Genomic DNA, 72089 nt, shown 5'->3' with positions numbered 1-72089 from the left:
ACCTTCATACTTTTCTCACATTGTCTGACCGCCAGGAACAGCTTTGGCTTTCCCTCTATATTTTTTATTTCCAAATCCTAGCAGCCCTTTAGGCCCTGAAGCTGATGTTAGCCCATCCATCAAGCCACTATTGATAGCTCCGTTAGGAAGTAACCATTTCTTTCCCTGAACTTCTGAAGTGTTTCATCTGCACCTGTTTTATCACATGGTCCCTTTCTACCATGCATTCTACCAGTTTATACTATGTGTTTGTTTTTTCTCCTCTATTAGCTTCTGGAGGGCATGTCCACATCATCTTGATATTATACACTGTATCTTGAATGATGCCCATCATGTAGTAGGTACATAATGGATATTGACCAATGAACAACAAATCATTTAATCCTGACAACAACCTAGGAATAGATGTTATTCCAGTTATAAATGAATGAGAACAATAATAACTACAGCTAATATTAATTGTTAAGAATGTGCTTAGCACTGGTCTATATGTTTTGTGCATGTCGTCCCATCTAATCCTCATAACAATTTTATGAGCTGGATACTATTAATATCATTCCCATTTTACAAATGAAGTGATAGAGGCATATAGCAGTCATGTAACTTGGAGAAAGAGCAATTTATAGAGCCAACATTTGAACTTTAGGCAGCTGGTTCTAGATCCTTTCTTTTTATTATAAGCATACTATTATATGCATGGTTTCAGAGCACGCCAGTATAAAAATTTTGATTTAAACTCAGGACTTCTAATTGCAAGTCCAGTACATTTTCTACTGTGAAGACCTAATACCATGATCATTGTAGATCATTCAACTATAACGCTACTAAACCCTCCTCTCCAGTTTCTACTACCTACAACTGGATCTCCTGGTTTTATAGGTCAGTCCTTTCCTGGTCCACTATTAACCTTTCTAAACCAAGTCATGTCATAATCTAGAATATAAAAGTATAGGATGCCATCGAATTATAAAGGTAATTTTTGGGGACTAAAATAAAATGCCTGGTGTGCATGTCCAGGAAACTGAGAGCTTCATAGCCTACCCCAGACTCTAATTTTTATTTGAAAAGTCCCACAGGTACAGAACAGTCAGGACAGTTTAGTACCACCAACCCAGTGGAGTTGTTGAATGGTTCTCAACCTTGGCTACATATCAGGATGGTCTGCAAAATGTGTTAAAATACAGATTCCTGGGCTTCACTCATATTAAATCAGAACTTGACTTTTAATCCCATTTATATAATTGGCCAAATGGTCACCCTACTAAAATGATATTGCTGTGCCTACAACTTGAATTAAAAAGTACCTCTATTATAACATGAAATACTATTTAATAAATAACATGCATTACAGTTAATAAACTGTGCTACATAGATATAAATTAGAGATGTTTTTAAATAATTCACTATATTATAGACATTGTATGTTATTTAAATTAACACTAAAATTTATTGTTAAAATTTAGTACATTTCATATACATTGCTTTTAAATACCATGAATTTTAAGTAAAAATCTTGATCTATTATTTATATTCTTTTCCCCAGAAGTTAGAAAAATTTTTAAAAATGTTTATATTATGATCAATAAGCAGACATCAAAAATCATTGATAAGAGAAAGTTATTTGGATCATAGAATAACGTGCTAGAGAAAACGGATAAATTATGAGGAAAATGAATAGGAAATGGATTTAGAGCTACAATTTCCAGCAGAATATGTATCTGATTGATCAGTGTTGTATTTCTGTTTAATGTGATCTTGAGATTTTTTCTCTGCAGAGGGAGTGTAAACTCTAGCCCTGCCCTAATTAGGTTCCAGGACATTGTTTGTGGCTATTTACACTGTGCCTTTCACAAGACACTTCTTTATCCTTGCAGATAGCCTAATGCCTAGGTATCTGACCCATGCCAGATGTCCCTTTCATAGGAAACTTGTTTATACTGGCAACTGCCCTTGAGGCTCTTGTGTGACTTCTGTTCAGTTTATTCCTGCCAAGGTAGCCACTCTTTAGGAGAGCTTTGACTGGGAGGAAAGTTAGGTCTATGTGTATCAGTTAGGTGAGGCACAGGGAAGACAATACAACAAAAACACATGAAGAAACAAAAGCAGTTCATTATTCATAGATCCTAGAGAGAAGAGGGGCACCCACAGGCAGGTTGTCAAACCAGTGAGAAGGGAGTGACAAATAGAGAAGACCTACACAGTAAGGCATTGATTGGGGCCCAGGATACTACCAAATCAGATTTCCATTCCAACTGGTGGAGTTAGAGAAAGCAGGCATGAGTTCCCTGGGGTTGCACTGTAACGTAATGGTCACTGCAGCATATCTGCACAGTCCCTGTTGAGGGTAGAATAAGTGGGGTGAGTCAAACGTGCTGTATCTTTATGTCCTACAGGGAGATCGTTACCAGGAGATGGCTGTACAAAGCAGATATGTGGGTGGGCCACACTGAGCAACTGGGAGATGAAAAACTGGAAACTGTGTCAAAGGTGACTAATCCCTGCTTCTGGTATAAGAAAATTAAACCTATATTCAGAATGGATGCCAAGGCAACATAAAATTATTTCACTACAAGCAGGATATAAGATATGTTCCAGATACATGTAAAGCATGCCTGATGAATTTCAAGAAAAAGCAGATAAGATAAACCAAAAGAATACATTAAACAAAAATTTAATATTTGTAATTCAAGAACATGACTACATAATTTTTTTTTTCAATGATAATACACTCTTGTAGAAAATTATCCAGTTCAGGTAGAAAATTTAAGTTTGAATAGGGTAGGAAGTTTCCAGAAACATATTTACATGAATTCTCCCAAATGGTAGAGGGGAGAAAATTACTAAATACTGGTTAACTTATTCTGCTTTGAAAGATTTAATATTGTCTATATTTCAAACTCCTTGCGGATTGAAACAATCAATTAAAAACAACTGGGTGCAAGTATTTTTTAGGAAATGTGAACAAAGTAAAATCTGGCCAGCTGCAGTGGCTCATGCCTGTAATCCCAGCACTTTGGGAGGCAGAGGCGGGTAGATCACTTGAGCCTAGGAGGTTCGAGACCAGCCTAGCCAATATGGAAAAACCCCACTTCTATTAAAAATACAAAAAGAAAGAAAGGAAAAACTAGCTGGGCATGGTGGTGGGCGCCTGTCATCCCAGCTACTCCGGAGGCTGAGGCACGAGAATCCTTTGAACCTGGAAGTTGGAGGTTGCAGTGAGTCGAGATCGTGCCACTGCACTCCAGCCTGTGCAACAGAGTGAGACCCTTTCTCAAAAACAAAACAAAACAAAAAAGTAAAATCTACATCAATAGTAGGCTTCAGCATTCAAAATTGAATTCAGCTGTAGAAGAGAGACAATTTGTAGGAAAAAAATCAGGGTACTTTGGAAGGCATATAATGTAAATGTTTTAACTTTTTTATTGACAGCTTTATTGAAATATAATTCACATGCAATGCAATGTATCCATTTAAATTATACAATACATTGTGTTTAGTATATTTACAGTTATGTGTCCTTCACCACAATCAATTTTAGAACATTTTTATCACCCCAGAAAAGAAATCCTGTACCCATTAGCAGTCACTCCCTTTTTTGCTTAACACTCCCTGCAATCACCTGTGGGCTGCCTTTTCATTTTGTTGGCTGCTTCTTTTGCTGTGCAGAAAAGTTTTAATTTGATGTAGTCTCATTTATTTATTTTTGTTTCTGTTGCCTGTGTTTTTGTGTCCTACCCAAAAAATAACATTGTCAACACTAATGTCATGAGTTTTTCCATTCTAGGAGTGTTACAGTTTTGGGTCTAATATTTAAATCTTTAATCCATTTTGATTTGATTTTCGTATTGGTAGTAGATAGGAATCCATTTTATTTTTTGCATGTAGATATCCAATTTTTTAAACACTATTTATTGAAGAGACCATCCTTTCCCCATTGGGTCTTCTTGGCTACCTCTGTTAAGGATTAGTTGACTGTATATGCATGAGTTTATTTAAGAGCTTTCTATTCAATTCCATTAGTCTATGTGTCTATTTTTATGCCAGTACCATGCTGTTTTGATCGCTATAGCTTTGTAATATAACTTAAAATCAGAAAGTATGATGCCCCCAGCTTTGCTCTTCTTGTTCAATATTACGTTAGCTATTTGGGGGTTTTTTATGGTTTCATATGAATTTGAGAATTGTTTTTTCTAATTCTGTGGAAAAATACCGTTGGGGTTTTGACAAAGATTGCATTGAATCCACAGATTACCTTGGGTAGTATGGACATTTTGACAAAATTAGATTATCTGATCCATGAATATGGAATGTCTTTTCATTTATTTGTGTCTTATTCATCTTTTCAACAATATTTTAGTGTTTTCAGTGTATAAGTCTTTTACTTCCTAGGTTACATTTATTCCAAAGTGTTTTAATCTTTTTGTAGCTATTGTAAAATGGATTGTTTTTTAAATATCTTTTTCAAATAGTTCATTGTTAGAGTATATAAATGAATTGATTTTTATCAATTTTGTATCCTGCAACTTCATTAAATTCATTTATTAGAGCAAAGAAGTTTTCTGTTAAGATGGCCATTATTAAGAAGTCAAAAGATAGCCAGTGTTGATGAGGATGTGGAGAAAAAGAAACTCATGTATTGTTGTATAAACACTATCTGAGGGGTTAGGAATTCAATAATTTGAGATGGAGTCTCACTCTGTCGCCGAGGCTGGAGTGCAGTGGTACAATCTTGGCTCACTACAACCTCCACCTCCCGAGTTCAAGCGATTCTCCTGCCTCAGCCTCCCAAGTAGCTGGGACTACAGGTGTACACCACCACGCCTGGCTAATTTTTGTATTTTTACTAGAGTCGGGGTTTTACCATATTGACCAGGCTGCTCTCGAACTCCTGACCTCATGATCCACCTGCCTCGGAATCCCAAAGTGCTGGGATTACAGGCATGAGCCACTGTGCCTGGCCAATTTCTAAATTATGTACAGAAAACAATGAGTTGTAACAGATTATATTGCAAAAAAAAGTCTAGATTCTAAAGCATTCTATATTCCCTATGCACTTTCTACTTAAAGTGAATAAAATAGTAAATATCTCTTGACACTACTGATTTTAAAACTATAATCCCAAAACAAGACAGCCAGTTCTTAGTTTCAGTGACTGTGGAGGCGTTTTGAAGAACTTTTACCCCACATAAATTTGAAGCCATTGTCAAATACTTAATGGGAAACTTGAGTTGATGCCATCATACCACTAAACCTTCAATTAGAGACTTATGCTGTGCTTTTTTAGACACTATTGATTCTATTAATAGTGACAAACATTTTTGGATTTCAGCCAAAAGTATACTTTTGAAAACGTCTAGTTTTAAAATTATTTATTTAATACTAATTTGTTATAGTGTTTCAAATAAAATCAATATTATAAGGACACCTATGCAGAAACCAAAAATCTATATAATTCTCTTGAATGCAGCAAAATATTTAAAACAAAACATTTGAAAACATAGTTTATGATGTTTATCACAATACATTATAGATGCTAAAAATTGCAGTCTTTTGACATCAACATCAACTTTTCCATTGTAGAAAATTATTTTATTGTATTGTGTTTTATTTATTTATTTATTTTTAAGACAAAGTCTGGCTCTATCAGCCAGGCTGGAGTTCAGTAGCATGATCTGGGCTCACTGCAGCCTCTGTCTCACAAGCTCAAGCCGCTCTCCCACCTCAGCCTCCCAAGTAGCTGGGATTATAGGTGCACACCACACCACACCCAGCTAATTTTTGTATTTTTTGAAGACACAGGGTTTTGCCATGTTGCCCAGACTGGCCTCGAACTCGTGAGCTTAAGCAATCCACCTGCCTCAGCCCCTACAGGCGTGGTCACCATGCCTGGCCCCCAATGAAGATAATTCCATAAAATGAAAAAAGTCAATTTGATTGTAAATCTCACAATGGGTTCATCTATGTTTCAAAACTGAATATCAAAATCTATTTTTCTATGTTGCATATAAGAATAATACCTTTAAATAAATAATTTATGATACTGCAAAAATGTTGTTGCCTTTTCAGTGTTCTAGATGACATACGTAGTTTGAAGAGCTTTGAGGTCTGAATTTCTGCAATTTTGTAAAAATGTACAATTAAAATAGACAGATAAATACAATAAGAATGAGATGTTGATTGAATATTGATGTATGAGTAAATGAAAACTTTTAATTGTTTCATAAACCCAGTATTAGTTCCACAGATATATCACAACATATTTGCAGCAATGACTCATCAGATGTATTTCCAAATGCTTGTCACTTTCTGTGTATATTTAACTTTGCCAACATTAGTAGACAGAAGAGAAGGTAGTCTCTCAAAATTTGGATTTACTGAAAATCACTTAAGGTCTACAATGTCACAAGAAAGATACTCATCATTAGTGACCATTTCTATTCAAAATAAGACATTAGAGGAAGAAATAGCTAATCATAAACTATATTAAATATTTTGCTGTAATAAGGAGTACCTTTTCAAATGTGCTAGTGGCGATATTGCTTTTCTCCTTCAGTGAATTTTCAGTCTTGAAAGGATGGCTTGTTAGGGGAATACACTTAAGACATGACTTTTCTGCTTAGCTTTCTGCAGACAGAATGAAATTCCTATCTAGAGGTAGCATGGTACAGGGGGAAAAGCCTAGGTTTTGGAATACAAGGCAAAATTTTAAGACCGTTACAATAGCTAATTCTTGGCCACTGGAGAAGTCATTTCACCTCTCTGACTCACTCTACTTATCTGTAAAAGGTGGGAAATAAGACTGTTTATCTCCTAGAGCAGCATATACTGAAAAACTAATAAATTATATGCAAAGCGCCTATCACCTTGTGTTGCACAGAGTAAGCACTCAATAAAAGTAACTGCTTCCTCCCTCAAGAATGGTAGGGGGAGGGAGATCTGATAAATATAGTATCTGATATCTTCTCTTCTATTGTGACGAGATCTTTCAGCTCCCATTCAATAGCGTTGTTGTAACATTATTAGATTCTGTCCTTAAGTTTCTCTGTTATTTCACAGCACTTTCAATCCTTACATTGCTATTATTCTATTTATTTTATTTTGAGACTGGGTCTCACTCTGTCATCCAGGCTGGAGTGCAGTGGTGCGATCACGGCTCACTGCAGTCTCAATCTCCCTGGCTCAAGTGATCCTCTTGCCTCAACCTCCTGAGGAGCTGGGGCTACCATGACTGGCTAATTTTTATATTTTGTGTAGATAGAGGCTGTCAACATGTTGCCTGGACTGGACTCCTGGGCTCAAGTGATCCACCCGCTTCAGCCTCCCAAAATTCTGGGATTACAAGCATGAGCCACCTTGCCCAGACTATTATTATTCTAATAGCTCCTTGAATTTGAACTCTTTACATTTTTAGCTGAAATAGATCAGAAATAAATACTACATAAACATGACATATACGTAGAAATTGCTGTCTTTTAGCCTGTGAAATTTTTACTTTTCTATACCTCAGGATTTCAGAGCAACTATTCACACAAATGAAAAAAGAAAAAAATATAAAAGAAAATAAAAATTGGTGTCTAAATATTTTATCTGATTTTCAATGAGATTTTGTTGATCCACTTTTCTGTTTCAAATGGTCTGTATAATTTACTTGTTGGAAAATATATCCATATAAATGTATACATACATATGTAAAATTATTTGGAGAGTTAATTATAAAGGTAGCGATAGACATATACTTGCAAAGTAATAATTCGCTTCCAAGCTAAAAATTTTCAAACAAAAACAAAATCGGAATCACATTTAAAGCTCCAATTTGTAGGCCGGGCATGGTGGCTCACGCCTGTAATCCCAGCACTTTGGGAGGCCGAGGCGGGCGGATCAGGAGGTCAGGAGATTGAGACCATCCTGGCTATGGTGAAACCCCATCTCTACTGAAAAAAAAAATATACAAAAAATTAGCCGGGCGTGGTGGTGGGCGCCTATAGTCCCAACTACTCGGGAGGCTGAGGCAGGAGAATGGCGTGAACCCGGGAGGCGGAGCTTGCAGTGAGCAGAGATGGCGCCACTGCACTCCAGCCTGGGCAACAGAGTGAGACTTCATCTCAAACCAAAAAAAAAAAAAAAAAAAAAAAAGCTCCAATTTGTAAACTAGAAGGAGACTTATTATCCTGAATCTTGCAAAGGCTTTATGACTATGTTACTACATAACATTGGCTACGATTATTAGATTGTACCAGTCAGAAATATGAGTTATTTCATTTGCAGTATAATTTTTGGCACATAGTAAAAATTCAATAAATATCTGATGAAAGATTTAATTAGACATAGTTTTCTATATCTACAGGGAGATCTGAGATCCAAAAATCATCAGTAGTTAGACTACATTCATATGTTTAATTGCATGGCCAACCTGACCCGGCAGTATTGGCACGAACAGAGATGCATCCTACTTTTAATCAAAAGAGAAAGATTGAGTAGTTAACTACAAAGGGAGAAAATCTCAGTAATTATAGCAGTATATATTCCATGTTTTAAAAAGTCACATCCAGAGAATGAGAGAAAGGAATAAGGATAAAATAAATAAATTTAAAAAAAAAAGTCCCATCCATTAGAAACAAGTAAACGTATTGGTTATGCAGAACAAAGTTCTTCTTGATAGTCATTAGAGATGTTCTCAAAGATTTCATTTCTCCTCCTGCTAGGCACATGGTTGGTTTGTACTTCTCCAGCCCGTTCAAAACTAGGGACAATCAAGTGATCTACTTTAGTCAGTTAAATATAAGCTTCCAGAAAGAATCCTTATGAGCTACTGCATATTTCACTGCATTTCCTTTTTTCTTCATAAAAGCAAGGATATGGAGCTTTCTGCAGCCTCTGTTGCTATGTAAGAATAACATAGAACAGAACCTTGTACATCACACTCCTGGCCAGCCCAAAATGGACATGGATTGTCTGTCAGATGTTTGCTTTTTAAGCCATTGAGGTTTAAAGGCTCTTTGTTACTGCCGTATAACCTAGCCCCTACTGACTAATATGTGTTGTAATAATATAATAATCTATCCCCTAACTGGGTTGATAACCTCTTGAGAGAGTAGTACAGAATAAATTATTATTTAAAAATAAAACGTGAATAATATAGTTGGGATATTTGTCACTGTCCTCAAATCTCATGTTGAATTGTAATCCCCAATGATGGAGGTGGTGCCTGGCGGGAGGTGTTTGGATAGTGGGGATGGATCATTCATGGCTTGTTGTCTTTTTGATAGTGAGATCTGGTCATTTAAAAGTGTGTGGCACCTCCCCCACCCCACTCTCTCTCTCACTCCTGCTTTTACTATGTAATGTGCTTGCGCCCACTTTGCCTTCTGCCATGACTGTAAGCTTCCTGTGGCATCCCAAGAAGCTAAGCAGATGACAGTACTGTGCTGTGCATAAAGCTTGTAGAACCGTGAACCAGTTAAACCTCTTTTCTTATCAATCATCCAGTCTCAGGTATTTCTTTATAGCAGTGCAAGAATGGACTAATCCAATTCATTCATCTGATGAGAAAACGGAGAGCTTTTCCAATAAATATCAGTATGGCAAATGACACTGATCGACTCCTATGAAGCTGATATGATGTCAAAATTGTCACTCAGACCTCACATTCAAATATGTGTTGAAAACTCAGTCTAAGTATAATCAGCTCCTAATCAACATAATTGACAAAAGGCTGTGCATTTATCAAGCACTACCCTCCTCAGGGTACTGTGGTAGGTATTTGGGAGCATTATCTTCTCCAACAAGATCATCAAATAGTTGGTGTAATGAGCCAAAGTTATAAAAATGGTGTAACAGTATTAGGTAATGTAAGCTAAGTTTTTGATAAGCTTTATAGATAATAAGGACCACAAATATTCCTTGATAGAGGTCTGTGAGAACTGGCATGTTTTGGAAGCCAAGGTGGAACTTGACATTAGCCTTGACTGAGGGTGAAAGGAAGAAGGCATGGGGTGGAAATTTAAAGGTGGAGAATGACGGATGAAAAGCACAGAAGTAGAAACACACACATGTGGGAAATATTGAGGACCAATTTGGCCTGAAGAACATGTTTCATTTCAATTAATAGTACATTGGTAAAATCAATGCGTGTTCAATTTAAAATGTTCATTTATGATGCCCTTCTCTTCCAATTCACTATCAAGTTAGAATAATTTACTAAGTCCTGAAAATGTGGTTTATCAGGGGCCACATATATACCTTTTCAGGGGCTGCATGTATACAAACAGCAATAATTTTCAACACTTGCTGTCCACCATATACTTTTGGAGAGCTTGTTAAAATCATATTCTTATGGACGGACCATTGCAGACCTACTGGATCAATCACTTAAGGTGAGCCCAAGGCAAAGCCAAAGGTCGCCAAGTGGGGTACTTTGTAGGCTAATAAAATTTTATCCCTTAAAACTGGTATTTTATATGTCTTCAAAGATTGTTAGTAGAACATGGAGAAAAGCAAAGGATGTCTGATTTTTTAGGATTAGCCCAAGAATATTTGCCCTAATCCCCAAACTGCATTTCCCATTCATCTAAATGGAAGTTCTACAGCTAGTTGACTATCATCCAAAGAAAGCTTAAGTGACCAGCTATTGATACTTGAAGATAGCCCATTGGGTACCTAACGCACCTATTTCAAAAAGCATACCAAAGCATAGTTGTTGTTGTTGTTGTTGTTGTTTTTAAACTACAGAAAGCAGTCTGTCTCAGGAAAGTTGTGGTAAACATAACTGTCTCCATCTCTTTACAGTCCATGTGATGTTCTAATACCTAAGTGTGTCCCTTATATATTGACACCTCAGGTAGCTGACTGGTGGGCCCCTTTTCATCTGGTTCAGGACTAATAATGTGTATTATTTTAAACAAATTACCCGTAATAATTTCTTATGCAGCACCAGGCCTAAGAAGAAATGGTAGAGTGCTCACTGTTCTTACAAGGAATTCATTGTTGCAAGACTTTAATTTTGAAGAATGTTCTTATGTTACCACAAGATTTACTTTTCCATAACTTGATCTAACACTATCCTATTTGATATGGCAATTTTACACATAGTTGAAGATCAATCCAATGCCCCCCTCTCTGCTCCCCTTTATATTTCAAACTCATCTCCAAGGTCAACAGTTTATTCCTCATACAATCTGGGCTAGCCTCATAGGCATATCATTTAAGCAGTCCCATGGGGACCCATGCTCAGAAAGACTTCATGCTTGATTTAATGCTCTGACATCACCATCTTGAAATTTGTGATAATGTTTGAACACGAGGCCCCAAATTTTCACTTTTCACTGGTCTCATAAATGATGTAGCCAGTCCTGAATACAACAGAATTTCAAAGGCCCTCCACAGTCAGGATATTTTTCTCTGGGTAAACTCCTGTTTGTCTCTATTTGCTTTAGTCCATAACACCTACAACTGAGCACAATACATACAAAGTAACCTACCTCACTAGGGCAAAATTGAACGTGACTATTATACGCCTTGTTCTGGAAAATAAGTTCCTATTAATCTTGTGGCAGCTGCACCATGCTATTGACTTAAACAGAGATTGCAGATGTGATGATTTCCTTGTTTTCTGCCTGAATCCTTCTACACTCAACAGCTGAGGTCATTTGGTCCCACTCTCAAGTTTATTCTCATTCCAGGCTCTGTTTCTATTTAGAGAAAATTCAGAGTCACAGGTAAGTGTCTGGTTCCAATATCACTGTGTCCTTGCTTTGATAACCCACTCTGTCAACCAACTCAAGCCAGTTTATTTATGTACACCCCTTAGGCTATTTTCTGGTGGATAACAACGTCCAGGAGTATTTAGAGGTAAGTTAGGGTTGGCTATCACCCCAAAACCTTCAGATTATAATGGAAGTTTACATTAGACTACATTCTGCCAATACACCCATATTTTTTAAACAAACACTTACTACCAAGCATGTACAAATCACTTAATACCACCTGTTTTAAGAGCTCAATGAAATCCCAAGTAGCTGTGCTTTTATATTCTCTGACTATATGTTGCCTAAATGGTTCACTGGAGACAGATGCAACTTTATTGTAGAGGAAAAGTCCGCTTAGGAAAACAGAGAGCACTGTAGTTATTTAAACTAAGATGTTTTAATGCAGAGATTTGGTTACACAGATGATAGAACAGCTGAAATGCCAAATTAGATAGTGAGACAACCCAGTGATTAGTAAGAAAGAGGTCACTAACCTCTTGGGCTGAAGGGCCAAAAGAGTAAGTAAATGGTGTTACTGGGTCCCAGAAGGTGAAATAATTTGTTTGATGAAACCCCACTAGGACCTGGGGCCAGGACCAGACAGAATCACTGCTGGAGAAGCCACAGACATCCTTAGATTCTTAAACTCAGCTCATGAATATGGACGCATAATCTATAAACTATTATATTCGATCGTCATATCCTGAATGCAACTAATTTTAATAACGAAAGCCCATTTTTAATCTCTATTATGTTAACTCATCATGCCTCGGGTGTTGACCAGAGATAAAGTTACCAGAAGTGGTTTACTAGCCTTGTGTGGAATATGCCTTTCTGATTAGAATGGAATCTGAGCAGTCTCTTATATGGGGATTTTTATTTAGGGTTCCTGACGGCACCCAAAGTATAATTTAAATTAACAAACAAATATATGCTGTATCACAGATATGTAGAAGTATTTTAAAGTAAATTAAAAGACGGGCTTATGTCCATCTAGTACTCTGTAACCACTGTGTTAGAGGCTCTTAATTATTTTCAACAGTCACTTCTACCTCATTCTTCTACCTGCAACCAGACTCACTGCAGTCCACTTTGTTCTATTTATCCAGCTTTTCCACACAATGGAGGCTGGTGGATGCTTTAAAGATGTTTTCTTGGACGATTGCAAACATGTCTGTTCCCTCAGTTTGGACCTTACTCGTGCTATATGCCTGCCTGGATCACGGCCTGTTTCCTCTCAGTGCTTTCCCAGACCTCATGTTCTTTGTGTATGGAGCACTTTATCATGAAGAAATAACAAAGAAGGATTTGTAGTCACAGAAAATAAACAAACAAGCCCACTACAGCCAGAAAAAAAAAAAAAAACTATGCAGAATCACTTAGAAACAAAAGAAAAATCTTACAGAAATAACAGAAGGATTTGTATTCACAGAAAATAAACAAATGAATAAGCCCGCTATAACCAGAAAAAATACAATGCAAAATCACTTAGAAATAAAAGAAAAATCTTACAGAAATACCATTGTTTAGGGAAACATTAATTTGTCTTTCTCAGTTTTTGAACAATCGAATAGCCAAACAAAGGCATTGAGAATCTGAATTATGGAGCTAATATGATTGAGGGAATGGGTCTATATCAAACTGTGTACTCTACAAAGAGATAGTATAAGTAACTAAGTAAAGTTGCATTTGATTGATAACTTCAAAAACGTAGAATGTGAGTAAGAACATTTTCTCACTGAAATACTATTGAACAAAAATTACTAACACAAATTTAAGTGATATCAAAAATACTTGGAAATGTAAAGGGACACTCACCTAAATCATCCTTGTGTCAAGAGGGTAACCATACATCTTCCTATTAAGGCCTATGGGATGCAGAAAACCTGTATTTAAAGGAAAATTTCTTACCTTTATCGTTAAAACTGTTAAAGTAGGCAGCTAGTCAGGCAGGAACAAGGCAGGAGAAGCTCCACCCCCCCACCCCAACCTGGACTGTCAGGCTATCAGGTGATGGTCAGGTAGTTGTTAACTGTCTCTCTAAAATAATAATTGATTGCAGCTGGCACCAGGGACCGGCGGGCTCCCTATAGATAGGAAAAACCTGAAACTGTTGATCAGTAGCTTCTTGATAAGCTCTCAGGAGTTGAGCGATTGCGCTCACGCATGTGCATTAGGAGGCAAAATGGCATCGTTTAACTGGTATACGACCTCCTACGGACATTTGGCTAAGGGAAGAATGCCTCAAGTGAGCATGCCTACAACTCCAGTAAACACTGAATACTGTGTGTACTCCCCTCCCAAGCGCTGGCAGGCCACTGTGCATGCAGACACCCCACCCCAAGGGAAGCATCAGGGAAGAAGGGAAGCAAGAACCTAAAAGCACGCCAACAGGTAAAACCTCAAGTCTAAAGGTCAAACTGCACACTTGATTTCTCAAGTCACCTGCTTTGCCCTCTTCCTAGTGTATTTTCCATCCTTCCATTCGTGTTCTAAAGCTTTTTAATAAACTTTCAGTTCTGCTCTAAAACTTGCCTAGGTCTCTCCTCCTGCTTTATGCCCCTCACTCGAATTCTTTCTTCTGAAGAGGCAGGAATTGAGGTTGCTGCAGATCTGTATGGATTTCCTGCCGGTACCAAAAATGATTCTCATCTCATTTATTTTTGCCATGAAATTTACTTAGTTTTCAATTTATATTGTTATTCCTGTTCTCATTATATTTCTGTTTTGCTTGGTAAATGTTTGCCTATTCTTTAACTCAAAATGTTATTTTTCTTTTGGGTTGGATTTGTATTTTTTAAATGATGTAGTGTTGAATTCTACATTTTATCTAAATATGAGAGTCTTTGAATTTTAATAACATCATTTAATAACATTTTTGCTCTTCCAGAATGTTGGTATAAATAGACTCTAAGCCTCACGGGCAGTGTCTAGTTGTAAGAAAGGGCTGGAGCACTTATCTTAAAGTCGTGTTAACATAGTAAGACACAGGTTTGTTTTTTTCAGGTGTTTACTAATCAATAAAAAGGCAAAGTCTTCCAAAGGTATTCATTGACACCTTATATGAGATTAGAGAACATCAAATATTCATACAAATATTATGTTTGTTATTGATATTAGGGCTGTGTAGATTGCAGTGGCTTTGGAGAATACAGAGATTAAAAGTGAAATGCCCAAGAAACTAACCATAAATTGCCCAGCTGGTCCAGCATTGATTGCCGTCACTTGACTTACATGGTTTTAGACATTCTGTTTGTATACTTCTCTTTTGTTTTTCCTTTTTTAAATTTTATTGTTAATTTATATATACAGTTATAAAATTCATAAGTAATAACGGTATATATATGTGGGGTATAATGTGATGTTTTGCTATATCTTTATAATGTGGAATGATTAAATCTGCCTAATTAACAAATTAATCACTACACATACTTATAATAAATTTTTGTATTGAAAACATTTAAAATCTATTAGCAATTTTGAAATATATAGGCATTATAGTCAGAATTGTAGTCAAAATTCTTTGCAATAAATTACTAAATATTACCCCTCCTGTCTAACTTAAGCTTTGTACCCTTTGCTAAGCATCTTCCCTTTCCCCATACACCTCCTCCCCCAACATCTAGGAACCATCATTCTACTCTTGGCTTTTCTTACAAGGACTATGTTTCTTTGAATTTTTCTTTAGAGATTTAGATGGTATTTTTATTTTTCTCAGTTCTATTATTTTTCAAAAACATACATCAATATGTATATTCTTTAAGTTCTACATTGAAAAAACACAGTAACATCTACTTCAAGTATATGATAATAGCTAACATTTATTGAGAACTGACTTGTACTTCTCCCTGACTTCATCTTACTCTACTTCCTTTTATTCTTTTTTATTGATTTGTTTACATTGTATTGTCGATAACTCACGCATTTTCTCTTTACTAGTGCTTTCAGCTGTATTCGCACAAACACATTTTAAATGAACAGTACAGTCAGAGTGCTGGGTTAGTCACCGTCCTCAGCATCATTACTCTGATGAAGGCCTTTGATTGTTTCCTTTCATCATTATATTCTTGTGAGCTTCAACCCACCCTACGTTCTCACTCTAAGATATTACAGATCTTAAGATCAATCATAGTTCTGGCTATGGATCCCTCACTAGTATAGATCTTGAATCTCTGGGCCAAGAGGTAAATGGTGGGGCAGAGTGGAGACTGGTAGGTTTACTTTCTCTCTCTCTCTTTTTTTTTTTTTTTTTTTTTGAGATGGAGTTTCCTCTTGTTGCTCAGGCTGGAGTGCGATGGCACGATCTTGGCTCACTGCAACCTCTGCCTCCCGGGTTCAAGTGATTCTCCTGCCTCAGCCTCCCGAGTAGCTGGGATTACAGGCATACGCCACCACACCCGGCTAATTTAGTATTTTTAGTAGAGATGGGGTTTCACCATGTTGGTCAGGCTAGTCTCAGACTCCCGACCTCAGGTGATCCACCCACCTCGGCCTCCCAAAGTGTTGGGATTACAGGCATGAGCCACTGCACCTGGCCAGTTTACTCTCTTTTAACCAACAAAGATGAGTGCTTTTCAATCCACTTCTCTTTGCTAAATGATAACAAATCTATAATCTCTAGTTCATGATGACTTGACTTCCATGTGGGGATCCGTGGTAGCAAAAGTTATACCAGAGCAAAGCCAGTGGCTGTGGACAGATGTATGATGGTATAGGATGGCACCCACCCCCTGAAATACAAGAACAAGAATCTAAAGAACTCCTCAGTTATAGAATGTTGCAAGAAATTATTTAAAGGACTGCAAGCCAAATACCTTTTTTAATGAGAGAACATTGAACCATCTTAGGTTTTTCTCTTATAATGCCTTCCCTTTGTTTGGCCTTAAATCCTTTCTTAAATAAAATGTTCTTCATTGTTTCCTGCCTAAAAACTACTTTTGTTGAGAGAAAAGGAATAAAATTTGAGAACACTCTCAGTAGAGAACAAGTACCTTCTTTATTCTGTTTCCCTGAATGTAAATTTAAATGGCATTTTAGAGTCTTTTGTCAACACTATTACAGGTTTGGACTTATTTTCTGGGTGTACCTTTAGTTACACAGGACTCACTTGCATTTTTTGTTCTCTCACAATTCTAACCCATTAGAGGATAGTCTTCAGGGGGCTCAATTTGCAGCTTTATGCTCTTCTTTGTTCACTCTTTTATTCATTCTCATCATAATTATTTACTATAGCAGTGTCAGAATTTTGTTTTTAATGGCTGCACATTTATTTTGAGCATTTTCCTTTTCAATATCTTAGTACCAGCAATCCTAAGAACTCTGTAAATATTTTAGAAACTATTTTTCCACATTTTAAAATTTGACTTGAGGTAGGCAAGGACCAGTCATGAAGACTTTATGGAATGTCCATAGAGACTGCTGTTTGTCTTCCAGTATCTGTTTATAACTTCTTCCTCAATAACAAGAGTTGTGCCTTTTATTGAGGCACACCACTCCACAGCTGAAAGAGTGCGTATCCACACTGACAAATAAGCTTGTAGTGATCAAATTTTTGTTCCTAAACATATGTCAATGAAACAGAAGCACTAGTGCTGTGTTACTTTTTTTTAAGCTTGTTTAAACTTGAGGTGATACCTTTTTTCTTTCCATCATCTTGTAGTATTAAAGTTGAATATGATGACTGTAGCTTTCTTAGCCATATTGGACCATGAGAACATAGGCCATACCTTATTGTATTCGTCAGGGTTCTCCAGAGAAACAAAAAAAATGGGCTCATGCAATTATAAAAGCTGAAAAGTTTTATTGTCTGCCATCTGCAAGCCGGAGAACAAGGAAAGCTCATGGTATAATTCTAGTCCAAGTCCAAAGACCTGAGACCCAAGGAAGTCCATGGTGTAAATCCCAGTCCAAAGGCAGGAGAAGACCGATGTTCCATTTCAAGCAGGCTGGGAGGAAGGAGATGAATTCTCTTTTCTTCTGCTTTTTGTTCTATTCAGGCCCCTGATAGATTTGATGATGCTTACCCCCATTGTAGAGGGAAATCTACTTTGCAGAGCCCATCAATTCAAATACCAACCTTGTTAGAAAACATTCTCACAGGCACACCCAGAAACATTGTTTAATTTGGGAAGCCCATGTCCCTGTCACTTCGACACATAAAATTAACCATCACATCTATTGATGGTAAAATGTTGACTTGGAAAGTTCCTGGGTCCTGGTGAATTTTGTGGTCACCGTATTGTCCCTGCATTTATTTTATGTGACAGATATTCACATAACTGATTTATCTTATGTTAGTAAGAAATATATATCTTCCTTTTTAAAAACTTGTATAATTTTAGATTTATCTTATTTAGGGATGAACCCAATGTTAGGTTTGCATAGTTCTAAGGGCTTGGCCTTTAATCTTAGCAGATTAAGCAAAGTATTATTTAAGAAAGATTAATTTGGAAGTATGACATTGATGAATTTAAAGAATAAGGAAATGGGGACAAAGATATCAATTATAAGGTAATCACAACAATCCAAGAAAGAAGTTATTATGCCAAGACTATGGTGGTGGCACTAGGGCACTTGTAGTGATATGAGGTTGTCAGTTTCTCATTTGTGGATTGGGTAAGAGATCTGGAGACAAAAGGACTCATAGTGTCAGGACGGATTTCTTGACTACCACCTATTCTCCCTGAGTCCTAGAATGCACTCAACACATATATTAGAAAACATCCCCCAAATTTCTAGGTAGGTGGCATGGTACATTGAAAAGAAAAAAGGGTTTTAGTTTAGTAATCTTAGGTCTACCAATGCTAACTATGTGACAAGCAGTTAGTTATCCTTTACAGTTTTCATTTTCTGAAAAAGGCCTTGAAATTATTATAATAACTATCTCAGGGGATCTTTAGTGAGGATTCAATGAAATAATCTCTGCAAAATATTATATAGCACAAGGACCCATCATAAGCGTTCAATAGATATTCGTTACTTGATTATTAAAAACACTTGGCACATACTACTAGACATATCAATGAATTGATGTTAAATCTGAAAAATAATCAGGAAACATTATAGCTTATGCTAGTTTCCATTATCACAAAGAAAAGCGTTTTGGCCGGGCGCGGTGGCTCACGCTTGTAATCCCAGCACTTTGGGAGGCCGAGGCGGGTGGATCACGAGGTCAGGAGATCGAGACCATCCTGGCTAACACGGTGAAACCCCGTCTCTACTAAAAATACAAAAAAATTAGCCGGGCGTGGTGGCGGGCGCCTGTAGTCCCAGCTACTCGGGAGGCTGAGGCAGGAGAATGGCGTGAACCCGGGAGGCGGAGCTTGCAGTGAGCCGAGATTGCGCCATTGCACTCCAGCCTGGGCCACAGAGCAAGACTCCGTCTCAAAAAAAAAAAAAAAAAAAAAAGAAAGAAAAGCGTTTTTGGAGTAAAGACAGCTGTTCTTATGCACACCAAAATTTCGTCCTCATTTAGGAACTGGGCAGATAATTTTTGACAATATCGATGACAATGTTTTGAAGAGGTGAGCACTATCAAGGAGGAGCTGAGATGAAGGGGTTTTGGTTGACCTAACAGTGCTTTTGAAGTATTGCTACACTCAGGAGCTCTATATTAATTAGTAAGAAGATAAAAAGGAGTGGCTTTCCTTAGAACTGAGTTTCTGGTTTCCTGTCCTGCTAGTGCAATTGTCCCTAGGTATTCCTAGAAACTTTTCAGTTCAACATCTATTGATTTTGCCTAAAAACAGAGCTGAAAGGCAATCTAACAAATTGATGAATAAAGACAAAATAAGTTTCTTGCAGATTATTTACTGCAGAAACTGGACCGACAAAGAGGCAGGCATTTAAAGGAAGAACATTTTATAGAAAAAATAATGTGGTGGCTGTAGTGAAATTCTAGTATCCCACTAATCAGTAGTCATCTTGTCAGAGTTTAATTTCTGTAATAGTGAAATAATGTTCTGATTCTTTACAGGCTTCTTAGGTGATTTGAGAATGGAAAAATATATAAATGTCATTGTAATGACAGCCATACAATAGAAGGGAACTAACAGTGTGATCCCTACACCATTTGAAGAGAGTTTCAGACAACAGTTAGATTTTATTATCTGACTCAGCTTGCACCTGGACCCCACGGAGACTAGTGTTGATAAACAATGAGCACACATAGACCCACGGCTCCACCAGTCATTTATCTTTGATACTATCTTTCAGGTGTACCTGTTTCCTTCCTATTCAGAGTTTTAGCACTCCTGCTGCTCCATTTTACTACTGTATTTAGCCTTTCTCTAGGATAATTTGCATTGTGCCAGTCACCCTTTACTTTACTGGTTGAGTTTTATAATTACTTACATGATATTTTCTGTTTCAGTTACCTTTTTTAACTGTGACATTTGCCTGATCATATCAAATGCAGTATTTCTTTAGTGTGCTAATATGTTCATTATATTGGTTCATTTACAGTTCACGATAGCCTGAAAGAAGTTTATTTCTCCATAAATAGTATACCTTTATATCTTGCCTACCAGCAGGACGTGCTTGTTACATTGTCATTAAAATCTGGCCAGAACAGCAGGAAAGCATCTTCAATTCTTTTTCTGTGCCTTCTTTGCATTGTCTCTGGATCAAGGAAGCTACTAGCAGCCTTGCCTTCTCTTTTCTCTGTGACAATATACAAAAACAACAAAAAAACCCAAAACACAGCAACAAAAAAAATGTGTGTTTTTACACCATTATTAGCATTACTACTCTAGTAATGGCTATAATTCAGCCAACCAGATGTAAATTCTATGTACTTCATATTGCTTTGTAGTTGGGGTCTGTATTAGTTCATTTTTACACTGCTATAAAGAACTACCTGACACTGGGTAATTTATAAAGGAAAAAGGTTTAATTGACTCACAGTTACATATGGCTGGAGAGGCCTCAGGAAATTTACCATCATGGTGGAAGGCAAATGATAAGCAAGCACCTTCTTCGCAAGGCGTCAGGAGAGAGGAAGAGCAAGGGGGGAGCTGCCAAACACTTTTAAAACATCGTATCTTGTGAGAACTCGCTCACTATCATAAAAACAGCATGGGAGAAGCCTCCACCATGATCCAACCACCTCCCATCAGGTCCCTCCCTCCACACACAGGGATTACAACTTGAAATGAAATTTGGGTGGGGATACAGAGCCAAACCATATCAGGTCCTTTAGTTTGTGACAGAAAACTAAATTGAGAGAATAAATTAATTTAATGTATCATGGAATTGAAAAGTACAGATATTTTCTTTAGCCATGGCTTAATCTATTTGCTCAGGTGAAAGAATCAGCATTGTACCTTTCTCCCTTTCACAGGTAACTTTTCTATTCCAATATTTTCAATATCAGGGAAGCTAGACCGTCTTCCCTTTCCCCATTGGCAAAGATGGTGCCGAACATGGTTGTTAGAAACTTTTTTCGTATATCACCTTATATCTCCATATAAATAGGAATCTCAAAAAAAAAAAAAATGATGGCCCTGCTTGGATTATGGATTAAAAGAGATACAGGCATAGCTCAGAGATATTGCAGGTTAGGTTCCAGAGCACTGCAATAAAGAAAATATCATAATAATATGAGTCACATAGAATATAGTTATAATAGACTATAGTCTATTAAGTGTGAAGTGCTATTATGTCAAAAAATGTACATACCTTAAATAATAACGCTTTATTTCTAAAAAATACTAACAATTATCTGAGCCTTCAGCACTTTGCTGGTGGAGGGTCTTGCCTTAATGTTTATGTCTGCTGACAAATCAGGGTGGTGGTTACTGAAGGTTGCATGGCTATAGCAATTTCTGAAAATAAGACAACAATGAAGTTTGCCATATCCATTCACTCTTCTTTCCTAAAAGACTTTTCTGTAGCATGCAATGCTGTTTGATAACATTTTAAGGAAAGTAGAACTTCTTTTAATATTGGAGTCAATACTCTCAAACCCTGCCACTATATTATCAACTAAGTTTATATGATATTGGGAATCCTCTATTATCGTTGTAATGGTTATAGCACCTTCACTGAGAATTAATTCAATCTCAAGAAACTAATTTCTTTGCTCATCAATAAGAAGCAGTTCCTCATCTGAGTTTTATCAAGAGCTTGCAGCATTTATCCTTTGTGTTACAAACCAAAATATCTCATGTACCCTATAAATATATACCTACTATATACCCACAAAAATTAAAAATTAAAAAAGATATTAAGAGATTGCAACAATTAAGTCACGTCTTCAGGTTCCACTTGTAGTTCTCTTGCTACTTCTATCACATCTGCTCTTACTTCCTCCACTGAAGTCTTGACCCCCTTGAAGTCATCTGTAAGAGTTGGAATCAACTTCTTCCAAACTCTTGTTCACATTGATATTTCACCTCTTCCCATTAATCATGAATCATCTAGAATGTCGAATCATTTTTGGAAGGTTTTCAACTTACTCTGCCCAGATTCATCAGAATAATCACCATCTATGACAGCTATAGCCTTACAAAATGTATTTCTTAAATATTAAGACTTAAAATTAGAAATTAACTCATTGATCCGTGGACTTAAGAATGGTTATGTTAGTAGGCATGAAAACAGCATTAATCTTCTTATACATCACCATCAGAGCTCTTGGCGACTACATGCATTGTCAATAGTAATATTTTGCAACAAACCTGCACCTTGTGCACATGTACCCTAGAATTTAAAGTAGAATAAATATATATATATATATGAAAATAGAAAAAAATAGTAATATTTTGAAAGGAACCTTTTTTTTCTGAGCTGTCGGATTCAACAGTGGGGCTAAAATATTCAGTAGACCATGCTATGAACAGATGTGTTGTTATCCAAGCTTTGTTCAATTTATAGAGCAAAGGCAGAGTAGATTTAGCATAACTCTTAAGGTCCATAGGATTTTCAGAAAGGTAAATAAGCATTGACTTCAGCTTAAAGTTACCAGCTGCATTAGCTCCTAATAAGACAGCCTGTCCTTTGAAGCTTTGAAGCCAGACATCGATTTATTTCTCTGGCTATGAAAATCCTAGATGGCATCTTCTTCCAATATAAGGCTGTTTTGTCTACATCGAAAATCTGCTGTTTAGTCTAGCTAGCTCTATGAATCGTCTTAGCAAGATTTTCTGGATAACTTGCTGCAGCTTCACCACCAGAACTTGCTGCTTCACCTTGCACTTTTATGTTGTGAAGATGGCTTCTTTCCTTAAACCTCATGAACCAGCCTCTGCTAGCTTCAAACATTTCTTCTGCAGCCTTGTCAACTACCAGGCCTCATACAAATGAGGAGAGTTGGGACCTTTTTTTTTTTTTGAATTAGGTTTTGGCTTAAAGAAATGTTGTGACTCATTTGATTATCTGTGAAGACCACTCAAACTTTTTCCATATCAACAATAAGCCTGTTTCTTTTTCTTATCATCAGTGTATTCATTGGAGTAGCACTTTTACTTTCCTTCAAGAACTTTCCTTTGGCTTTGGGAACTTGGCTAACTGATTGACACAAGAGACATAGCTTTTCACCTATCTTGGATTTCAACATGTTTTTTCTAAGTTCATTTTTTTTCTAGCTTTTGATTTAAAGTGAGATGGATTGCTCTTCCTTTCAGTTGAACACTTGGAATGCCATTGTAGGGTTATCAATTGGCCTAATTTTGTTATAGTCGTAACTTAGGGAATAGGGAGGCCTTAGGAGAGGGAGAGATGCAGCAGAATGGCTGGTGGGTGGAGAAGTCAGAACACATACAATTATCAGTTAAGTTTGCCATCTTATATTGGGACAGTTCATGGCATCTCAGAACAATTATAATAGTAACATCAAAGCTCACTGATCATAGATCACTAATACATATATATATACATAATAACTTGTGTTAAGGTAATCAATAATGTGCATATTGATTAATCCACTGGATCCCCTTTAGATCTTATTATACCTGATATTTGTACAGCTTTTATCACAGTTGACCATACCCTTTTTTGTAACCCCTAAGTTTGAAGTTCTTCAGACATTTGTCCTAAACTATCTTTTAGTTCTTACTTTACACCTCCCCAGGTTATCTCTCATAGCCAATGCATTTTATTTATCATCTAAATGCCAATGACTCTCCTGAATTTAGACGTCTATCCTCTTAGATACCCATGACTGTGTTTGTCTAGACCTCTGTTTCCAACTGCTGGTTGGTTATCTCCAATTGGATGCTTCAAAAGCACTTCCCCTTTACTATGTCCAACAGTAAAGTCTGAATTTTTCTTCTCTAAATGGTGTATGTCCCTAGGCATGCACATTTTAGTATAAGACACCTCTATCTATCCAGTTGCTAAAGCCAAAAACATAGATATTATTCTAGACTCCTTCATCTCCCTCACCAATGACATTTTATCTATTAACAAGTCTTGTCAGTTCTAGAGGAAAAATATATCTTGAATTTGCCCACTTTCCTCAGCCTTATTTCTATGTTTGTAGTCCGAGGTACTGTCTTTTCTCACCTGATTTGCCACTATACTTTTCTAACTGGTTCTGTTTCTGTTGTTAGACTATACAGACCACTCTCTACACGGAAGCTGGAATATTTTTTTCTTAGATATGATTACATCATCCGTCTTCATATGCCTTCAATCTCACTTGCTCTACCACCATGCAGTAGTTCACTTTCTTACAGAACCCTTTGCAGTGTCATCACTGTCTGCCTTCCCCACCTCTCTAGCCTAATTTTTCACCACTCTTCCCCTTTGTCGCTGGATAAAGACATACTGAGCTATGTCCTCTCATGACCTGTATCTTGCTTCCAATTAAACTTCCTTGTGTCCTAAAATATCTATTAGGTTCCAATATTATATATTTCCAGACTACCTTTTGCAATCGTGTCACCTTTTGCAATCACCTTTTGCAATCATTCAGGGTTTACCAGGAAAACAGGCATCATTGCAAGTAATTCAAGAAGAAAGGTATTTAACAAAAGAAATTAGGTGCTTACAAATCAATTGAAAGAGCTTGAGGAGAAAAAAAGCCAAGGAGGCTGTTACTAGACTTCAGTTTCACTTCTAGATTTCAGAGTTTAAGAAGTTCCTGTTTCTTCCTCATAAACTTTTCCAACTTTGCTCCAAGGTCATGAAGTAACAAGGAACCAGTAAATACAGCCACAACTGCCATGTAGCATTAAAGTAGGTTACTTCTGAAGAAATACGTAAAGCCTGCTGCAAAATCTCAACTTTGTCTAGGCCTAGGTATCTATCTGCCTGGTGTTCCCAGAGATAAAACAGTATTGCTTCTGCTTCTCTTCTGCCATACAAATGCCAAATTGGGGTTTGCATTGGCAACACCTAAGTTGTATTTTGAAACCTTCTGACAAAGAAGTGTGGGTAATGGAGTTCCCAGGCTTCCAGTTCCTGCACTTCAGGGGAGAGTACAGAGAACGGGGTAAAAATGATGACAAGTTTTAATATTCAGTACAACTGTTCTTTTGTCTGAAACTCCATCGAAACTGAGCTCTGTGAGGGTAAGTACTGTGTGTTTCCCTATTTTTTTCTTCCCTAGGACCATCCAAATGCCTAGCCCAATGAGAATTCATATAATGGGGGAATGATGAGGTCTTTACATCTCACAGCAATATTAGAGACATTATTGTTTGTAAATTGAAAGTTAGCTACAGTCCAAATTCTGTCATAAGAATATAAAGTTCTTCGGCCGGGCGCGGTGGCTCACACCTGTAATCCCAGCACTTTGGGAGGCCAAGGCGGGTGGATCACGAGGTCAGGAGATCGAGACCATCCTGGCGAACACGGTGAAACCCTGTCTCTACTAAAAATACCAAAAAAAAAAAAAAAAATTATCCGAGCGTGGTGGCGGGCACCTGTAGTCCCAGCTACTCAGGAGGCTGAGGCAGGAGAATGGCGTTAACCTGGGAGGCGGAGCTTGCAGTGAGCAGAGATCGTGCCACTGCACTCTAGCCTGGGCGACAGAGTGAAACTCCGTCTCAAAAACATAAAAATAAATAAAAAAAAATAAAGTTCCTCAGTACTTTTTGTTATGTTGATATTTTAGTGCAGTGTGATTCACAGGTACTATGCTAAAGTTCTTTACCTAAATGACTTCATTTAATACTTAAAATAGCTGTGTGAAGTAGAGTACATGATTAGCTCAACTTTATAGACAAGAAAATTAAGGCTCAGAGGTTAGGTAGTTTATCCAGTGCCTCTCAGTTTCTAAAGGTATAAGCTGAGTTTGAAACCCAGGGCTCTCTTACTCCAAAAGCCATAATCTACTCTCCACTACACCATCTCCAACTTGGAGAAGTAGAAGAATTTGCCCTGATGGCATTTCTTATTTCTGTAGAATGCATTCATGACCTTTAGACCCTAAAGCCAGTGTTCCTTATACATTCTCACACTGCTTAGTTTAAATGGTTTCTCTCTTGCATAACAAAGAGGGTTTCCTAGATTTGTTTTTTCAAAAAGGACTAAGCATAACTGGAAAATGCCCTCTCAATAGTACAAAGTGCTTCCAACCTCATTTAAAGGGTTGCTGAATACAATGCTTTTTAAACTATACTCAACGTGTTTACAATAGATCTCTTAAACATATTGCTTCTATGTAACTACAATTTTGTATACCTTTAACAACATACTGCCAACCCCCACACACTACAACCACCAGAGTCCCTGGTAACCACCATTCTACTCTCTGCTTCTATTAAACCAACTTTTTCACATTCCACGTATAAGTGAGATCATGCAGTGTTTGTTTTTCTGTAAATGATAAATATATAATTTTGTCAATTTTAAATAAAATAAATTATTTAAAAGGGTTGCTAAATAAAATGTGAGCTGTTCAGTTAAATTTATGTTAATTAGCTTAATTGACTCTATAATGTATACATAGATCAAAACATCACTGTATAACCCATCAATATACATAATTGTCAATTAAAAATGAATAAATGAATTTTAAATAATCATAATTTATATGAACAGTAAATAATGTTTCAGTATATCTCAAATATTGCATGAAGGATACTTATACCAAAAGTTATTCATTGTTTGATGTAACTGGCTTACTTTTATTTTTATTTGCAATATCTAGTTACTATACCTCATAAGAAGCCACACAAATGAACAGAACTCTCCATTTACTGGAAATCACAGCTTGCAAACAGCACTTTCATCACCTTTAACTAATTTAATACATACAACAAGTATAAGAAAAAAATAATTCATTCCATAAATATAACTGGAGGATACTGGTTTCAGAATAAAGTTGTCAATGATCACATAGCTCATATGTGATGGAGCTGTGGTTTAAACCAAAGTGTAACACTCCTTGTCATTTTCTCTTTCCTTAATCAGCCATCAAACCTCAGCTTAAGCACCATCTTCTTTGAGAAACCTACCCTGTCTACTCCCTGACCAAATTTGTGGTTCTTTCTTTTATGCTGCCATGGGAGATTGCACATGTCATCATTATGGCATGCAGCACATTAATCTGTGATTATTCATATGTTTTTTTTCTCTATGCCAGAACTGAGCTTTGAGTAGTATGGTAGGCAGAATAATGCCTTCACAAGGAGGTCCACATCCTAATCCTAATCAATGCTACTTTACATGGCAAGAGGAATTCTGCCTCTGTGACTAAAGTTAAGGACCTTAAGAGAGAGAAATTATCTGGAATTATCTAGATGATCCTGACTAATCACATGGGCCCTTAAAATTGGAGGACCCTTTTTGACTGTGGTAAGATGGAGACATGATAATGCAAGAATTGTCAGAGAGATGAAACTTTGTGGGCCTTGAAGATGGAGGAAGTGAGCCATGGACCAAGAAATGCAGGCTAACTTTGGAAGCTGAAAAAAATGCAAGAAAACCAATTTTCCCCTAGGACCTCCAGAAAGGACCACAGCCCTATTGACACTGTGATTTTAGTCCAGTGAGGACCACTTTTGGACTTCAAATTTGCATAAATTTCTAGTAATATATTTGTGTTGTTTTAAGCTACTGTTAGTGGTAATTTGTTACACAAGCAATAGGAAACTAAACGAGGTAGGTGCCATGTCTTATTCACTGCTGCATTTCCTATAGCTAGCAAAGTGAAGAGGATGCACATAAAGGATGCTCAGAAATTTTTTTCTTGAGTGAATAAATAAAAATTATGCAGCATTTCTTCATAAGTGTGTTGTAAGGAAAGGGCCACTCAACTAGGATATGAGTAAGAAAATTATCTCCATCTTCTTACCTAAGCGAATGAGAGCAAATTCTACTCTCTCTATTCCTTGACCCAATAGGTCATTATCATAAATGCAGAAAAAATGGGTAACAATTAATGATGACTCCAAAATAAGCTTGTAGATCAGTCAGGGTGGTGGGAAAAATTGTAGAAAGATGCAAACCTTCTTGGAAGGCCGGGAGGTTTTACAAAAGCTTCAGAAAAGGATATGGCTGAAGGCAGCCAGATTCTCTTATCCAGTGCCTGAAAGTTTAGGTCAGATAAAAATGGGATGTAAAGAAACTGATCTAGATAAGTTAGTTTTCTTAGGCCTCAGAATCTGGCCTTTAATCATCCAAGCGCAGGACTGCTCTCTCTTTGGGTTGGGGGGAGGGCACTACCATGTTAATTACCCACAAGTGTGTTGACTCAAGGCCTTTGTCAGTAAATCTGTACTGAATAAATGCCCGCAGCACTGGCTTGTCAAGGCCGCAGCTGCTACAACTCTTTCTGTGAGTGGCCCGGTCCTCTAGCCTGCTCTTTCGCTGGATACCTGTGTCTGAGTGCATTTGTTCATCTGTCGTCCAGCCAGGGTCTGTGGGTCAGACTCAGCATAAGCTTTTACATCTTCCTAGCTATGGATGTGACATCATAAAAGGTGATCCCACCCATAGTTGCTACAATAATATAGATAACAAAAACTTCCTGAATTAGTATAATAGCTGTCATACTTTAGTTTGCATTAGACTGGCCTGAGATATTTATCTAACACTGCATATTACTGATCTAACCTTTAGAGATTCTGATTCAGCAGGTTGGGGATGGAGCCTAGGTGATTCTGTGGACCATAGTGCAACAGGACCCATATATATAGAGAGACAGTGGTCAGGATAATCAGTGCCACCCTCTCAATATTGCCTCCCTATTCCTGGGAGCTTCTCTAGGAAGTGATTCCTACTCTCTTCTTTGGTCTTGAAAGCAATTCTGACACTAAATCTTATTTCTAAATAAATGAGAGCAAAAGTGAGGGGTGTAACTCTTCCACTATTTTGTAAAATGTGTTTTTCATCATGAAAGTATTTGGAGTTCAAGATAATCTAGGATCAAATACTTCATCAGATTTCAAAATTCCCTATTAAATGAATGGGCACCAGAACCATCAAATGCAAGAAGAATTTGTGAGAGGAGTTCACTGTAGCATCTTCAACCCACATATTATCATATTAGACAGAAGTTAATTTTGAGATAACTTGCCCTCTGACACCCCAGAAACCCAGGGAATTTTTTTAAAAAAATCTTCCTTTTCTTTAGTTAGGCTAAAGAAAGGAGAACTTTGCACACACACACACACACACGCATATGTATACGTCTCTGTGGCCCAGGCTAGAGTCTACTAGCACAATCACAGTTCACTGCAGCCTCGACTTCAGGGGCTTAAGTGATTCTCCCATCTCAGCCTCCTGAGTAGGTAGGACTATAGGCATGTGCCACCACACCTGTCTAATTTTTTTATAGTTTTATGTAGAGAAGGGGTTTCGCCATGTTGTCTAGGTTGGTCTCATACTCCTGGGCTCAAGCAGCCTGCCCACCTGGGCCTCCCAAATTGCTGGGATTACAGGGGTGAGCCACCACGCCCAACTGAGAACTTCAATATTTAACCAACCACTGGAAATAAAAGTCAACAGTATGAATACAAGTTTCTAATTGACCATTTCTAAATGGTGCCTTATTTTTCCTTAAAAATGTATTATATGCTAAAACTAAAAGGAACATTGAAAATCCAGAAAGGTCCAAAGAAGAAAATGACAATCTCTGACAGTTTCACTGCCTAAAGAAAAGCCATGGCTAATATTTGATTTGTTACTCTCAGTGCTTTGGCTATGCACATGTCTTAGCAATTTGAGATCATACTGTATATACAATTTTATATCATGCTTTTTAAACATAATATTATAGGAAATTCCTGCTACCATGTGGTGAATGTATTGTAGTGAGATTGTTTTTGTTAAATTATTTTCCTTGAAGAGAATTGAGAAATTCAGAAATCCTCTGAATAGTCTAAAAAATAACCCTATGGGCAAAGTCCCCGCATATTCTTCTCAAAGAGGAGCAATTAGGTCTTCCTGGAGTGTCAGAGGTGCTGAGTCACCTGCAGCTACCGACTGCTAATCATATTAGACAGAAGTTAATTTCAAGATAACTTGCCTTCTGGCACCCCACATGTCAGGCAGTGCAGTGGCTTCTTTATTTACAGTGGCATACAAGTGAGCAATGCTATGTTTAGAGAATAATGTGCATTCCAGGCCTGCCATCCCCAAATTATTGTGAAGCTTTGTTGGAAAAGACAGAATTCTAGAATGTTATGACGATAAATCACATTGTTGGAAATTGTCTTTCTCTAAAAGTTTATGGTTGTGGTGCAGTCCCATTTTTCTTCCAGACTTGAATTTGACTGAATTTCACTTCTCATCACAAAGAAATACTTTATTTTCATTTTCAATTCAGTCATAAATTGCTGAAAACATTCTCTCAAGAATTAAATTCGAGTGTAATAATGGCACAACTGAGTATTAGCAATGAAAAATACTCACCATATGTTAAATATACATGGGAATACTTTGAAAAAAAAAATGATTGTACTGCAAAATTGTCAACCTTGCAGCCATCTTGATGGCAAATTAAAATCTTATGTGAATAGCTTGTTTTTTTTTTTTTTGGATCTATTGCTGAAGGAGAAAAATACTCTTTTATTACCTCTTATTATGATGAAAACGACTTACCAGGTTAGAGATGTGAGACCAAATTAAGAAGGCCAAGCTCTCCATCCTTTCACATTCTCTCATCTAAACCCACTAAAAATGACCATTTGTTCTGGTTCCGTTCACTTTGTTGGGTACTTGCAGAAGCCTTAGTATAAGGTACTCCTTTCACTTCTCTAAACTGATAACTTGTTTTACATACACAATCAAAGGCTATATTTTTGTTTGGTCAATAGAGTCAGAAAACAATGTTGTTCACGTAAGATTTCAATCAAAGGCAAGTGATGCTAACAGTCATAAATATATTTGAGATTTCTTGCTAATTTTTATTATGGTGGCATTAAAATACAGAGGGACACTGTAAAATTCTTATGAAGTATTGGTATAAGAGAGGTAACTTGCATTATTTATAAATGGTTAATAGATTGATTGGAAGGATGGATTGGATTTTACACTAAGAATACATTGCAAAATAGTACAAGGTGTACTGGGAATATGAAGAATAGTTCCTAGTTTCCACTCTATTATTAATAAGCTCTGAGCTTGAGGACTTTGCTTGCCTGTGTTGAAGAGAAAAATGCTGGAGAGAAAATTGATAATAAAATATATGACTGTGTACATGGTTGTCAAATAAGCTTTTTGAAATAAGTAGGGTTAATACTTTGAGAAAATATAGGCTTGTGGCATATCATCAGAACCAAAAATGCAATGGTGATGGAAAAATAAGCCAATTTATCTCCAACTGGTGCCTGTAAGTTATAAAGAAAATCAAATATCTGGTCATTTGCATTGTTTTTATCACAGAAGCAAAATATGGTTGCATGCCCTTGGAAGAGAACCAATTAACATCAAGGTTATCACTCAGGAAGGACCGAAGCCGACTGCTAAACAAGGTGGCTTTTGGACACTTGACCATAACTCATAGTGTCATGACAGGCTGGTTAAATGTGACATAAGTTTAACTTGGTAAGGGAAGCAGCACTGTGGGACTGTGCTGACAGCAGAACTTTCTGGCAACTTGGGTGGAATCAAAAGAAAACAAAAAAGACAATAAGTTTTTTTTATGCCTATGTGTGAGAACTTCTGGGACACTTCAGCCCTGTTGCTTCTTCCATTGACTGGTCATGTGAGTGTAGTTGATAAATCATGTGCTTGTATGATCGTGTTGCCTCACTTGTTCAACAGATTCACTTTACTTTGGGAAGGATACAGTGAACTGGGAAAGTGAACTGCCCAAATGATTTGACCAGGGATTGTGTATGATATAGGCAGCGCTTTCAAGCAAAGACTTTAAATTAATGCAGACCTTGGTTTGAGTTCTGGTTCCGCTATTGATGAGCTGTGTGATTCTGAACAAATTTCATAATCTCTCTGAGCCTTAGTTTCCTCATCTGTAAAACGAGGATAATGATGATTTCTTGTGTCAGGGTGTTCTTGAGTTACTACAAAGAAATACAAGAAATACCGGAGGCTGGGTAAATTATAAAGAGTTTTAATTGGTTCATGGTTCTGCAGGCTTTGCAGGAAGCATTTATATGCTCAGTTTCTGGGGAGGCCTCAGGAAGCTTAAAAACCTGGTGGAAGGTGAAGTGAGAGCTGGCATACCGTGCGGTGAGAATGAGAGCAAGGTGCAGGTGAAGGCACCACACATCTTTGAACAAGCATATCTCCTAAGGACTCCCTCAGCATTGTGAGGACAGCACCAAGCCATGAGGCATCCACCTCCATGAGTGAAACACCCCCACCAGGCCCCACTGCCAACATTGGGGATCACATTTCAACATGAGATTTAGAAGGGAAAATATCCAACCTATATCAGTTCTATATCCTATAATTATTATACTTGAGGTGATTAGTAATTTGTCTAGGTTCACAAAGGTAAGCCTTGGTTGAGCTAAGGCTGGCTGACTTCATGTCTATATTTCCAGAAGTGACCTAACCCACTCAAGATTGCAGAGCTGGTCGGTAGTGAAATTGGCTGTGACAAATGCTGCTACTCATCTACAGAATGTACGTTCTCCCTTGCCTTCTTTACTAAAGAATCATTTTTCCCCCAGGGTAGAAATTTGGCCAGCTAAAAGTTCAACCTCCTATGCTTCCTTGGAACTTTGGTTATATATGTGACACCGTTCTGTCTGGTGTGATGTAATCAGAAATATATCGAGTGAGGTTTCCAATAAAGCTGGAGTTATCTTGACAAAAAGGGTCAGACTTAGTTGACACATATTTTTTCATGCTTGAACATGAAAATAATACCTGGAGGTAGAATAGCCATCTTTGCAACCACCTCAATACCTGAAAGAAAAAAGCCACATGCCAAAAACTGGCAGAAGGCACAGACGAAAGCTGGAAAGAGCCTTGTGGAGAAATTGTACCAGCCCTGCACTGTGAATTTCCAGACCTTTGTCATATTAAAAATTGCCATTTGTTTAAGTCACTATAGTCTAGTTTCTGCTATACACAACTGCATCTAATGCCAACTGATATGTTAGGATTTAAACCTCTAAGAACTTGTTCAGCACATATTTTTTGGTGAATTCCCTAGAGACAAAGCTCTGGCCATAATATCTTTTATCTTGTTTATGTGTAATAGTTACAGTGCTGCCCTTGGTCTTAACCATTAGGTCCTCAGAGACAAAGTACTTGGAGCCCAGGATGATATGCAGTCAACACTGTGATTTAAGATTGGGAAATTGGGGCCTAGAGAGCGGTTAATAGTGGTGAAACAGAGGCTAGTACTCAGGAATTTTGATATTCAGTTTTGTCCTCCTGTTAGCGCTATACAGGACCCTACCAATGCCCACCATAAATGTACTGAGCATCCCGGCAGATGAAGTGCTTGGGCAACAAAGGAAACATCTTTCTATTTTATCATTTTGCTCTGAACATTCCTGTTACTTGCTACGTAGGCAAGGCATGAGCCTCAGTTTTCTCATCTGCAAAACAGGCATAATAACCGTGACTATCTCACAGGGTTATTGCTGGGTTCTAAGGATCTAATATATGTAAAGTTCTTAGAACAGTGTCTAGAATATAGTAAGCTGCAAAGCAACAGCCCATAGAGCTGCAATCTTTAAGTCTGAAATGCACATCTTTTCAATTTGTTGCTCTGAGACTCTTCACAGTGACTAAAACAAAGATTTCATAATCAGATAGATATGACTTCCAGATGCAGGTTTGTTGCCTATGAATTGTGCGATATCAGGATAAGCACAGAAACTCTTCAAATCTTGATTTCTTCCTCTGTAAAAGAGGATAATTTTTGTAGCTACCTTACTGAATTGTCAGAATTAACTGAGCTAATTTATGTAAGCCCTCAACATAGTTTTTGCATTCATTAGAACATAGCTATTAAGATTTACAATCTTTCTCTTAATATAACTTAGGTTTTGGGGTGTTTTTTGTTTGTTTGTTTTTATTCCTCTCTTAGCCTGCATCACCATCATTACCCCAGTGTACCCCATACTTGTGTTACAGCTACTTTTTTTAATTGCTTGGTAATTTTTTCTTTGCGTGATGGTTATATGTACGTGTCAACTTGACCAGGTTACTGTGCCCAGTTTGCTTAAGGACTAGGCTAGAAGTTGCTGTGAAGGTAATTTGGAGGTGTGATTAATATTTGTAATCAGTTGACATTAAGTAAATTTTCTTTGATAATGTGGGTGGACCGCATAAAATCAGTGAAAGTCTTAAGAGAAAAAACAGGTTTCCCGGAGAAGAAGAAATTCTGCCTCAAGGTAGAAATACTGCCTAGGTTTCCAGCCTGCTAGCCTGCCTTTTATTTTAGACTCCAGACTGCAACATCAAATCTTGCATGAGTTTCCAGCCTTCCGCCATGCCTTACAAATTTTAGACTTGCCAGCCCCTACAATCGTGAGCCAATTCCTTAATACAAATCGTGTATGATTTGTGTGTAAATATACATACATAATTGATTATTGGGTCTATTTCTATGGAAAACTCTAACTGATACATCTTCCCTCTTGCACAAAATTGGATCTTGAAAAAAATAGCTAATCTCTGATTATTTTAGAAATTCTATTAAGAATTTCATCTTAACTTCTGACTTTTATATTTCCGCCTAATGTGAGATGATCAAGTCTATGGGAGAAGGCTAATGTGATTTTGTTTATGTTTTTGTTTTCTCTTCTGAAATCTAGCCCTTGATTTTCTTTTCACAGTCAATTTTCTATTCCCTGCAGCCTTTCACTTCTCATTTACCATGCATCTCCCCCAACACCTCCTGGGAATTTCCACTCCAGTAGCTCTCTCTTTTCTTTTCCATCCCTCCTTGTGGTTGTCTTGTCATGCGTGTTCACTAATAATGAAAATCATTTTACAAATCAGGCTGGGAGGAACCTCAAGTCCATTGGACGTAGCCCAGTGAAAGCTCAATATAAGATCTTTACAACAAGCTCTTACAATATTGCATGACAAACCTTCTGTCAGAGATTTGTTAACAGTTTTCAGGCATGTGGGGAGGTTCAAAGGACTATATGGAGAGCTCCTGGAAATCCCCAGAGCCTAAAATAAAGCATACTTATCCCTTCATTACAGCAGGAGCTGTGATCTACCTCTTTTTGGACAAAGTGCTTGATTTCCTACCCATGGATATTGGTATCCTAAGAAATTTTTATGGACTGTAGCAGGCACCGTGCAGTGAAGCCAATTAATTAAGCTAGTTTTCCAGCTGATAGACTGATGCATTACCACTACTTCAGCAAAGCGCAAATTAGAAGCATATTGTGTCTGATGGCCTGGTCATCTCGTACTGTTGATTTTAATTTGCTAGAGAGGTTGAGGGAGAGGAAGGAAACAAAACAAGAATTAAACCTGGGAGTAAATGTGGTAAGGGACTTGTGAATGCTGAAGAAGCATTTATTGAACACTGACTATGTGCAAAATTACATGCGTTATTCCCATCACGTCATTTAAGGGTGAGGTCGATTTTGGTATTATTCCAATTTTTAAAATAAGGAAATAGGCTCAGGGAGGTTGAATTACTTTCCCAAGAACATACATCTATTTAGTGGCAGAGCTGGCAGGAAAAACCTAGGCAATAGTAATAGTTATGTTCTGACTCTCCACGCTCTTAGCAGATTCAATTTCTGTGCTGACCTACTGACTTTTCCTATGTTCTCTTAGCATGCACTTCCTTCATTTCTTCTGTAATCACCATACATCAGGAAGCCATATTCTGTATTCTTGATAATGGATTATGCTCTGTAGGTATCCCATTCTTTTGTGTCAATCCCAAGTGCTAAGAACTAGAATCACATCACAGGGATAGCAAGATGTGTGCATTTATAGCCTACCCACGGTGGCAAGGGCAGGATCCATCATAATGAAGGCACGAGAAATGTTGCTATCTGGCTCCTTGGTTGCAATTGCAGTTGGTGAAGGTTAAGACCTTTGAAGCACAGCTGCTTTGATCCCAGCTACTCTGTAGCTGATCCTGCCAGGCTGATTTGAAGTAAAGGAACCTACCATTCTCTGTTTGTAGGATATGGGAGTGCTAGAAGGGAGTGGGGAGATCAGAGGACTACTTAAGTGGTTGTTGCTAGAATTCAGGTGTCAGATTTGATGAGAGTTTAAGCTGAGACGAGGAAGTAGAGACAACAAGAAAGAAAGAAGGAAAGATTCTGAAGAGTTAAAATCTACAGAATATGGAAAAGTGGGAGGTGAGAAAGGGGGAAAATTATAGGATGAATCACTAATTTCTGAGTGTTGAGACTAATGGATAGAGGCTTCATTAACAGACGAAAGACACAAAAGCAGGAGCAGACGCTCAGCTCTATCTTACAGAGTTCTCCTAACAACCCATGGGAAGGTGGGATTCCAGGAGGAGGGAAAAAAAAGATGCATAGATAGAAGTGAACAAGGCCTATCTATAAAATAGCAAATGAATTAGTATGACTGAAGTGCAGAATGCATGCTGAGGAGAAGAGTGAGATGAGGTTAGAGAGACAGGCGGTGACTAGATCAAGAAGAGAGCTTTAAACCATTTAAGGACTTTTTCCCTTCATTCTTAGATAAAATGGGGTATCATGAATAGGGGTTTTTTTGTGTATTTTTAGTAGAGACGGGGTTTCACCATGTTAGCCAGGAGGGTCTCGATCTCCTGACCTTGCGATCCGTCTGCCTTGGCCTCCCAAAGTGCTGGGATTACAGACGTGAGCCACCGCGCCCGGCCATGAATAGGTTTTAAGCATGGAAGTTAATTGATGATAAAAATTTTCATTTTAGACAAATTATGGTGCAGAGACTGGTATGGGAATGGTGGAATAATGAATTCGGGGGAGCTGTTGAAGTAGTCAAGCTAATGTTAATTGGAACTAGAACAGTGCCAATGTGAATGAGAAAAATGGATTGAATAGAGAGGTATTTTAAAGATAGATGGACAAGACTTTATCATGACTTAACTATGTTTTTTGCTTAGACAACTAAATTGATGTTGGTGTCATTTTATACATGAGAACCACGGTAGTAAGAACTGGTTTACTATACATTTGTGTGATTACTATTTTCTTGTTTCTTTGATTAGCAGTATCTTCTGATCCACACTTATTCCTCACTGCCCACTATTGGTCACCAACTGGTCTTTGCTCTAGGTCCGTAGAGAATTATCATAAGTAGTAATGTACCAAACTTGTGTAGGTACTACCGCCCACTTGGGTCAGTGGAAAGTTGCGTGTTTTGAGACCACGGCATTTGATTCCTTCTTCACTTTCCACCCAGTAATGACTATAGAGGGGAAAGAAAAAGCTAGGTTTAGATAAAACATCTAACATTAGGCCTAGGATGTTCTGACCGATGTAGAGATAATTTTTGGTTTGCTCTGATAATGTTCTATCTTTCTCAAAAACATAAACTATATTTTTATTTTTTCTTTCCTATCTTTTAACATCTCCCTCCAGAACAAATGCACAGATACACAGACAGACAGACAGACACACACACACACACACACATTATACTCCACCTTTTCTATTATTCTCATTCTTCTTCTTTTTTTTTTTTTTTTCTATCACCAGGCTGGATTTCTGTGGTGTGATCTCAGCTCACTGCAACCTCCACCTCCCAGGTTCAAGCGATTCTCCTGCCTTAGCCTCACAAGTAGCTGGGACTACAGGCATGTGCCACCACGCCCAGCCAATTTTCTGTATTTTTGGTAGAGACGGGGTTTCACCGTGTTAGCCAGGATGGTGTCGATCTCCTGACCTCATGATCCGCCCGCCCCGGCCTCCCAAAGTGCTGGGATTACAGGCGTGAGCCACCACGCCCGGCCTCTTCTCATTATTCTTTACTTTCCAGAATATGTCCTTCATGATCTGACTTCCAGGACTTGGCTAAAGCTCCCCTTCTGTCTGAAATACCACCCCCTCCTCATTTCTTCTTACCAAGTCTTATCCATTAGCTTGGATAGCACTAACCTCAGCTCATACTTGCTCTAAGAATCTTCGCAGATCTCCCCATCAAAATTAATCTTCATCCTATAACAATTTGTTTAAACATCTTTTATAGCATTTACCACAAGATTCCCATTCATCTGCTTGTAGGCTTATCTACCTTGATAGTTTGGTAGCTAATAGAAGACAACAGCCAATTTGAATACATCTGCACACTTAAGAACTAGTGGCATTAAATCAAGTGTGAAATTTAATTTATTACCTCCCAAATGACCTAGCACAATAAAAGAACACATTAAGTATACAATAATTTTTGATTAAGTGAAATTTCATTTTTATTTTTATCACCTTGGAGAATTGTTTTATTTCCACAATCTTATTAGTATTAATATATTTATTATTTTTCTCAGATAACTGCAGATGCATTGAACTCTTTTCCTCAGAGGATACTCAGCACTATAGTTAATACTGACGGGTTTAGATATCTGTTGTAAAGAAGAATAAAATGAACTCACCTGCTTGGAATCAAGTCCAAATGTAACTATTTGTTTAAAGATAGTAAAAGAAAAAAGTTCTTCACAAGGAGTGAAAATATATATACGCTTGATTTAACATACTTAAGCTCTCTTATCTTCTATTTTTGTTATACTTAACAATGACCAAACAAAAACCAACACAGAAAAGTGTGTGTGTGTGTGGGTGGGGGAGGTGATGTTGACTTAAGGGTTAGACTAGGATTCTAATTCCCCCTTGCCATTAACATGTTGTTTTGATTTTATTCATGAAAAATGGGATTCTGTAACTTGTCTCATTCCTTTATCTGCTTTGTGACATTAACAATACTAATAGCATTGTGTATCTGAGATAAAGTTGTTTATTTAACATTTTATAATCCTCTCCAACATTTTGTCTCTTCTGTTTCTCTCCATCCAGTTTTTGAGTTTCCAGTAAAAAATGAATGTTTGAGGCCAGGCATGGTGGCTCACGCCTGTAATCCTAGCGCTTTGGGAGGCCAAGGCAGGCAGATCATGAAATCGGGAGATCGAGACCATCTAGATTAACACAGTGAAACCCCGTCTCTACTAAAAATACAAAAAATTAGCCGGGCGTGGTGGCGGGCGCCTGTAGTCCCAGCTACTCGGGAGGCTGAGGCAGGAGAATGCTGTGAACCCGGGAGGCAGAGCTTACAGTGAGCCCAGATTGCACCACTGCACTCCAGCCTGGGCAACAGAGCGAGACTCCATCTCAAAAAAACAAACAAACAAAAACAAAAACAAACAAACAAAAAAGAATGTTTGAGAATGAGATGGAGTGCTCTTTTCCTAATCGCTTTCTAACATAAACAGCACAAACATAGGGATGTCAACTGGACATAATGTGTTACTATGATTGCCCCTCATTTTTCATCCAATTAAAATATTGGTTTCTTTTTACTCCCTTATTTTTGAAGCATCCCACAGAAAAATGTTTACAAACACCGAAGAACCCTGGGTAGGAAGAATGGATTACTCTGAGAAGCCCATTCAAATAGTGAACAACTTTCTTTACTCATTACCAATGGGCTGATGAATATAGGTAATTCACAGTTGTGTAGAGAGAAAAGGCTATCTGATCTTTATTTCACAGGCTTCCCTGTTACATGTGTGAAATGATCTAGTGCTACTTTAGTATGCAAACAGATACCTATGCTGTTTTTATAAACTGATCATCTGACAGATTTTGATAAGTTAACACCACCTATTAGTAATAGAAATACTGAATGTTGAATATCTTTGTGCTACTAAATAAGTCACTAAAGTATATCGTTTATGCTAATGCTAATGTGAATTTTGAACTAGCTCTCACCAAGAACAATTATTTGTTTTTTTTCAGTTTTTACAACTTGCCTCTATGTGATGCTTCATTTCAAAGTGAACCATATAAGTTTAAAGAGTAAGAAAGACTGCCTAATTGTATTAATGTTATGAAAATGAAAATGACTTAGAAAACAATTTCTAATCCCATAGCTCTTGGATAATTAAATTTATGTCAAACAATTAAGTGTCATTTAGAATTCAAGCCACAAGCAGATGTCTTCAGACTCACAATAGTGATGCCTATACCCCATGCTTTAAGATAGTGGTGATAATTTAGGAATTACACAATTTATACAGGCCTTGCATTGTAAATATTTAAGCGGATATATTTAATGGAAAAAGTTAATGTAACATGAAAATTCTGCATGAAAGAGTAGGTCATTATTTTTCTGAAAACCATGAAATAGTTTGGATATTCTTCCCTGCCCAAATCTTATGTTAAAACATAATCCCCAGTGTTGAAGTTGAGATCTGGGGGAAGGTGTTTGGGTCATGGGGGAAGATTCCTCATGGCTTGGTGCCGTCCTCATGATAGTGAGTGAGTTCACTTCATTCAAGATCTGGTTGTTTAAAATGTGTAGCACTGCCTCCTTGACTTGCTCCTACTTTTACCATGGGATGTGCCTCCCCTTTTGCTTTCACCATTCATGTAAGCTTCCTGAGGCCTCCCTAGAAGCTGAGCAGATGCCAGCGCCATGCTTCCTGTACAGCCTGCAGAACTATGAGCCAATTAAATCTCTTTTCTTTATAAATTACCCATCCTCATATTTTTTTTGGACAGAATTTGGCTCTTTCATCCAAGCTGGAGTAAAGTGACATGATCTCAGCTCACTGCAACCTCTGCCCCCCCAAGTTCAAGTGATTCTCCTGCCTCAGCCTCCTGAGTAGCTGGGATTATAGGTGCCCACCACCACACCCAGCTCATTTTTCTATTTGTAGTAGAGACAAGGTTTTGCTATGTTGGCCAGGCTGGTCTCAAACTCTTGACCTCAGGTGATCCACCAGCCTCGGCCTCCCAAAGTGCCAGGATTACAGGCATGAGCCACCACGCCTGGCCTCAGATATTTGTTCATAGCAATGCAAGAACAGCCTCACACAAACCAGTAAGGTAGTTGTGATTGGAACCTTTAAATAAAATGCTTTTTAAAACTCTCTGGCATCTTAGGTATCATGGAAGTGCCTGCACAGAAAAAATAGCTTAATCTTGTTCAAATAGTTGTAAAATATTATCCTCATGATAAGCCACATGGTACAGAACAGAAATACATATTTTTATTTCAATAAGCCTTCAATTTTGAGTTTGATTCCATGTATGAGAACAATCTGGAGTATTCCTGACCTAATTTGTGGTAAAACTAATGAACTCTCTTTATCAAAATACTTATAATCTTCAGGGTGGTTGACTAGGATAGTGTCTATAGAATATAAGTTTGGTGAGTAAGTATATTAGTAAGAACATTAATTTCCCTGAGGTACTTTGGGTATACTGCCATCAGTGACACACACGTTACAATATAGGATGGAAATAAATATATGGATGATATAGACAGTTAAGTGATAGATATAGGTAGTTTATAGATAGATAGATAAGTAGATCAATAGATTATAGATAGCCCTGGATTAATTGCTTCCCTAGTCCCTTACAATCATCTTAGGATAGGCTTGAATCACATGTTATACATACTGAAAAACACCCATTGTTCTCTTAAGATTTTTGTGGCTTTCATTTCATATACTTTGCTTGGTTGTGGGGAAATCGTGTCACCCAAGCCACTATGCTGTTTTTGGTCTGCATTGGGAAGTCTCAGATGTGGAATTTAGCCCTGTTATTTCCACACATACTTTTTAGGTGTTTAGCAGATTTTCCTAGATGTCTGGGGAAGTCATAGCTGTTTACACAGTAACGAAGCAAACAACTTTAAATGGTATATTTAATCATTCCTGTTCTTAAAACTCCTTTGGCCATTCTGCTTCGAGGTAAAATATAGGTGATTTTTTCACTGACTTTTCTTCAAAAGTGAGAAGCAGGGACATTTTACTTCTTCTCCATCAGATAAATGACAGTTACTCCTCCCCACTACTGGGCCAGAGCAGGACAGGGCCTCAGTATTTCCCTATGTTAATACCAGAGTGAGCAGTTAACAACAGCATGCAGCAGCTAGCTTTCTAGAAAGGATGTGAGAATATTATTTACAGTTATTTCATAAGGGACAATTGATTTGATGTACAATGATTTTAGTTTGCATGTGCTCTTTCCAGGATATAATCTTTTAATAAGTCGTTGAATATATGTGTGGTTAAACGTGTTTGCTTTAAAAAACGCAACACATTAAAACCGAAGCAAGGCAACATAAATAACCCATGCAGAAAAGATAAAGAGCAAGGATCTTTGCTTTTTTCCCCTTTCCTTGAATGATTAGACTGGTGAGAGAGTATCTTGCTCTATTTTTTTGTTTCCAACAAATAGCTTTTGCATTTATTTTTAATTCTTTAATTTTCTGTATTCATCTCCACTAATTTTGTCTTTTTATCTTCTTAATTATTTCGTCATTCTTGACTTAGGTGTATTTTCTTTTTTAACTTAAAGTAAATGCTGACTTATTTTCATTGAAATTTTGTTAGTTTATAAGAAAAATATTAAATCTCATCAATTTTAATATGGACTATTTTCACATACTACTTCTAAATATTACATATGCGTAGTTTTTACTAATTCTTCTACATGATATATTATCAAACTAGCAATTTTAAACTATAAGAAGTTCTATTTTGTGGTGGTTTATTTGCTTGTATTTTTATTACTTAATATTTTTATTTTATAGTGTTCAGATATTGTGGCCTATAGACTTTCTCAATTTAGAGATCTATTCAGGTGAGGAATTTTAGCTTAATGTTGCTAAGTTTTTGTAAATGATTCAGAGGCCTTGGGAAAAAAGGTATAATTGCTCTTTATTTGGCTCATATGACATACAGCTTTTAAATTGACCCTGTTAACTTTAATAGTCATGTCTTCTGTAATTTTAATTTTTGCCTAATTAGTCAGAAAATGACTTAGATATGTTGAAGTATTATACTTCAGTTAGCTTTTTGTGAATTTCTCTGTATATTTCTGACCTCATTTTACTTTATATATTTCAGTGCAATCATATTCAACTAAATATTTATAACATTTACCTTTTCCTTAAAATCTTCTCTTGCCTTCATGCTTTTGACCTTGAATTCTAATTTTTCTTATCATAGTAATGTGACTCTGTCTTAGGAGCCTGTGCAGAAAGAAGTGGTGACACAGAAACTGACAAACCCAGTTAGATTGAAATGAGCAAGGATAAAATTTATTTACATCAAAATGCTACTATTTACACTCAGACCATTCAGGTCAAGTTCATAGCATTAAATATTTCCAGGAATAGGGGGAAACAGAGGGCTTCTTAACAGTCTGTACCTAAGGGAAAAGCTCATGTGTTTGGAGGGCAACACACTCACTCTTCTGTTAGAGTGTAGAGAAGACAGGTACATTCTTTTGGGTTCTCCAGAGAAACAGAACGAATAAAGATCAGTAGATAGATAGGTAGGTAATAAGGAACTGGCTGATGTGACTATGGAAGCTGACTGGCTAGTACCAAGACTTGCAGGGTGAATCAGCAATCTGCAGAACCAGAAAATTCTATAGTATACATTCAGTCCTAGCCTAAACACCTTGGAAACAAGGTAGTCAATAGTCTAAGTCCCATTCTGAAGACAGGAAAATGTTGAAGTCTTACTGAGTTTTTTTGTTCTATGCAGGCCTTCATCTGATTGGATGAGGCCTACCCACATTGGGGAGGGGAATCTGCTTTACTTAGTTTGCTGATTTAAATGTTAATCTGGCCTGTAATTTTCTTTTCTTATTGTGTCTTTGTCAGGTTTTGGTATCAGAATGATGCTGGCTTCATAGAATGAGTTAGGGAGGAGTCCCTTTACAATTCTTTGGAATAGTTTCAGTGGAATTAATACCAGCTCTTCGTATGCCTGCTAAAATTTCGGATTCAGGGCTTTTCTTGGTTGATAGATTATTTTTTTATTGCTGATTCAATTAAAAAATTCAATATTGCTCTGTTCAGGGTTTCAGTTTCTTTCTGATTCAATCTTGGGAGGTTGTGTATGTCCAGGAATTCATCAATTTCCTCTAGATTTTCTAGTTTGTATGCATAAATGTGTTCAAAACAGTCTCTTGAGACCTTTTATATTTCTATGAGATTGGTTGTAAATTGACATTTGTCATTTTTTGATGGAATTTATTTGGATCTTCTCTTTTTGTTAATCTAGCTAGTGGTCTAATCTATATTATTTATTGTATTAGTCAGGGTTCTCTAGATGGATAGAACTAATAGAATATATATATATGTGTGTATATATATACATATATGTATGTGTATATATACACACATATATGTATGTATATATATTTGAATCCACTATACTTAAACTCCTATATATATAATCATATATATATAATCAACTCAAATGATCACAGGGTCTCACAATTGGCCATCTGCAGGCTGAGGATCAAGTACAGCCGGTCCGAGTTCCAAAACTGAAGAACTTGGAGTCCGATGTTTGAGGGCAGGAAGCATCTACCATGGGAGTAGGCTGGGAGGCTAGGCCAGTCTCTCTTTTCACATTTTTCTGCCTGCTTATTATATTCTAGCCATGCTGGCAGCTGATGAGATGGTGCCTACCCACATTAAGAGTGGGTCTGCCTTTCCCAGCCTACTGACTCAAATATTAATCTCCTTTGGCAACACCCTCACAGACAAACCCAAGATCAATATTATGTATCCTGCAATCCAATGAACTTGACATTCAGTATTAACCATCACATTTATCTTTTTTAGAAAAACAACTTTTGGTTGCATTGATTCTTTGTATAGAGTTTTGGGCCTCAATTTAGTTCAGTTCCACTCTGATGTTAGTTAATTCTTTTCTTCTGCTAGTTAATCGCAGCACTATTCACAAGAGCAAAGACATGGAATTAACCTAAGTGCCCATCAACAGTGGATTGGATTAAAAAAATATGGTAACATATATCTTGGCATACCATGCATCCATAAAAGAGAACAAAATCATGTCATTTGCAGTTACATGGATGCAGCTGGAGGCCATGATCTTAAGTGAATTAACATAGAAACAGAAAATAAAATACAATATGTTCTTACTTATAAATGGGAGCTAAATATTGAGTACTCATGTACATAAAAATGGCAACAATAGACACTGATGAATACTAGAGTGGGAAAGAATGGTTGGGGGCAAGGTTTGAAAAACTATTGGGTATTATGTTCACTTCCTAGGTGATGGAATCAATTGCACCCAAAACCCCAGCATCATGCAATATACTCCTGTAACAGACCTGCCCACGTACCCCCTAAATCTAAAATAAAAGTTGAAACTAAAACCCAAAATACCCTCACAGAATAACTCAGAATAATGTTTGATCCATTATCTTGTCAGCCCATGGCCAAGTTAAGTTGGCATAAAATTAATCATCACAACAAATATAAGCAAGATAGCAGAGGCTGGGTGCAGTGGCTCATGCCTGTAATTCTAGCACTTTGGGAGGCTGAGGTGGGTGGATCACCTGAGGTCAGGAGTTCAAGACCAGCCTGGCCAACATGGTGAAACCCCATCTCTACTAAAAATACAAAAAGTAGCCAGGCATAGTGGCTGGTGCCTGTAATCCCAGCTACTCAGGAGGCTGAGGCAGGAGAATCGCTTGAACCCAGGAGGCAGAGGTTGCAGCGAGCCAAGATCACGCCATAGTATTCCAGCTTGGGTGATAGAGCGAGACTCCGTCTCAAAAAAAAAAAAACAAAAAAAAAAAGATAGCAGTAAGGTCTAGAGGCAACCCTTCTGGTTTCCAGGGAATGATAGTATATGTAGGGTGAAATATGAAAGGATACAGAAATGTAGTAGCCAATTTAACCAAGTATGTAGCAATTTTTACATATCCAAATGTATAAGCTTAAGCTATAAAATTTGAGTCATATAGATGACAGCAATCACTACTCTTAAAGGGGGTATTTATCACAGCCTGGGAATTCGTAGTATAGTCTGTGGCTCACCATTTGAGATTGTTGCGAGAACAGGCATTTCCTAGCAGAATAGATCAGAAGAAAGACCTTCTTTAGGTGATTCAGAGACAAAAGGCTGCATGAGTGGGGCTGGAAAATACCAGAAAAAAAAATGATGCTGTTTTCCTCAAGAGCCATGATAGAAAAATCACATGTTATCAGTCAATAGGAGCTAAGTTCAGAAATAGGTCAGCTTTGCCAAGGCAAGGAACTTCTCACCCTGCTACTTAAGAGAGAGTTGGTGGAGAATATCATTGTCCAAATTGTGGGTCCTACAGAAAGGACCTAGATTAAGACAACGTAGTGGAAAGGTGAGTATTTCCAAAGGTGGCAGGTTCCACCCTTCCAATTTTGTGAAGGGCAAATAACACAATTTTGGCTAGAAAATTATAGATAAAGGAATCCAAAGATTTTACTGCTGAGGGTTGGTATATAAGGATTTGCTGAATAAAAAGGGCATTCAAGTAGTTCTGTATATGTTTGTTAAAATAGTGGGGATAGTAGATTCAAAGGTAAATATTTTTATCAGTTAACTAGAATGGGAGCTTTTAGTTTTTAATGCTAGGAAATGTAAGAACATGAAGCACTATGCAATGGGATAGTAAAAAATGGGAAGGAGGGAATGTACATCTTTTGTTGCCCAATTAAGTCTCTTCTTGCCATTTTTGAAAGTGATTCCAGTGCTGAGAACTAAAAGATATATGCATAGTGCCTTTGAGCACTTCATGGTTTTGCTCCTTCCCTCCCTCCCTTCCTTCCTTCCTTCCTTCCTTCCTTGTTCCATTCATTCCTTCTTTATTTTGTAAATCATAGCCAGCTCAGAGAATGAGAGTTGTTTGAAGAATCCGTAAGACAGCATCCAAAATGTAGTGCTTCTTGCAAAGAAGAAACTCAATATTGTTAGTTTTCTTTCCCTGTACTCCCTCACCTCCCTTCTCTTATCATCTAGCAGTATCTCCTCTTATGTTTCCTGCATCTTCATTCCCTGGCTGATATGAAGAGATTTGCACCAATGTATAATATATCTGAACTAAGATCCAATTTCCTGTGGCAGGCTCTCTGCATGTCTAGATTGTTCGTCGACTGCCCATATTCTGTATCTGTGTGTTGTAAAGATTATTTTCTTGATGGAATTCATAACTACTTTTAATCTTCTCTAGTAATCAACAGTTAGTTTGTTCATTTGTTTAACACACATTTATTAAGTACTCTGTGACATATATCATTCTAGATGATGAGAATACAAAGATGAACAAATTGTATCCCCACCAATGGAGAGCTGGGTCTTGTGAAAGTTTAAATAAATTTCCTTCCAATATTGCCTTTGCAAGCCAGTATTTACTTTTCACAGTTGGCATCCTGAAAACCTTGGTGTTTTACCTGACTTGAAAGACTTTTACTCAACAGTCACCAAAACCATGTATAACCATGGGAATCAAGAAAATCGCATAAAAGCATCATAACAATATTTTCATTTTGATTTTTTTCCAAAACAAGATTGTGGGCCTTTCTTCAAATGGAAGGCAGAAAATAATACAAAATCGAAATTTAGGAAGCCCTGAAGTTTAATTAATTACAAACCAAAACGTCTCTTTTTCAATATTAGTCCTTATAAATCTTTGGGTATTTTGCTTCCAAAATATTGGCAGAGCTGAGCTCATTTTAAACATTAAGAACTTAGCATTTCATGTATTAAAAATTCACCTTGGGTTTTTGAACTTAAGGAAGTATGATTATACCAATCTAAAGAGGACTCATGAATTACTCAGCTTAATTTGAAACACGTGCATAATACAACAACACTCTTAATAATAGCTGCTATATTTGCATTATACGTCAAATACCATCCTGGGTGTATATTATCCCGTTTAACTATCACAGTATGCCCACAAGATAGCCCAGTTTTTCAGATTAAAGAAGTTTTGAAGAAAATTTGTTCAATTAGCATAATTTCTCAATGGAAAAGTCATTTAATTCTACACTGTCCCTTATGTAATGATGACCATGTTATTGATACTGATCTGCTATATTTAAAGGTAATAGAAAATTTTATGCACCACATGGAAAAATGCCATTTGAGTATAAATAGAACAGTTTTTCCTTTTTTTTACTTTCATGGTACATAAAATAGCTACTAAGGAATCTACGGAGTCACCATACATTAAGTATCTAAACAGAGAAAAATTTGATGAGTGAATATATGGAAATTTTTTTTCAGTGAATTGCATGACAAGATGAAGCAGCAGGTCTAAATATGAACAACAATCAAAGACATCTTCAATAGCTCTAATATAATAGGAAATATCTGTGACTTCTGTTAGTGACAAAGTCATAGCTACTTTTAATGCTATTGGCTTGCGTTTAGAAGGGAAAGAAAGTCTGAATTTTTGTTAAAGGCTAGTGAAAATAAATATGGAATTGTTCCCACCCAAGTTCATAGACATCGAGTAACAAACACCTGTTCTAACAGAAGCCATTGCGCTGAGGTTATGTTAGGGAGGAGCTGGGGAAGAAGACAATCTTGGGGTTCACTGAGGGTGATCTGTAGGCCTGAGTGAACTGCCTCAGAAAAAAGCACAGACACATGGCAGCTCGATGACATCAAGCTTATCCATTAACAAATGTAAGTTTTTCCAACTATGGATAGAATCTTTGCATAATGTTTGTTTGTGTTTAGGGTCACTATACTTGAGATATTAGTAGCATTCTGATATTCTATTGTCTTTCTTATTTTCAGTCTGGGATTATAACACATCATCAACTTTTATATGTAGATATTGATATATACTATCAATGTGAATTGAAAATATTGAACAGTATCAATTCATTTTCATACATTTTGAAAATATTGAACAATATCAATTCATTTTCATACATTCTGAAAATATAATTTTTATTTTGCCTCCAAATCCACATTTATTTATGAAAATAGAAGACGTCACAAATAATTTAGCATTTCATGTACCTTTTCCTGTAAGTTCTTAGTTATATATTTAACATGCTGAGCCGAAGTGTTACTGGTGACACTTACATTTGCAACAGCTTATTTTTGTTCAAGACACATAATTTCCATGACGCTGGATTGGCACTCTTTTGTATACTTGCCATCTGTATGTTTTGATGCTTGTGGTTTTTCTTTTCACTTAACCGTATTTCACAGTGACATTACTTATTTCATTGGCATTTTTTTAAAATTAAAATTTCAGTTTCCTTTTATAGTTCATTAAGTTTTTCATCATGTATCTTTTCTGTATGCCAGTCATATTTTTAACCATGGTTTGTTTCTGATGATGTCTTAAGCCATATTCTTTCAACACAGATAGGCTTTATTTTCATAGTTAATGCTTAAGCCCAGACCCTGTAGCTCTGCCATTTTCAACATGAGGTGCCCAGACCCTCCAGCTCTGCCATTTTCAACAGGAGGCTTACATCCTGTGATCTATGATGACTTCTCCACATCTGGGTTCATTCTCTAGGACTGCTGTAACACATTACCACAACAGCTTAAAACAATTGAAATTTATACTCTCACACTTCTGGGGGCCAGAAAGTCAAAAATTCAGGTGTGTGCAGGGCTATGCTCCTTCTGAAGTCTCCAGGGAAGAACGCTTTCTTATCTCTTCCTGCCTTTTGGTGGTTGTCAGCAATATTTCGTGTTCCTTGGCATGCAGCTGCTTTCACTCCAATCTCTGACTCAAGCATCCCATGGCCACCTTCCTGAATCTGCATTCAGATTCCCCTCCTAAAAAATGGGTATACCATTTATCTGTTGATGAACATTTGAGCTCTTTCTACCTCTTTACTATTGTGAATAGTGTTGCTATGAACGTATATGTACATGTATTTGCTTGAGTTCCTGTTTTCAATTTATTTGAGTATATAGCTAGGAGTGGACTATAGGGTTACATGGTATTTCTATATTTCACTTTTTGATGAACCACCAAACTGTTTACCATAGTGGCTGAATAATTTTACACTCTTACCAGCAATAAACTACAATTTCAATTTTTCCACATCTTTTGAACACTCGTTATGTTCTGTTTTCATTATTATTATTGTAGCCATACTAGGGGATATGCAGTAGGACCTCTTTGTGGTTTTGATTTGCATGTTCCTAATGACTAATTATACTAAGAATCTTTTCATGTCCTTTTTGACCATTTGTATATCTTCTATGGATTAATGTCTATTTAGATCCTTTGTCTATTGTAAAAATTGGGTTGTCTTTTTCTAGTTCACCTGTAAGAGTTCTTCATATAGTATAGATACTAGACCCTTACCAGATATGGGATATGCAATTATATTGCATTCTGTGTGTTGTCTTTTTCTTTCTTGATAATGATCTTTGATACCCCAAAATTGTTCATTTTGATGAAATCCAATTTATCTGTTTTTTGTGTATGTTTCTTGTGCTTTATATGTCATATCTAACAATCTATTGCCAAATCCAAAGTCATGAAGATTTAACCTGGCATTTTCTTCTATGAATATATCTTTTTGGAGAGACATAATTCAACCCACAATTGAGCCCAACATGATGTCTTCATTTGAGCTAGTGAGAAAGAACAGTGTGTTAGTCTGTTTTCAAGCTGCTGATAAAGACATATCCAAGACTGGGAAGAAAAAGAGGTTTAATTGGACTTACAGTTCTACATGGCTGGGGAGCACTCAGAATCATGGTGAGAGGTGAAAGGTGCTTCTTACATGGAAGTGGCAAGAGAAAATAAGAAAAAAGCAAAAGTGGAAACCCCTGATAAACCCATCAGCTCTCGTGAGACTTATTCACTATCACGAGAATAACACGGAAAAGACTGAGCCCCATGATTCAATTACCTCCCACTAGGTCCCTCCCACAACATGTGGGAATTCTGGGAGATACAATTCAAGTTGAGATTTGAATGGGGACACAGCCTAACCATATCAAATGGGGAAATGTAAAATGAGAGAGTACGTTCTATGTCTTGATGTGTATTATCTGGAATAAAACATCACTTCTTGCTCATAATCCATTGGCTGGTACTTAATTCTACTTTATAGTCAAATTCAGGAAAAGATAGGGTGGGAAAAGTATAGTTTAGCTTTATGCCCATAAGATCAACAAAGCTCTATTATTGTGAGAATAAGTATACATGAAAAACTAGCTACCTTTGCCACAGTTGAGTAAATGTTTTGTGGTTATACTTTTTAAATTTAATATTTTGCAGACAGCATCCTTCTATAAGATGAAGCTTTCTGTGGACACTTTTAGGGCCAGTGTAATCTCCCCTCCCTTGTTTTATTTGCCTCGATGACTAAAGAATAACTGTTTGTTCCTTAAAATTAAATAACACAACCAGACTATCTAAATGTTGACAATTTTGTATCTGATCCTTTAAGGTATAGTGTGACATTTTAATCTGCAGATTCTGAATTATTTTCGTAATGCTTTTTATTTCACTTTCATTTCCATTTCCAGTTGGGGATTCTACTTTTGGAATAACAAATTATATTTGGTTTTCATCTGTGACTGCTCAGTTACTTGCTGTTTATACATTATTTATTAGTTCAATAACAATAGTGTTTAAGTCCTCAATTGTTTCCTTCACTTTGCACTATTCCTTTTCATTTGAAGATTCACTTTGATGCTTTATCATCTCATTTTTGATTTCTTGTTTTAATAAATTTCATTGTATTCAGTATAGTGTTGAACATTTTCTGGATAAATTATTCTTTTTATTTCCTTTTTAACAAAATATGTGTTTGCTTGTTCTTTTTTTTCCATTTTTCCTCCACCCTCAACCAAAGAAGTTTTACACAGATGTCTTAACATATTAAAAAATTAATTCTATTTAAAGTGGAGAGCTCTACAAAAAAATCAGTGAATCCAGGAGCTGGCTTTTTGAAAAGATCAACAAAATTGATAGACCACTAGCAAGACTAATAAAGAAGAAAAGAGAGAAGAATCAAATAAACGCAATAAAAAATGATAAAGGGGATATCACCACTGATCCCGCAGAAACACAAACCACCATCAGAGAATACTATAAACACCTCTACACAAATAAACTAGAAAATCTAGAAGAAATGGATAAATTCCTCGACACATACACCCTCCCAAGACTAAACCAGGAAGAAGTTGAATCTCTGAATAGACCAATAACAGGCTCTGAAATTGAGGCAATAATTAATAGCTTACCAACCAAAAAAAGTCCAGGACCAGACGGACTCACTGCTGAATTACCCCAGAAGTACAAGGAGGAGCTGGTACCAGGCTTTCTGAAACTATTCCAATCAATAGAAAAAGAGGGAATCCTCCCTAACTCATTTTATGAGGCCAGCATCATCCTGATACCAAAGCCTGGCAGAGGGACAACAAAAAAGGAGAATTTTAGACCAATATCCCTGATGAACATCGATGCAAAAATCCTCAATAAAATACTGGCAAACCGAATCCAGCAGCACATCAAAAAGCTTATCCACCGTGATCAAGTGGGTTTCATCCCTGGGATGCAAGGCTGGTTCAACATACACAAATCAATAAAAGTAATCCAGCATGTAAACAGAACCAAAGACAAAAACCACATGATTATCTCAATAGATGCAGAAAAGGCCTTTGACATAATTCAACAGCCCTTCATCTAAAAACTCTAAACAAATTAGGTATTGATGGGACGTATCTCAAAATAATAAGAGCTATTTATGACAGACTCACAGCCAATATCATACTGAATGGGCAAAAACTGGAAGCATTCCATTTGAAAACTGGCACAAGACAGGGATGCCCTCTCTCAGCACTCCTATTCAACATAGTGTTGGAAGTTCTGGCCAGGGCAATCAGGCAGGAGAAAGAAATAAAGGGTATTCAATTAGGAAAAGAGGAAGTCAAGTTGTCCCTGTTTGCAGATGACATGATTGTATATCTAGAAAACCCCATCATCCCAGCCCAAAATCTCCTTAAGCTGATAAGCAACTTCAGCAAAGTCTCAGAACATAAAATCAATGTGCAAAAATCACAAGCATTCTTATACACCAATAACAGACAAACAGAGAGCCAAATCATGAGTGAACTCCCATTTACAATTGCTTCAAGGAGAATAAAATACCTAGGAATCCAACTTACAAAGGATGTGTAGGACCTCTTCAAGGAGAACTACAAACCACTGCTCAACGAAATAAAAGAGGACACAAACAAATAGAAGAACATTCCACGCTCATGGATAGGAAGCATCAATATCATGAAAATGGCCATACTGCCCAAGGTAATTTATAGATTCAATGCCACCCCCATCAAGCTACCAATGACTTTCTTCACAGAGTTGGAAAAAACTACTTTAAAGTTCATATGGAACCAAAAAAGAGCCCGAATTGCCAAGTCAATCTTAAGCCAAAAGAATAAAGCTGGAGGCATCACACTACCTGACTTCCAACACTACTACAAGGCTACAGTAACCAAAACAGCATGGTACTGGTACCAAAACAGAGATATAGACCAATGGAACAGAACAGATCCCTCAGAAATAATACCACACATCCACAACCATCCAATCTTTGACAAACCTGACAAAAACAAGAAATGGGGAAAGGATTCCCTATTTAGTAAATGGTGTTGGGAAAACTGGCTAGCCATATGTAGAAAGCTGAAACTGGATCCCTTCCTTACACCTTATACAAAAATTAATTCAAGATAGATTAAAGACTGAAATGTTAGACCTAAAACCATAAAAACCCTAGAAGAAAACCTAGGCAATACCATTCAGGACATAGGCATGGACAAGGACTTCATGTCTAAAACACCCAAAGCAATGGCAACAAAAGCCAAAATTGACAAATGGGATCTAATTAAACTAAAGAGCTTCTGCACAGCAAAAGAAACTAACATCCGAGTGAACAGGCAACCTACAGAATGGGAAAAAATTTTTGCAATCTACTCATCTGACAAAGGGCTAATATCCAGAATCTGCAATGAACTCAAACAAATTTACAAGAAAGAAACAACCCCATCAACAAGTGGGCAAAGGATATGAACAGACACTTCTCAAAAGAAGACATTTATGCAGTCAATAGACACAATAAAAAATGCTCATCATCACTGGCCATCAGAGAAATGCAAATCAAAACCACAATGAGATGCCATCTCATACCAGTTAGAATGGCGATCATTAAAAAGTCAGGAAACAACAGTTGCTGGAGAGGATGTGGAGAAATAGGAACACTTTTACACTGTTGGTGGGACTGTAAACTAGTTCAACCATTGTGGAAGACAGTGTGGCGATTCCTCAAGGATCTAGAACTAGAAATACCATTTGACCCAGGCACCCCATTACTGGGTATATACCCAAAGGATTAGAAAGCATGCTGCTATAAAGACACATGCACACATCTGTTTATTGCGGCACTATTCACAATAGCAAAGACTTGGAACCAACCCAAATGCCCATCAATGATAGACTGGATTAAGAAAATGTGGCACATATACACCATGGAATACTATGCAGCCATAAAAAAGGATGAGTTCATGTCCTTTGTAGGGACATGGATGAAGCTGGAAACCATCATTCTCAGCAAACTCTCACAAGGACAGAATACCAAACACCACATGTTCTCACTCATAGGTTGGATTCTGTTGTGGGGTGGGGGGAGGGGGGAGGGATAGCATTAGGAGATATACCTAATGTAAATGATGAGTTAATGGGTGCAGCACACCAACATGGCACATGTATACATATGTAACAAAACTGCATGTTGTGCACATGTAACCTAGAACTTAAAGTATAATTTAAAACAAGTGGAGAGCTCTAAGTAGTCTATATTTTTTTCTCCATTGGACCCTCTTAGGCCAAGTAGGGAAATCCAGCAATAAAAGGCAGATGTAGCTATACTAAGCAGCCTATTTCTGTTGATATAATTTACATGGATTCATCTTGACTCCCATTTCATTGTGTTGTAATTTTTTTCTTTTTCCTTTATGGGGAGACACCATTTGGGAGCTAAGTCTCCTCTCATCTAGAGGAATGAGTAAGTGTGGGGAAAAAAAGCTATCATCTATGTCCATGGGCAGAACTGTTTACCAGACTTAGGATTTGCCTTGTCTTTTAAGGCCTTCTTAAGTGTCCTGTAACTTTTCCTAGTTTATTTTCTTCTTTGGCAGCATTTCTATCTTAAGGCACATTTCTACTACTTCAAAAAGAGTGCAAAATGAAAGGTTGAAGGGGGTTTTGGGTTATGGCCTCATCGCACTGACAGCAGACATTAAGTGTTAAAGGCTCATTGCTCATTCAGATGTCATTTCTCCCAACTCCCACTCCCTTGGGTTTTGTTTTCTTTTTGGTCTTCTGTTTGACTGCATTTCTTTTTATTGTTGGCAATAATTAAGTCTGAGCTTTTACAATCCTTCTAATTTTTCTCTTCAACTATCCTCCCAGCGGGAAATTGAGAGCCACTGCAAATTCCAGCAATATTTCTGGACTGCGGTTAGAGGAGGAAGGTAACAGGATTGGGCTTTTTAAATAATGGAACTTTCTGCACATTGAACTGGATTTGGTGACATCCTCTTCCTTTTAGACACATTGTAAATTGGGGGTAGGTTGTAATATTTCTCAGGGTTATGTTTACTCACCTCTCTTCCTGGAATGTTTCTATAGATGGTAGATCATATGGTTAGGCTTTGTATACCCACTCACATTTCATCCTGAACTGTAATCCCCTTAATCCACACGTGTCAAGGAAGAGACAAGGTGGAGGTAATTGAATGATGGGTGTGATTTCCCCCACGCTGTTCTCATGATAGTGAGTGAGTTCTCTTGAGATCTGATGGTTTTATAAGGGGGTTCTTCCCCACTTTGCTTGACACTTCTCCTTCCTGCCACCTTGTGAAGAAGGTGACTTGCTTTCCCTTCACCATCTGCCGTGATTGTAAGTTTCCTGAGGCCTCCCCAACCATGCTGAACTCTGAGTCAATTAAACCATTTTCCTTTATAAATTGGTCAGTCTCCAGCAGTTCTTTGTAGCAGTGTGAAAATGGACTAATAAAGTAAATTGGTACCACAGACAGTGGGGTGCTGCTATAAAGATACCCAAAAATGTGGAAGTGACTTTGGAACTGGGTAACAGGCAGAGGCTGGAATACAGTGGAGGGCTCAGAAGAAGCCAGAAAGATGTGAGAAAGTTTGGAACTTCCTAGAAACTTGTTGAATGGTTTTGACAAAAAAAGCTGATAATGATGTGGACAGTGAAGTCCGGGCTGAGATGGTCTCAAAAGGAGATGAGGCACTTCTTGGGAACTGGAGCAAAGGTCACTCTTTCTGTGCTTTAGCAAAGAGACTGGCAGCATTTTGCCCCTGCTCTAGAGATCTGGGGAACTTTGAATATGAGATAGTTGACTTAGGGTATCTGGTGGAAGGAATTTCTAAAAGGAAGCATTCAAGAGAAAGCAGAGCATAAAAGTTTGAAAAATTTGCAGCCTATCAGTGCGTTAGAAAAGACAAAATCATTTTCTGGGGATAAATTCAAGCCAGCTTCAGAAATTTGCATCAGTAACAAGGAGCCAAATGTTAATCACCCAGACAATGGGGAAAATGTCTCCAGGCATGCCGGAGGAGGTCTTCTTGGCTGCCCCTCCCATCACAGGCCCAAAGGCCTTGAGGAGAAAATGGTTTCCTGGGCCAGGCCCAGGGCCTTGCTGTTTTGTGCAGTCTTGGGACTTGGTGCCCTGCATTCCAGCTGTGGCTAAAAGGGGCCAATGTACAGCTCAGGCTGTTTCCCCAGTCTTTCACTTGTAATTTACATTCTCTTTTTAGTTTACCGTTTTTTATGATGAAAATGTGTTGGATTTGGTGAAATGTGTTTTTTGAATCTATTGAGATGATTATATGTTTGTTTTTAATTCATTGATGATATTAGAATGTTTAAAAAAGCATGATTCCTAGGGGAAACTCTACTTTATCATGGTACATTATCCATTTCATATATTGATTGATTCTCTATCTCATTCTGGATGGCTTCAACTGTTATGCCTTAAAGCAAACTATCCTTTCTTACTGCCATGTCTAAGCTGCCACTAATCCTTCGAGTGAATTTGCCAACTGAAATACTATAGTTTTCATCTCCTACAGTTATATATGACTCTTTTGTCTTCATATCTGTACTTTACTTTTTGAACATACAGAATACAGTCATAATTGTTTTAATGTTCTTGGGTATTAATTTTGATATTTTGTCAGTTGTGAGATGGTTTCTATTTCTCAGAGTAGTTTATATGTGAATTTCTCGTACTTTAGTGAGGTTAAACATGTTTTCAGATTCCTAAGGGTCAGTTCTATATTTTTAAAATAAATTTTCTGATCATATCTTCTTTTTTCCATTTTTTCCTCCATCACATTTTCGGTCTTGTCACACTATTTTAAAGTCTTTACATATTAGTGATATTGGTCCTTTACCTGTGATCTATGCTGCAAATAATTTTTCAAGTTTGTCCCTTTTATCTGAGTGTGTTTATGGTGTGTTTGTCATGCTTTCTATTAAAATAATCATTGTAAGTAGTATAATGTATCAATACATCTTCTACAAGTAAGCAACCAGTGACGCCAAGAAGTGATTGCTTTATAGGAAACCCACAAAGCACTCATAATGGCAAAAGGTCACATGCTCAGGTGAGGACTAGAGGTGACTGAATCTGCTGTCAAAATGAGGAACATAAGGCCTGTGGTTAACTCCATGACTCCCTTCCAAGCTAAAAACCTGAATTAGAGGTAAATGGTCAGGACAGGACTTATTCACATCTTCCCAGAGAATGAGAGCTTGTTTAAATTGTTTATAAAAATTTATTCTTCTAGTGTTCTTCTTCCTGCTTTATTTCTCCGGAAGGCCATAGGATAAAGAAGGAAGGCAGCATGTTAACAAGGTCAGCAGTAAAATATGATGAAAAATGTGTCTGCTGTCTGAGGATGCATACTGAGAAATGCCTTTCACATGAGGCACACATACCTTTGGTTAAGGTAAGCCGCTCCCTGGGTAAACTAGTAAGTCTAAGGTTGTAGTTTCCTGATGAAAATAACTCAGAACAACTCCCAGCATGTGCATATTTCCCCCTCCTCACCTGTAGTAGTAAAATCCAAGTCTGCATATTATACCTACAGAAATAAACAAGATTTCCCAGATATGAATTAAGTTGGGGATACACTGTAGAGCAAGTTTATTCACAGAAGCCTTGGCAGCCTGAAGGCAGTGATTTTGGATTGAAAACTAAAAGCTGAGGAGAGCTATGAGAACATTGGAAAAAGGAGGCAGGATGGGAAAGCTGTCTGCTAGGAACCAAGAAATGACTGGTCTTTAAGGCAAATAAGGGGGATTTGTAGAAGAGGAGTGGGAAGATTCATACCCCCATGGAGGCTTAAAAATGGTCACAATGCCTTGGAAGGATTTTGGCAAGCCATTCAAAATACTAGATAATGACGAAGACTGAGAGAGAACAGAATGAACAACTGGATGGTGGTGGCTATGGGGAGAGACTTGGAGAATACTCTCTCTTCCTGCTATGTGTACCATCAGAATTGAACCAGGGGAAATGTGAACAGGTCTCCAGTTACTTTGGGATGAATCTTTCGGGGGTTCTAAAGAAACTTCCTTTTCCTCCAACCAGAGAATCTTGGCCTCCTCCACACTTCACCAGCACCCCCCACAATCATCATGGAGGTGTCAGCAATGGTGCTTTGGGATGGTAAGCCACTCCAGGGCTGCACTGTCTGGAGGAGAAACTTGATAACCAAACAAAGCCTAACAATGTGGCTCTTCATTGCCTAGACAAGAGTTATAAATAAGGAAGGTAGGAACCCTGGAGAGGACCACTGCTTGGCTTCAATGTGGATGAGACACTTGGCAAATAGTCTGGCACGGACATTGAACAGCCAACCACACATGGAGGACAACCAACCATAAGCACAGACCAACCAAACTCAACCTTGGAACAACCATTCACAAGCACTGTAGAAGAAATGAAAGAGAGGATGACTCCTTGCCAGTGTGAGTGCAGAGGCAGTGACAAGATCAGATGACCCTGCCCATGCTCTTCTACCCTATAGATTCTCCACCCAAGACCCCTACACTGTGCTTGCCTAGCACAAGTACCCCCAGTAGACCACATGCTTCTCAGGGTTTCCATCCAGTCCTCAATCTCCTCTCCCAAATGAATGCCCTTCTATGCTCACTGTGTTGCCTTTCCAGGTACATGAGATAGCCAAAAGGGTAGAAATGCCCCTGCAAGCATGTGCAGGCCAAAGATCCTCCAAAATATTTATCGCCCAATCAAGAAAGCACAAGACATAAACAAGGTCAACAATATTCATCTGTTACCACCATCTGAAGATAGTGAATCAAAATAAGAGAAAGACTCTGCTGGAGCATAACCAGGAAATCCCAATTAATTTCACTGCTCCTCTAGTGATGTTTACAGACCTAGAATTATCCTCTGAGTCTCAAAAGAAAGTAGCCTATGGAAACATGACCAACCACTTAGAGACCAATGTTACAAAGATGGTAAACTTGTTATTGTGTAGTTTGGGTTCCTTGTATATTTTGGATATTATCCCCTTATCTGATGTGTGATTTGCATTTTTTCTCCCAATCTGGGGGTTGTCTCTTTACTTGATTGTTTCCTTTGCTGTGCAGAAGCTTTTTAGCTTGATACAATCCTATTTGCTTATTTTTGTTTATGGTGGTAATTAAAACAAAATCAGAAATATATAAAAACATGTGTGCGTCTCTTCCTGTTCCCTGATGGTGGGGATGGGGAGAGGAAGGGATAAGGGAAGTGTGTGAATAGAGGGATGTGAGTTCTTGGAGGATTGCAGTCAGAGCAGCAGCAGGTCCACAGTTAGCCTGACATTTCTCTTTAACATATTATCCCAAAGGCAAAGAAGAAAGTGATTTGCTGTTTCAGCATTACTCTGTGTGTGTGTGTGTGTGTGTGCGCGCGCGCGCGCCTGTATGTGTGCACATTGTGCGAGGAGGGCAGTGTTGAGATGTGTTTTGTGTTCTGTGACAATGAACCATCCCCCAAAAAAGGCAGACTAAGAAATTACCTCCAGGCGTCATATCTCATAGTGGTGTTTATTGCATGTCACTCTATGGGATAAGCACATAAACGCCCTCAGAAAGACCAAAAGTGTCAACCTAGTGAATGTCATTGACAGCATCCCTAAACACTGAAATAATGGTGACTGCTGGCCATACATCACTAATTAGGACACTTCCTTGCTAAGAAGTTTAAGGCAAAGCAGTAGCCTACCAAGGGTGGAACAGTGGGATTGGTCTACCCCGATTAAGGCAATAGAGGGGAACATTGTCTACAGCAAATTTTAATAGAAGAATGAAACAGTATGAGCTGGTCTTTTTTTAATTATCATCTCTATACACCAGCATTTCTAAATAATTTTAGTCATTACTTTTTACCTCCCCTCCACCCAGAACTTTCTGTTTGGGGTGGTCATGGAGGGTTTTTACATCAAGTCTAGAAGGCTCAGTTAATCACATTCTCTGAGTTCATTGTTCAGGACTCTCTGCTGTTTATTTATTCACTCATTTATTTCTCTTTATTTCCACTCCCCAGTGCTCTCCTTCTCTTCAATGTCAATCACTCTAATAAATTTTATCCATATTGTTTCTTTTGCCTGAGTGTTAATAAAATGCATACTGTAGTATGTGGACATGCATTTTAAATTTATGTATGTGTTGTTACATATCATTGTTTCTTGCTGTTTCACTCGGTATTATTTTTAAGATCTATCCATGTTGCTATGTAACTGTCTGGTCTGTTATTTTTTCTCTGGTAACCGAACATTTTGGATATGTTATTTTTTGCTATGTAAACGTCAAATGATATTTGGATTTTCTGTAACACAAAACATTTTTACTAGGTTAGTTAAATATATCTTAATTGCCTACCAAGTGACATTTTAGTTTGTAATTTAAATTCAACTTAATATTTTGATAATACCAATGAGGTAATTAAACATTTCTTATGATGATAATGAATTAAAGTAAGGTAATTATACATATATGGCTTCTTAAAACTATTTGACTTAATTAGGTCAGAATGAGATTTGTCTGTTGAATAATTATTACATTTCAACTAACGTTTTCTGAAGAAAAAATACAGCAATTGAGCTTGAGGTAGTTATTGGACTTGATTAGTCAGAAAGAATATCTGGTGATTCTTTTGATTCCATCATAGGGTAATAGCTAAATTGGTTGTTTTCTATCTATATCTATGTGACATCAGGAAAATTTTTGTTCCTAGCTGAAGGATGAAACTAACACATTTATTTTTATGGATTTGATAGAGAAAAATAGTGGCTTTCCTTGACTGACTCTGATTCTTCTTGTAAATGACTTGAATATAGAACCTGCCTTAGTGCTGGATTACTCGAATTGGTGAGAGGTCTAGTTTCCAAATGAAGAGAAGCAATAAAGTGCAGTTTACTTCTGTCATACTAGTCATGTTAATATTGCTTCTCTGTTTTAGGCACACACTATCAATAGGAAGAGTCACTAGGTATTTTGTGTGAGGCTGAGTAGCAGAAGGCTCAGCTATTGTGCCAAGAAGGAATTAAAATTATTTTTGTAACTTCAAATGTTACTCATTCATAGATGGTAATGTGTTTTCAAGTTTCTTCTTCAGGCCGGGCATGGTGGCTCACGCCTGTAATCCCAGCACTTTGGGAGGCCGAGGTGGGCGGATCACGAGGTCAGGAGATCGAGATCATCCTGGCTAACACAGTGAAACCCCGTCTCTACTAAAAATACAAAAAAATTAGCCGGGTATGGTGGCGGGCGCCTGTAGTCCCAGCTACTCGGGAGGCTGAGGCAGGAGAATGGCCTAAGTAAACCTGGGAGGCGGAGCTTGCAGTGAGCCTAGATCGCACCACTGCACTCCAGCCTGGGTGACAGAGCGAGACTCTGTCTCAAAAAAAAAAAAAAAAAAAAAAAAAAATTAAAGTTTCCTCTTCAGGTTTCTGGGCAGGCTAAATCACCTCAGGAAACAAATAATGAACAACAGCAGAAACACTCTCCTGATACCCATATGCACATGTACACACACACATGCACAGGCACACGTACACAGAAACACAAGCTTCTCTAAAACATGTGGAAGGAAGGCATATATCAAATGCGTGAGAGGAGATCCTCACCTCTGAGTGGCTGCAGTGCTTTCTGTTTTATTTTTTAATTTTTTTTTTTTGAGACAGAGTCTCGCTGTCGCCCAGGTTGGAGTGCAGTGGCGCGATCTTGGCTCACTGCAGGCTCCGCCCCCCAGGGTTCACGCCATTCTCCTGCCTCAGCCTCCCGAGTAGCTGGGACTACAGGCGCCCGCCACTTCGCCCGGCTAATTTTCTGTATTTTTAGTAGAGACGGGGTTTCACTGCGTCAGCCAGGATGGTCTCGATCTCCTGACCTCGTGATCCTCCCGCCTCCACCTCCCAAAGTGCTGGGATTACAGGTGTGAGCCACCTCGCCCAGCCTTATTTTTTATTTATTATTTCTTAAAGACAATTTCTTCAATAATTGGTGCTAGGAGAAATGGATATCCATATTCAGAATAATGAAATTACAAAATTAGATCCCTATCTCTCAACATATACAATAATTTAAAAAATACTTTTACTTTTAATTTTTGTGGATACATAGTACGTGTATATATTTATGGAGTACATGAGATGTTTTGATATAGGCATGCAACGCATACTAATCACAACATGGAAAGGGGGTATCCATCTCCTCAAGCATTTATTCCTTGTGTTACAAGCAACTCAATTACACTGTTTTAGTTATTCTAAAATGTACAATTAAGTTATTATATTAAGCTATTATTTACTATAGTCACCCTGTTGTGCTATCAAATAGTAGGCTTTATTCATTCTTTCAATTTTTTTGTACCCATTAACCATCTCCTCCTCCCTACCAGCCCCCCACTACTCTGCCCAACCTCTGGCAACCAGTCTTCTACTCTCTATTTCCATGAGTTCAATTGTTTTTATTTCTAGATCTCATAAACAAGTAAGAAGATGCTGTGTTGGTCTTTCTGTGCCTGTTTTATTTCACTTAACATAATGATCTCCAGTTCCATCCATGTGGTTGCAAACAACAGCATCTCATTCTTTTTATGGCTGAATAGTATTCCATTTTGTATATGTACTACATTTTCTTTATCCATTAATCTGTTGATGGACACTTAGGTTGATTCCGAAGCTTAGCTATGGTGAACCGTGCTGCAACAAACCTTGGGGAAAGGATACTCTTCAATACATTGGTTTCCTTTCTTTTGTGTATATACCTAGCAGTCAGATTGCTGGATGGTATGGTAGCTTTATTTTTAGTTTTGTGAGGAACCCCCAAACTGTTCTCCATGGTGATTGTATTAATTTACTTTTCCACCAACAGCGTATGAGGGTTCCCTTTTCTCCATCTTCTCACCAGCATTTGTTAAATATTTGTGAAATATTCTTTTGTTTTGTTTTTGTTTTTGTTTTTTGCAGGCAACAGATCAATGGGTCTTTTTTTTTTTCATTTATTAAGCCTCTTTATAACTTTGATTGGAAAGTTTAGTCCATTTACATTCAATGTTGTTATGGGTAATTAAGGACTTACTCCTGACATTTTGTTATTTGTTTTCTGATTGTTTTGTGGTTTCCTCTTCCTTCTTTTTTCCTTCCAGTCTGTTTTTCAGCAAAGGTGATTTTTCTCTGGTGATATGATTTAGTTTCTTGCATTTTATTTTTCTTCATCCATTGTATATTTTTTGGTTCGAGATTACCATGAGGCTTGCAAATATTATCTTTTTTTTTTTTTTTTTTTGAGATGGAGTCTCGCTCTGTTGCCCAGGCTGGAGTGCAGTGGCGCAATCTCAGCTCACTGCAGGCTCCGCCTCCAGGGTTCACGCCATTCTCCTGCCTCAGCCTCCGGAGTAGCTGGGACTACAGGTGCCCGCCACCACGCCTGGCTAATTTTTTGTATTTTTAGTAGAGATGGGGTTTCACTGTGTTAGCCAGGATGGTCTCGATCTCCTGACCTCGTGATCCACCCACCTTGGCCTCCCAAAGTGCTGGGATTACAGGCGTGAGCCACCACGCCCGGCCTGCAAATATTATCTTATAACCCTTTCTTTTAAGCTGTTTGCATAAACAAACGAAAACTAATAAAAACTCTACACCTCAACTTTGCCTTTCCCCTGGTTTTTAAGTTTTTATTGTTATTTATATCTTACTGTACTGTATATGTCTTAAAAAGTTGTTTTTGTTATTAATTTTAATTTGTTCATTGTTTAGTCTTTCTACTTAGGATAAGAGTAGCTTACACACCACAGTTACAGTGTTATGATAGTCTTTGTTATCCTGTGTGTACTTACTATTACCAGTGAGTTTTGTACCTTCAGGTTATTACTTAGTGTTCATTAATTTTCCTTGTGATTAAAGTATTCCCTTTAGCATTTCTCGCAGGACAGATGTGTTGAAATCCCACAGCTTTTTTTTTTTTTTTTTCCGGTAAAGTCTTTATTTCTTTTTCATGTTTAAAAGATATCTTAGGCATACTATTCTAGGGTAAAAGTTTTTTTGTTTTTTTGTTTTTTTTTTTTCCTTCAGCACTTTAAATTTGTCATGCCACTCTCTCCTGATCTGTAAGGTTTCCGCTGAAAAGTCTGCTGCCATGTGTATTGGAGCTCAGTTGTGTGTTATTTGTCTCTTTTCTCTTGCTGCTTTTAGGATCCTTTCTTTATCTTTGACCTTTGGGTGTTTGATTATTAAAAGTCTTTAGTTAGTCTTCCTTGTCTTTAATCTCCTTGGTGTTCTATAACCTTCTTGTCCTTGGATATCATTATCTATCTCTAGGTTTGAGAGGTTATCTGTTATTATCCCTTTAAATAAACTTTCTACATCTATGTTTTTTTCTACCTCCTCTTTAAGGCCAAGACCTCTTAGATTTGCCCTGTTGAAGCTATTTTCTAAATCCCGTAGGTGTGCTTCACTGTTTTTTTCTTTTTTATTTAGTCTCCTCGGACTGTGTTTTTCCAAATAGCCTGTCTTTAAGTTCACTAATTCTTTCTTCTGTTTGATCAATTATGCTATCAAAAGACTCTAATGAATTATTCCATATGCCAATTGCGTTTTTCAGCTTCAGAATTTCTGCTTGATCCTTTTAAATTATTTCAATTTCTCTGTTAATTTTATCTAATAGATTTCTGAATTTCTTGTCTGTGTTATCTTGGATTTCTTTGAGTTTTCTCAACACAGCTCTTTTGAATTCTCTGTCTGAAAGGTCACATATTTCTGTTTCTCCAGCATTGGTCCCTGATACCTTATTTAGTTTATTTGGTGAGATCATGTTTTTTTGGATGGTGTTGATGATAGTAGATGTTCTTCAGTGTCTGGGCATTGAAGAGGTAGGTATTTATTGTAGTCTTCACTCTCTGGGCTTTTTTGTACCTCTTCTTCTGTGCAAAGCTTTCCAGATATTTGAAACAAATTTGGAGTTGTGATTTAAGCTTTATCTGCTTTAGAGGGTACTGTGGTTCTTGCAGACTTGTAGTGGTACTGCCTTGATTGTTTTGGACAAGATCTGGGATAATTCTCTATTACCAGGCAGAGACTTTTTTTCTCTTCCCTTCCTTTCAAACAAATGGAGTCCTTCTCTCTGTTCTGAGACACCTAAATCTTGGGACATAATGACTCATGTAGCCCTATGCCCACCACCACTAGGACTGCCCTGGGTGAGACCTGAATTCAGTACAACACTGGGTCTTGCCCAAGGCCTGCTGTAACCACTTCAAGTCCACTACCTGTGTTCGCTCAAGGCCCTGGGGCTCTATGATCAGCAGGTGGCAAAGCCAACCAGGCCTGGGTCCTTTCCTTCAGGGTGGCGAGTTCTCCCAGGATCTGGCTTGGTCCAGAAGGGCTATCCAGGAGTCATAAACTGGAGTCAAAAATCTTAGAAATCTACCACATGTTCTATTATCCTGTGGTTGAGCTGGCACTGAAACTACATGATGCAGTCCTTTCCACTCTTCCCTCCCTTTTCCAAAATTAGAGGAGTCTCACCCTGTAGCCACTGCCACTACAGTCCAAAGGGAGTATTACTAGAGTACCTACTGCCAATGTTTTCCTTAAAGCTTAAAGGCTGTTAAATCAGCTTGTGGTAAATGCTGCCTGGCCTGGGACTCACCCTTCAGAAAAGTGGGATCTCTTCTGGCCTAGGGCAGGTCCAGAAATGCTGTCCAAGAGTCAAGTCTCAGAATCAGGGACCCCAAGAGCCCACTTGGTGGGCTCTACCTCCCTGTGGCCCTATTTGTAGCTAAGGTGTAAGATAAAGTCTCTCTTACTTTTCCCCGTTTTTCTTAAGCAGAAGGAGTTTTGCCCCATAGCCACCACAGCTGGTCATGTGCTGAATCCCATCTGAAGTCAGAAAGTCTCGGAGGCTCACCCAAGACCCTCAACGTAGTACCTGGGTAACACAGATGGTTATTCGCAGCCCAAGGACTCTTCATTTACAGGTGATGAATGCTGCCAGGAATGAGACCTTTCCTTCATGGAAGCAGATTCCCTTTTTCCACAGGGTGTGTCTAGAAATGTCTTAGGGGAGCTAGGGCCTAGAATTGGGGCCTCATGACTCTGACCAGTGTCCTATCCTGCTGTGGCTGAGCTGGTATCTAAGAGGCAAGACACAGTCCTCCCGACTCTTCTCTCTTCTCTCCTCAAGTGGAAGGAAGTGGTCTTTTTTGGGGCCATGAGCTGTGTAGCCTGGAGTTAGAGGTGGGGTGATGGTAGCACTCCCTTATTTGCCTCAGCTGGTTTCTTGGTAGGTTGTGTGTCCATCGGTCCACTGTCTTTTGGCCCATTTTAGCTCTAGAACTCGCGTAACAGTTGCAGTCCTGATAGCCTAGACTGGCTTTCACGTTTACTTAGAGACCCAGAGACGTTTAGCCTTCAATGTCAAGATTTGTGTGAACTCAAGTTCAGACTGCTTGGTTCAGTGATTCCCCTCTGGCTAGGACTGGTTTAAATGCTCCCTCCTCGGCAGGCATCAGCTGATTTTGGTCTGATTTTCCTTTCTGCTCTAACAGAAAAGCAGTGAGTGCAGTGTTTTACAGTTGCTCTGTTCCCCCAGTGCCCAGAGATGCTCTCTGCACCATGCTACCAATGCTGGGGGTTGGGAGAGGGGTGGTGTCAGCAATTCAAGATTGTTTTTCTTTCTCCTCAGTGCCTCTTTCAGTGACGCAAAGATAAAACCAGGTACTATGAGAGCTTGTCTAATTTTGCTTTCTTACGAAAGTGCTTTTTTTTTCTTTCTTTCGGTGTAGATAGTTGTAAAAATTGTATCCTTTTGGTGGGTAAATTGGTGATGGCTTCTATTCCATCATCTTACTCTGGCTGCAGTGCATTAAAGATAAAGAAACAGTCTTGATGTGACCAGTTTGGTTATATATTTTCATAAAACTGAAACACATCTTTCTACTTGCTATTTTGAATCCTCCATTTGTTTCTTGTTTTCGTATCACAAGGTTTTGTAAAGTAAGGCACTTTTGCACTTCATCAAAGAAAAACACCACCTAAACAGGCTTGTTACTGACCTACATCTCTATGCATCTGACTTTCCAAGCACCCACTTTAGGTAACATATGATATCTTTCTACCTCATACACACACACACACACACACACACACACACACACACGTGGATTTAACTATTGACAGCTAGTACAATAATTAAATACCTATGTGCAAAAACTTTAATGTTTGACTTTTGAGGAACAATGAAATTGAGTTAATTTTGAAAATGCATCCATGCAAATCAGCAAGTATAAATCTTAGCAAAGCAAGTGGCACGTCAGAGACCCTAGGTGACTGTTATGTTTAAAGATGGCCCTGGCTACTCCAAGACTTTCACTTAGGATTACTTGAGAGATTGTAGCTGCATGGAAAGTTTGTACATCCTTGCTTCCTCAAAGTTGACATAGTAGACTATTATTACACAGTTTTCTCTTGGTGTAAATTAAGAAGTCATCAGATAATTGAGTGTATAATAGATGGAAGAAATCTCAGAGATGATCTAATTCACCACCCTCATTTAACAAACAGGTGATACCTCATTGTAGATTTAGTTTGCATTTCTCTAATGAATAGAGATGTTGAGCATTTTTTCATATATCTGCTGGCCATTTTTCTGTCTTCTTTCGAGAACTGTCTATTCAATTCCTTTGCCCATTTTTCAATAGGGTTATTTGTTTTCTTGTTATTGAGTAGTCTGAGTTCCTCATATATTTTGGATATTAGCCCTTTATCTGATGTATGATTAGCAAATATTTTCTCCCCATCTGCGGGTTGTCTTTTTACTTCATTAATTGTTTCATTTGCTGTGCAGAAGCTTTTTAGCTTGATCCATTCCCATTTGTTTATTTTTGCTTTCATTGCCTGTGCTTATGAAGCTATACCCAAGAAATCACTGCCAGAGCCAATATCTTGGAGTTTTCCCCTATGTTTTCTTCCAGTAGTTTTAAAGTTTCATGTCTTATGTTTAGGTCTTTAATCGATTTGGAGGTGATTTTTATTAAAAGGGTAAGAAATATAACAAGTGTTGGTGAGGATGTGGACAAAAGGGAACCCACATACACTACTGGTGGGAATGTAAATTAGTATAGCCATTTTGGAAAACAGTATGGAGATTCCTCAAAAAACTAAAACTAGAACTACCATATGATCCAGCAATCTCACTTCTGGGTATATACCCAAAAGAATTGAAATCAATATGTTGAAGAGATGTGTCTGCTCTCCCATGTCTATTCCAGCCCTATTCACAATAGCCAAGATACGGAAACAACCTAATTGCTCATCAACGGATGAATCAATTGTTTAAAAATGTGGTGTACATTCACAAGCAATACTATTCAGCTTTAAAAAACACAGGAAATTGTGTCATTTGCAGCAAAATAGATAAATGTAGAGAACATTATGTTAAATGAAATAAGCCAGGCACAGAATGCAAATGCTGTATGATCTCACTTACATGTGGAATCTAAAACAGTTGATTCCCTGAAAGTAGAGAGTGGAATTATATTTACCAGAGGCTGGGTCAGGGTATTGGACAGAGAAAAGAAAGAAGTTGGTCAATGGGTACAAAGTTTCATTTGCATAGGAAGAATAAGTACTGTTTATTTATTGTACATCATTGTGACTATAGTTAATAATAATGTATTATATATTTCAAAATAGCTAAAAGATAGAATTGTAAAAGTTGTTACCATAAGAAAATGATAAATACTTGAGGTGATGAATATGCTCACTAGCCTGATTGGATCATTCCACAATCTATACATGTATTGGAACATCACATTGTCCCTCATAAATATAAACTATTATTTCTCAATTAAAAATATAATTTTAAAAACAGGAAAACTGAGGCCCCAGGAAGAGATATAATTTACTCAGGGTCACACAGTGAATTAGTGAAAGAATCATAGTGAGAGGTGACAGCGTGCAGGCAGTCCTCACAGCCCTCGCTCACTCTCGGTGCCTCCTCTTCCTGGGCTCCCACTTTGGCGGCACTTGAGGAGCCCTTCAGCCCACCGCTGCACTGTGGGAGCCCCTTTCTGGGCTGGCCAAGGCCGGAGCCCACTCCCTCAGCTTGCAGGGAGGTGTGGAGGGAGAGGCGCGAGCGGGATCTGGGGCTGCGCGCGGCCCTTGCGGGCCAGCTGGAGTTCCGGGTGGGCGTGGGCTTGGCGGGCCCCGCTCTCAGAGCAGCCGGCCGGCCCTGCTGGCCCCGGGCAATGAGGGACTTAGCACCCGGGCCAGCGGCTGCGGAGGGTGTCCTGGGTCCCCTAGCAGTGCCAGCCCACCGGCGCTGCGCTCGTTTTCTCACCGGGCCTTAGCTGCCTTCCTGCGCGGCAGGGCTCGGGACTGCAGCCCGCCATGCCCACGCCTTCCACCCCCTCCGTGGGTTCCTGTGCAGCCCCAGCCTCCCCGAGGAGCGCCGCGCCCTGCTCCACGGCGCCCAGTCCCATCGACCACCTAAGGGCTGAGGAGTGCGAGTACATGGCGCGGGACTGGCAGGCAGCTCCACCTGCAGCCCCAGTGCGGGATCCACTGGGTGAAGCCAGCTGGGCTCCTGAGTCTGGTGGGGACGTGGAGAACCTTTATGTCTAGCTCAGGGATTGTAAATACACCAATCGGCATTCTGTATCTAGCTCAGGGATTGTAAACACACCAATCAGCACCCTGTGTCTAGCTCAGGGTTTGTGAGTGCACCAATCGACACTGTGTATCTAGCTGCTCTGGTGGGGCCTTGGAGAACCTTTGTGTCCATACTCTGTGTCTAACTAATCTGATGGGGACGTGGAGAACCTTTGTATCTAGCTCAGGGATTGTAAACGCACCAATCAGCGCCCTGTCAAAACGGGCCACTCGGCTCTACCAATCAGCAGGATGTGGGTGGGGGCCAGATAAGAGAATAAAAGCAGGCTTCCCGAGCCAGCAGTAGCAACCCTCTTGGGTCCCCTTCCACAGTGTGGAAGCTTTGTTGTTTCGCTCTTTGCAATAAATCTTGCTACTGCTCACTCTTTGGGTCCACACTGCCTGTAAGAGCTGTAACACTCACCGCGAAGGTCTGCAGCTTCACTCCTGAAGCCAGCGAGACCACGAGCCCACCGGCAGGAGCGAGCAACTCCAGACGCGCTGCCTTAAGAGCTGTCACACTCACCACGAAGGTCTGCAGCTTCACTCCTGAGCCAGCGAGACCACCAACCCACCAGAAGGAAGAAACTCCGAACATCAGAAGGAACAAACTCCAGATGCGCCACTTTAAGAGCTGTTAACACTCACCGCGAGGGTCCGCGGCTTCATTCTTGAAGTCAGTGAGACCAAGAACCTACCAATTCCGGACACAATAGTTTGCAGAGTAAATAGTTGTCCATAGAATAAGTCTCCAAATAGAACTAGTCTAGTTCTTCATCTAGCCTGCATCCTCCAGATGTTCATAAGCTGTACTGTTCATTTGTGAGAAACTGCAGGTAAACTTTTGTTTAAAAAACAAATAAAGCAGTTTGTTGACTGCATGTAGCCTTTCATGAAAAGGAGTCAATTTCAAACAACTCACAGTGTGTGGTAGATTCCAATTCAACAAAGAGTTTTTAGAAAGAGATACATCATAAAAGCTAGGAAGTAACTTAAGCACTATCCACAAATTAATGATTTATGTGTTAATGACATTCCTAAGTCTCTATGAAATGACACAAATCACACCCTACGTGTTTGTTTTTCAGAGATGCTGTGTGTTGTGTGTGTGTGTGTGAGAGAGAGAGTGAAAGAGAGAGTGGGTGGGGGGAGAGAAAGAGAGAATTAAAACTGTAAGACTAGTTTTAGTAGGTATTGAATTCTACAGAAAGTTAAATTCTAAAACATATGTATTGTTCGCGTTATAAACTGTTTGAATCAATTGAGTCCATAGATAAAATAACAACAACAACAAAAATCCCACATAACCTCCGATAGAAACAAAGTCAATCTATTTTTGTTGCAATGCAGATTAAATAATCAGATAATTAATAATAGAGTTGACTTTTTTCAAATATCTTATTTTCTGATTATAAAATTAACATGTACTCATTAAGGAGACTCAGCAGTTTATTAAAAAAAAAGATAATTTACAGTCTCATCACCTAGATCCATCCTCCATTAATGTTCTGGTCTTGCAAACTTTTAAAAAAGATACATAAACACACTCACAAATGTGCTTTTACTTTTAGAAAAATCAGCTCATATGATATAAATATGAAAAAAGCATTTGATAACTTGGTTTTGTTACATTTCAATATATCATAAACATTTCCATAGATGTATTACATCATCGTTTGTAATAGCTATACAGTATTCTATAATAGAGATATACTATGGTTAGTTTAAGCAATCCTCCATTGAAGGATGTTAAGTTGATTGTCTTTTTACTCTATCACAAATTATGATAAACAACATTTTTCCAACATCT

The sequence above is a fragment of the Pan paniscus genome, chromosome X (genome assembly GCF_029289425.2).
Source record: "Pan paniscus chromosome X, NHGRI_mPanPan1-v2.0_pri, whole genome shotgun sequence".
NCBI classification, from domain to species: Eukaryota; Metazoa; Chordata; class Mammalia; order Primates; family Hominidae; genus Pan; species Pan paniscus.
The sequence above is the reverse complement of the archived record's forward strand: the minus strand, read 5'-3'. Positions refer to the sequence as shown.